A 72089-nucleotide genomic window follows, 5' to 3' on the forward strand; every position below is an offset into this window, starting at 1 on the left:
AGATCGAACTCAAAAAGTCAACAATCTCCCCCTTTTTGATGATGACAAAATCACTAGAGCAAAATGGGGTTTAGCCTAAAAAGGCTCCCCTTAAGAATATGAATAATTTAATATAAATACAATACAGTACAAGCATATCAATAAAGAAGACATTACAAATGATTATGCATTTAGTTTTAGCATTGAAGTACAGTGACACATGCATTTTGTTCAACAAAACTACTCTCCCCCTTTTGGCATCAACAAAAAGGGTTAGGCTAAGTGAATAAAATTTGGAGATTTTAAAAACAGACTTAGCTTCAGAGAACTCCCCTCTTTAAAAAAATTTTCCCCCCTTTTAACGTTTAAGCATTGAAAAATTCTTCCCCTTTATCATCTAGTATATGGGCATATAAATGTTGTTTAACAAAGATATAGCATTTAAGCACATATGCAAGAAAACAAGATATGTCGCATGTAAAATTATTTTCTTACCAAAAAAAATTTTAAAAATATATATATGTGTGTATATATATATATATATATATATATATATGTGTGTGTGTGTGTGTGTGTGTGTGTGTGTGTATAAATATATATATATATATATATCCCCCCTAATGATGTTATCAGGGAGTACTATGGGTGTGCTTGCTAAAAAATAAACTTTAAAAATCAGGCAAGCAAAATTTTTCTAGTATCTCATTTAAGCATACACAAAATATGAATATAAAAATCAACCATAAAGATCTTAAGGATATCAAGCAATCTAAACCAAGGATCATACGGCAGCAACAAGCAACTTGTGGCAAGGCGAAAGATTTCTTATTATGATTTTTTTTTTAATAAAAACATCACTTTTACACACAAACCACAAAGAATTCAAGGACTGATGTAAGCATAAATTGGTGAGCATAATATGATAGACATTTAATTTTGGATGCTCCCCCTATCGATTTGAATCCTAACTTAGATACAATGAATTTCTTATACTAGTCATAGATTAATTACACTAAGTAGGCCAAGTAGTATAGGCAATCATTTTTGAATCTCTTAAAAACATATATACTAGATCAAGATTAATTCACTCTATTTATTCAACCAGTATAATTATCCCTATATTTCACAAATGCATTAGAAAAGAGATATCAATGCATACACTTGAGATCAAAAGCCTAAGAACAATCCATATCAAATTATGAACTTTTTAGAGCTAGATATGATGTTCGGGTTTCAAGAAGAGCCTCAATATTCAAAAAGCATTACATGATGCTTGTGAATCCTTTACACTCTTTTTCTAGGGAATGAAGCTTACCTCCTCTACACATTCGATGATTATGCTAGGATGAAGTTTACTATTCAATTAGTTTACACTCATCCTTTCAAAAAATATTTTAACATTTGTTTTATCATAATCATCTTTGTACATGATTTTATTTTGGAAAAAATTTTCAAAATTTCGGTAGCATACGGTATGAAAATTGGACGTTTTCCCATAAAACCTATACCTAATAGATTCAAGCAAGCAATATATATTTCAATTTAAGCATGCAAGATCCTATAATCCACTACCAGCATGCAATTCACATCCACTGCATCCGCCGTGCAGGAGGCATTCAACACAAGCATGCAATCAGGTAGCTCAAATACAGATCATGTAAAATAAAACTATCCAATAGTTTTTATCAATCAGTGCACTATGGATAGCAATGTGCAATTTAGTTCCCATAAAGGAAAATGAGCATGTAATATGATATAAGATCATGAGAAAATTTCAATTTATAACCATTAAAGATAAATGCTACCCTTGAGTTATGCACTAATCCATCATATGCCTTTTCTTACTTTTCAAGTTCTTTAGCCAAGTATTTTAAGCTTTTCAATGATTTAAGCTTGGCTGTGAATTCTTAAGCCTATCAGACCAAAAAGTCAAAAAGATTATTTCTTTAAGTGTACTAAGCCAATATTGCCTTTATTGATATGAATTTCAATACGTGTGAGAGGCACAAGTTAGAATGGTTTTAAGTTTTAAATGCATGAGCATAGGTCTACTTGAATTTTATGCATTCATCTGGATAGAGACATAGTGCAATCATATTAGCCATTCAACTCATCTCTAAGGATATGAAGTTCGAATGGGTTTGACTTAAAGTTTAAGAGCTTATAAAGGAATGTGAATAAATACTCTTTGAAATTAAATCATTTATAAGTTCAGAAGAGTATTTTGGAAGTAGCAGGACATTTTTCAAAATACTTTCGTGCTAGTTAATGTATCCACACCTTTTGGACAAAGAGCAACTAGGAGTATATGAATTTTTGAATACTGATCTTTCGTGAATGGAATGTATCCTTTAGATATGATTATAACTATAAGAAAAGATACAAGCCAAGGAATGGGAGAAACCTTACCAAATATGATCGTGGTTTGGTAAAGGGTCCTATGGATGGGATGGTGAACCAAAATAGAGGATTTTTATATTTTAAGTTCAAAGGGAATATTTTGATTTAATAAATAAAACTTGAATCCCTTAGTGATTGGCTCTAATCTTGATTATAGCAAGATGTCTTATGAAAAGCACACTTAATATATATTAATCATTTATGATCAATAGTACTTTAAGCCTAAAGTGATGACTTGATTTTGATTTAGGCTTTTTATTTTCAAAAAAAGAGTTTAGGGTATAGTGATATATGATATAAGATGGATCCCTAACACTCAATCTTGTGCAATGGACAACAGTGGCTTAACTTAAGGTATTATATTTAAGAATGGGTTAAGCATTTGAAATTAATTACCTGACAAAGATGTCATGTCCAATTGGAAGTGGATGCCTTAAGCCTACAGTCATCACAATCCCTAAACTTAGAAATTAAGGAAAGATTAACTAGAAGATAATTTCAATTTGAATACATTTTTCCTTAAGTCTTACGAGGTTTGCCTTCATGATTACCTACATCATTTATTTTTCAAAACATCTCGCACTTCTAGATGGACAAGTGGATTGAATGTGCCATTTTATTTTTTGTCATAAGCAAGTTTTGGATTTTCGTGAAAGGCTATACTTACTAATCTTATGTTTCCATCATGAGGCATGATTATGGGATTCATATGATGACCCTGAATCATTTTCAAAAAAAAATTTTCTTTCTAATTCCTAAGGATTTATCATCTCCCACTTCTCCCTCCTAGCAGATTATTTTCAATATCTTTTCACTCTTTTTCTTTTCAAGGATGGCATGATACTTTTGTAATTTGTCTAGTTGTTTAGCCAACCTTTGTTTTGATTTTTCAGAAAAGTTTTATGATAAGACATTCTAACTAAAGACTTATGAATTTTTAATGAATCCTTTTCTAGTTGTCTATTCAATGACATGCTTTCATCATAAAACTCATTACATGATTCAATACAAGATTTATCTCTATAACTATCATATGAATCAATGCATACAATATCATCATCAGAAACAATTGATGATTCATCATAAGATATATCACAAAATTTTTCATAAGAATCATCGCGTACATTATGAACAAAACTATCATTATATTCAATAGATGATTCGGCATGTAATATATTACAGAATTCAGCATAAGAATCATCACATGCTTCATTGCACGAATCAGTAAATGAGGTAGAGTAAGAGTCATATACCTCATCATTTACTAATGCAACCTGCTCATGATTAGCCACTACCTGATCATTTAGGCTTGGAGCATTTGGAGTGGAAATCTCCTTTTCCTGGGTCTCTCCATATCTCTTTTCCAGCTCAACCAGATCTCCTGTGCACTTCTACATGTCATGATTTCAAGCAAAATATTAGAATCTAAAGCGCAATATAGTAAATCCATGGCATGTGAATTTGCATGTATTAACCTAATATTATTTTCATCCAAGGGCATACGAATTCCATTAACAATCACCCGCTAGACCATCAAATCCATTGATTTTATAAAAACACTCATTCTAATTTTTCAGGTAGTGTAATTGACACCACAAAACAATGGAGGACTAGAAGGTGATCATCCCTCTTCGAATGGAAATACACCAATGTCATCCATTGCGATCTTCTGCAAAAATGTTTAAGTCTAGTGCAATGAGATTCTGATACCAATTGTTGAAATTGGTGTATTCCCAATAGGGGGTGAATTGGGTATTAAAAGTTTATTCCTAGATTTATCCAAATCAGTAACAGTAATACACAACCTAGGGTCTGTCTATATAATCGTAAACCTAATCAACACATGTACAGCATATAATGAATCAGGCATACAACATACATGTGCTGAAAATGAAAGTGCATAAAATAAATTACGGAAATATAAAGTACACTCATGATATGTTATCGGAGTTCGGCCAACAATGCTTACGTCCCCGCCTCAAGCTCACAAGCAAGAGTATTCTACTAAGGCTCACTTAATGGGTGGAGCGGCACCTAATACAATACCTTAATAGTATGGTGCACCTACCTTTCCTAACCGAGTCAAACCCAATCCAGGAATTTTTACAAGGCAAGTCTCCCTCTTTCGACCACACGTCGGGTATACAATCAAATATGAAATTTTCGTACAAACAAATATGCTTCTTACACTAAGCAGATGTGTATCATTATGCACAATCAATTAATGCACTCACATATGATAGGATATTAAGCTCAAATGAGATTTCGTTAATCAATGTGTTAACTCTCAATAATGTGTATGTCAATATGTATGTATATGAGTGAGACCTTTGATTTTAAGATAATGTATTTGCAATATGAATATTCAAAGCATCTCTAGAACCCTAAGCAAACATCCCAAAAATATTTTTCAAATATCAAGCACAATGGATATTAGGGTTTAAGTTTGCTAAAAATGATTTTATCAAAATACAAAGCAAGCTTATTAAACTTGCAATAAGGATGCAAGTTCTTAAGCCAATGAAGAGTTTTTCCCAATCTAATATTTATAAGTAAAATACCATGGAAAAAACTTTAAGGTACTCTCCAAAATCAACAATCAACAAATGCAAGTACGGGAGAGTTGTTAGTTTGCAAAGAGAATGAATGTATATCCACAAAAATAATCTCTCTCAAAGATATGTGATTAAAATGAGTATGAGAAAAATATTTTGCAATATGCTTTGTAAAAAATGGGAGTATGAAAGATTTAGCACAATAAATTTTCAGAGAAAAATTTTGCTAATCTATATGTCAATCACTTCCTAATTATAACAAATGAAGGGGTATATATAGAGTTGGGCAAAAATATAACCGTTGGGGACATCAAAGGTATTTTGAAAATTGTTTAATTGAGTTTAATGAAAATTAACCCTAATTTACTGTGGTAAAAATTTGCCAACCCGAGAGGTTTGGGTCGACCATTTTCAAGATTCGATCGACCGTAGTACTGTGTTTGGTCGACCATGGCCCATTTGAACTGAAGATTTGGTCGACTGTATCAAGGTGATTTTGAACCCTTCGAAGTTCGGTCAACCAAGACAGGTTCGGTTGACCATTTTCTAAGGTTCAATCGACCAAGTCAGTTTTGAACTAATAGTTTGGTCAACCAGGTTGTTAGGAGTCACCCACGTGTCAGTTTGGTTGATCGTAAGTGCCAAGTTCATTTTCGGATGGTCGACCGAGCAAATTCAAAATGTTGACTTCAATTCGGTTGACCGAAACTTCTATATAGCTTTGGGTTCGGTCAACCGAGACCACTTAAAATGTGTATTTAAGTCCTATTTTGGTCTCAATGTTTCATCAACCCAAAGTAATTAAGTATAAGGCATTTTAGGCTATATGGGTGATGATTCCTATGGTCATTCTAAGGCCTCTTGAGAGTTAACCCCAAAATTTCTGGGTTGATCGACCAAAGGTGATCCCTAAGATTAATCTATGGTCTTAAGCATATAAACCCATCATGCATAAGATGCAGTTATTACATAAAGCATATAAACCCATCATGCATAAGATGCAGTTATTACATACCACAATATTACAAACCAAATAATGAAACAAAATGCATTTACAATTAAAAAGAATGTCTTCTTCTTTTGCTCTTGACTCTTCATGGAATCAGCCAAGATTATGTGATTTAAGTCCTTTCTAGCTTCCACTACACTTACATGTGTGTGTTTTGAATGATTAACATGTTCAAGTACTTAGGAACACACATTAGTAACATGCGGTTTGTCATTATCAAAACTAAGGATCGGACTCAAAAAGTCAACAAAAATTACACCCCTCAATGCCTTATTATGAAGAAGGCATATCATCTTACCTTCCCCCTTTTGAAAGATTACTCTACAGTGTTTATCCAATATGCGGATTGTTTTAAGTATGCTTAAGAGTAGTCTTACTCATGGTCATGAATATTGTGATACTCTGTGGAAGAAAGGCTTAAAAGGATTAGATGTTACTACCCATATCAACAAGGTACGCATTTCTTTTCGGCAGCCTTCCCATAAGAACTCCACGATTAAGCGTGCTTGACTTGGAGTAATTCTGAGATGGGTGACCTTTTGGAAAGTTTTATCAGGAAGTGTGTGAGTGAGGACAAAACACATTGAAAATGACACATGTTAGTCAGTGGGGCCAATCATTAGTCCGATAAGGCCCGCTCCCCCTGTTGTCTGATCTAGGTGGAGGAGGAGAGACGCAGTGCTCCCTAGCAGACCCAGATTGGGGCGTTGCAAAATGGTATAAGAGGAATTACCCAGTCGAAAGTGTATGAGATTCACATCCCCTGGGTTTGGAAATGTGGGTTCGTAACGAGGACGTTGCGTTCTATAAGTTGGGGGAGAATGTGATACCCCGTAGAAGAAAGGTTTAAAAGGATTAGATTTTACTACTCAAAACAATAAGGTGTACCTTTCTTTTCAGAAACCTTCCCATAAGAACTCCACGGTTAAGCGTGCTTAGTTTGGAGTAATCCTAGGATGAATGACCTTCTGAGAAGTTTTCTCAAGAAGTGTGTGAGTGAGGACAAAACACACTGAAAATGACACGTGCTGGTCTGTGGGGCCAGTCATTAGTCCGATAAGGCTCGTCCCCCTATTGTCTGGTCCAGGTGGAAGAGGACGCAGTGTTCCATGCCAAACCCAGGTTGGGGCGTTACAAATATTGAATCATTAAAAAGAACCCATATTGAGGAGGTGGAGAATAAAATTAGTGCGGTTGGGGGAGAAGAAGTAAAACTACATTCTTATCCTTCATGTTATCTTATTGAGATTGGTATAGACTTTTGAAATAATAATAATAATAATAATAATAATAATAATAATAATAATAATAATAATAATAATAATAAGAACTATACTCTTTGATGGCTCTTTTTATATTTATGTGCAATAATGTGACCAATTAACTTTTCATAATTCTCACCATCAAGTTTGACATCAGTTCAAGTTACAACCGAAGTTATATCAAATATATACCTTAAATTTTGGTGATTTAAAGATTAATTTTTTAGCAAATTACACAAATATAAATTCTTAAAGAAGTGAAAACATTAATGATTGTGATAACTAGGAAAATGATGATGAATAGTTTTTAATAACAATGTTGTGTTATTTTAATTAAAAAAAAAAACTTCAAATTTGAGTTTAGTCACAAGAACTCACATTAAAATTTAGAACTAATTGTATGTACACAAAGAAAATAGTTTGCCCACTAACAACTATCTCTTGGCATTGTCTCTATAGCTTAAAGTTCCCAACAAATAATTTACAAATTATACATGAATTTATTTAGTTTTAGTAATATAAAATAATTTTTTTGCTCCACTCATTGCCTTGAGATTAATGCTTTGCCTTATTGCAAAGAAACATTACACTATACACATCTACCTTTTGAAACATCACTCATTGTGATGTTTACCCAATATAAAAACTAGGTTCCCATCCTTCAAGTAAAGTTGTGTGAAGGCAAGATCAAATATACCAACTTTTGATGACTTCAAAATTATTTTGCCCTTTTAGTAATTGTATGAGTACCAATTCCTAAAGAACTAAACATTATAATGATAGTAATTACTAATAATACCAAAGACGATGAATGATAGTGTAATGTTATTTTAATAAAATTAAAAAAATTGCATTTGAATTTATTCATAAGAATTCACCTTAAAGATGACATAATTATTCTTTAAAAATGCTTAAATTTAATTATTTAATTTCAAAAATAAAATGAGGAGTAAGTTATCTCCAAAAAAAAAAGAAAAACATATTAAGGCCCGTTTGGGATTCAAAAAATATTAGGACAGAAAATAAAAATATCAAAAGATCCATATTTTTATATTTGGTAATCAAGAAAAATGAAAAAAAAAATACATATATATATCAAATCCATGAACAAAAATTTAATTACATAAATCATTAATATTTAATTTTTCTTAATTTTTTTAATTTTAAATTTTTTAATAATATTTTATATCTTCCAAGAGAAGGGGAACAAGTTAGGTGTGCTCATTTGGTGTGCAAGCCCAGATGGCACATTTTTTTTATTCATTTTTTTTTTTTTTTTTCTTATTTGGCAAGCAGTGTATAGTCTCCTAAATTCAATATGGGGCCCACCAATGCGAACCCGACATGGCGATGCACGTGGGACCCACACACATGGTGTGCCAATCTCGTGTTCTCAGATCCAACGCACCATGATTCACTCGGGGGCGGCCCCGAGGCCGCATCTGGACCGTCCAATTCCCGGTCCGGTCTTCAATACCGGCGGTTGAGGCTGTCCCCTCCATAGCCGGCAGTAGACCCAGCGGTGCTCCTTACTCGACCAGCACCCATAGCTGTGCTTGTCCCACCAATGAGGGGGGACGCGACTTGAACAATCGCGGGGTACCTTAGGGTGCGTCCCAGTCAAAACTGGCCCTGGCCCTCCTCTGATTGGTGGGTTGGGGAGCGTGTGCAAGGCCGCGTTTCGGGCTGCCGCTGTCCCACGTATGAAACTCATGCAGGAAGAGCATAAGGCACCTCGATTCTGACTACCCCTAGTCGCTCTATAAAATTCTTGTGCGTCACACCACCACCACAGCTCAAAATTCTCTGTTGGTTTGAGGAGCTATACATGATTAGATCCAAGAGAGTTGAACAATTCACCAGAAACTCGCCGGAATCTGAAAGTTACCGAAAAATGGAGACGCCGGGAAATTACGAGAGCGATCTCAATCTTGGGGCAACGGAGCTCAGATTAGGGTTGCCGGGGAGCGATGAAGGCTTTGAGAAACAACCATCTGCAGGTGCTAGAGGTAACAAAAGAGCTTCGATGGAGATGGCGGGTGAGAATAGGTCCAAGGCCAATTCTAGCTCTCCAGAAGTGGCAAACGGTGATCGCGGCGCAGCCCCTCCGGCCAAGTAAGTAATCATGCACCTTAATAAAATTGAAGTTAAGTAAGATGAAAACTTGTTTATGAAGTTGATTGCTTAAATTGGTTTTAAATGGATGAAACTGATTGCAGGGCACAGATAGTGGGGTGGCCGCCAGTTCAATCTTACCGGAAACACAGTTTCCAGCCCAAGAAAACGGAGGCGGAGGGTGGTGGGATGTATGTTAAAGTAAGCATGGATGGAGCTCCTTACCTGAGGAAGATTGATATAAAGGTTTACAAGAACTATAGGGAGCTCCTGAAGGCCTTCGAGAACATGTTCAAGTTGAGCATAGGTGAGTACTCCGAGAGGGAAGGGTACAATGAATCTGAATATGCACCTACTTATGAAGACAAAGATGGAGATTGGATGCTTGTTGGAGATGTCCCATGGGAGTAAGTCTCTCTCTCTCTCTCTCTCTCTCTCTCTCTCTCTCTCTCTCTCTCTCTCTCCTGAAAGGCTTAAACTCACGAGGGTCTTTTTTTTTTTTTTTTTTTTTTTGAAAAACGCAGAATGTTCATCTCTTCCTGTAAGAGGTTAAGAATCATGAGAGGATCAGAGGCTCGAGGCTTGGGCTGTGTATGAAAGCAGCGAAGGCAACAACATGAACGGAGGTGAAAAGAGAAGACAAGACACTGATGAGAGAGAATCCACGGGCATGGGCTCTCCCTGAAGAAGATTGGTCACTCTTAATTAAGTCACAGCACGTACAAATGGCACAGATTTTGTCAGATCCATAACAGAGATCACTTTTATTTTTTTTTTCCCTGTACCGATGAAGTATTGTTGTCGTATCAATCAAAATATATATACTGTATAAGCCAAACATTTGTTTCAAATCCCATCCCACTGTATAAACGGAGAATAAGATTCACATGTTTTTTCTTGATTTTTGAATGTGCAGTTTAAATACTTTTCTGTGCTTTGATCTTCCACTGGTGACGACTATGTGGTTGTTTATGTTAGAAGCCTAATTAGTGGAGCAAACATCTGGTATGTGAAGCACAAATGGAATATATCGGAGAACAGACTTGAAACATTTTACGATGGGAACACTCATCTCAACCATCAATATTTGTGCTAGTCTCAAGAACACCCGGTGCTCCAAGCACCTCCCAAGTTTAGGATATTGATAAGAGCAGAAAAATTATTGCGTGCCTCTCAAGAACATCCATAATCATCTTTAATTCAAGTTGCAATAGTGTAGAGAGAACTGTATTCGTGGAAACAGATAGCCAATTTCAAAATGAATGACTGCATAATCTTGGGGATAAAATGAAGCCCAAATTAAATTCAGGATCCAAAACGCATGGATTTCAATTTTCAAGTCTTGGATTTAGATTTCCATTGGTTTGAATGAAACTGAATGCGATTTTATATTATATTTTATTTAAAATTACATAAACTAAATCTAAATCTAAATTTCGAACTCCAAGCTCCCAAATATAATGAAAGAGTTGTACTTCGTTTATCTAAAGAAAATTTTCCAAAGGACTGCAGCTCAATTGAAATTATAGTGTTTTCCAAGAAAACCTTGTATTAATCAATAACGACACACCAGTGAAATTTTGAAGAATTTTGATCCCAAGAGTTTGCAATGTTCCCATTTTGATCAAACAGTTCCATTGAGCAGTCAATTAGCGCAACAATATTAATATTAAAGAAAAACAAATATTAATAAATTCTCTGCAACTTGATTCTTAATTTCAGCAGAACTACAAATCCAATTGCCAAAAGAACTATACAGGAAAGAATCCCCTCAATACTGTGAAACATATCATGCCAGCCTAGCAATGAACGTGAATATATTTAACAATAAGAACCTCACTCCTAATTAATCCCATGGTCTATAAGTTTAGAAATTGAAGCAGGCTTTCAGAAAACAAGATGTTACCATATTACCTAGGGTAATGGTAAACCTATGACCATTCATATTGACTTTAAAGGATTACTGCAATGCTTGGTGCTTCAAAACTGATATATGGCATCTAACATTATAAATGAGTCAAATGACGACTGAGAAAGACATGGGCTACAAACACGAGTTAGAAAAGCTGGGTACAGACACGGTTCTGGTGATCAAGAACAACCAGGCACTGACAATGTCAAGGTGGTTATGGGGCATGCCCAATTGAAGTTTTCAACCAGGAAATGAACATGGAAGTATTGCCAAGTCAGTATGGACCATGGAGAATGGAGTTCAGCTAAGGAGGGTAAAAATTATGATACCCAATTAATACCCTAGTGACGCTAAACACCACGGGGCCAGTGATACATGGTAGAATCAAATTTGATCAAGTGAAAGCCCACTCTGCTTTATACATCCGGATTTTGTCATAATGTCACGGGCTGTCATACTAAGCCTTTTCCATTTGTAACCCTCATTTCTAGGTTCTCCTGTCATGGTTTTTTCCTGAAAGGAACTAGTGGGCTCCTTACATTACACTAGAAATGTTTACAGCTGTGATAGGGCATAACTTTAGTGCCAGAATATTTTCTTTAGAGTATTAATATGATTCCTTCTATTTTAAATTGATTCTCTGAGCCATTAGAAGCAATTTATATTAATGCAGCAGTATACAAAAGAAACTGTTGGCCATCTAACCCTTGATATTCAGTTAACACACAGGCCTAGAATATCAACGCACACCAAATAGTCTTCAGCACTCTTTAAAAGCCCTACCTGCAAAAAGGCTATAAACAACACTATCATGAATGCAGAAGATGTAAACTTGATATAAAATCTAGTAAATATAAGTTTTCACTCGGTCAACATGCGAAATGAAGTTGCAACTATTAAGTGCTAACCAGTAAGTAGATTAATTTTAAAATTTTCCTCTAGATTACCAAAACTGAAGACGGCCTGAAAAACTTACACCCATAAATAGACAAATACACTTGAATGGCTTGAAGCTTAAGTTTTGACCCAACTCAAAAGCTGACTAACTTTACAATTTCAAATAACAAACATATTATATGTTCATTGATGGCCAGTCCATAGGCAGTAAAAATTTATTCTATGAAGCATAGGTATTGCTGCATGGGGTTATAGAATCCTCCACCCGGAATGGTCTGTATTAAAAGAAAGTAGAAGAACTATTTGGGTATGTGCAGGCAATAGACCATTTTTCATAGGATTCCTCATAGAGATTTGCACCAAATCAAGCAACCTGTAACCATATAAAGTTATATGACAAGTAAAGGTTCTGTCATTTCTGCAAGAATTCCCCAGAATTGTTTTGGTATCCATCACACAATACAATAGATAGAATGAAATATAATTAAAGGTGCCAATCTTTCTTGCAAATTGTGTGGTCCAATAGCAAGATATAACCAATTCATCAATAGTCCTCAAGGGTAATATTAAAGGACTGCAGATGAGGGATGCTAGCTGATTTAATTTGCCAACTAATTAAGTTTTTGTAGTTCTGCAATAAGTAATGCCATTAAGCATAAATAACATTTTCTTCTGAAGAATCATGGATAACTGAAACCATCAAAATATACATGCCCAGCCCCGCTAGCCCAAAGTTGCCCAACATCTAACTCTAAAATTCGTCCCAGGAACCTGCAAGACCCAAAATACCTCAAACCTCTTGAAAAGACAAAAAATGGAATAAATTTTCTACCCGCCACTTGCCTGCAGGTACAACATAATGAAGCTCTCCATTTACACACTGAGCTGATTTGTACTATAAACTATTCAACAACTTTGTTCCCTAATACTCTTCCTTGCAACTGAGCTGACTTAAATTTAGGACCAGATGCTGCAACTAAAATAAGAAAACCAAAAACATTTCACTCTATTCAAAGAAAGATATATATGCATCTTAACCATTGTAATGCTTGATTCCATAACCATGAATTTTAAAACAGGGAAAACATATCATCCTGCAAAATATCTATTTCAGCTCTCCCAATAATGTTACGATTGCAGTAAACATATACATCCAAAAACAAAAGTTATTACCCCACCTAGGTTTTCATTAGTTATCGCCTGTTTTCCTTGAATCAACAGTAAAGTTGCTCCTTTGACTCTGGGTTGGTCACAAGTTTGAGTCTGTAAATTGTCATTTAGTCATTTAGCATTATTATTACGTGTTAAGAGTTATGTAAGTGTGATTTAGTAAGGTATTATGGTCATTGGTATTGTACTTGACAAATATTATAAATAGAGGGAGAGACCTAACATTGAAGTTAGGTCTTCCACTTTACCCAACTATTCAACATGGTATCAGAGCATGATTTTGAAACCTAAACCCTATTTGTTACAAACACCATCAAAATCGAAGTCTAAAACCCTAAATTTACAGCATGTATACCATTATAGAAGAATTTCCAACAAAACTAGCCCTAGAAAACAGCCAGCAGCTACCCAGAAGGCAGACCAGTAGCTGGAAATTTCCTGGGTGACACTACCAATTTAGAAACACAAAATCTACTATAGATTTTGCAAAAAAAACACCAGTCACCCACAAACACTTCTGATCTGCTCCCACTGAAAACCCATCTCTAGGCGGTGCCCCACCCACCCTCACGCATCAGTTGAAGGCTTCCAGGGCCAACCCCACACACCAGCGCATGAAGCTACTTTTAGGCATGTTTTTTACGTGAATTCATCCAACCATTCTTGAATCCCTCTATAAACATATTAATGGAGTTTTTCATAATGTTTTTGGTCCAAAGATTTCGCCTTCTTTAATTGCTCATGTATGGAACCCGAGGAATGGTTGTTTGATGCTTCGTGAAGCTGTTTGTCAATGGTTATTGAGTTTAGTGGGTCTAAAGCAGTGGGATTTGCCATGTTTTTGATTCAATGTTCTAATTCCTTCCATAGAACAAAATATCAAACTGTTGGGCATGTGTTTTGCTCAAAAATCCAATATTTGTCTTTATCATGCATTCATGGTTATTCGTTAGTTGTTGACTTGTTGTTTGGTGTTAGTAAAGGTCATGGGTGACTCTCTTGTAGTGGTAGTGCTCATAAGCTGTTTTTTTGTGAGGCTGTGGCAGTTCTATATAAGTTTATTGGTGGTTTGCCGATGGTAGTTTCAGGGTTTAACCTCTCCAATTGTTCCAGTGTTGTGTTGGTTTCTTGGGGTTGTGTCTGAGTTTCTTGGTGCTGTGGCAGCCTCGTATTGATTTATTTGTAACTCGTTCATGGTGGCTAACCTTGTTCCTTGTTGTTCCAATTGTTCCAGCAACTAATCTTGTTATCACTTGCCTAAGTTTTTGAGTGTTGGTATGGAGTTTGCAAATCCCAAAACTATGGCTCCCTCATTAGTCAACAAGGTTTCAGTGAACTGCGTATTGTGACTATATCAGAGGAGTATTCAAGGTTTCTACAGTATCAATCATCTCAACAAGCATCTTATCGTATTGCATCTGTTACTCAGAAAGGTAATCCAACAGTCTATATGTCATCTAGTATCTTCCCCACTTGTCCTTGGGTTATCAATTCTACTGCCATTAACCATACAACAGGTTAAACCAAGAAAAATAGATACAAATTTGTTAACCCAAACTGAATTCAACCTGCTCAAACCACACTTAAATGAGTCAAACATGGTTTAATTTTTTTTTATCTGCCCTTAAACGAGTCGATTGGCATATTCAAATTTTATCTTATGGATATCCGTCTATCCATTAACAACTAATGTCCAATTCACAAATAATCCCATATGTCCATGCTTATTAGGCATCAATCCAACTAGCATAAGCCTAATTGGCCAAGGCTCAATCCCACACTCCCCTCACAAACTACAATATGTGCCTTTGGATGTTTGCCCCATGCCCACATTCAAACTCAAGCCTAAATACTCAATTCTCATGATCAAAACAAAAGTCTTAAATTTATTATCTAAAAAAAAAAAAGTATAATTTTATGATTGGTTATTAAATTTTTAACAATTTACCTAATTATTATTAAAAATATAATTTCAATTAATATGTTATGAAATATATTGTTCATCAAATGGAAAAAAAAAAATTATACTAGGGATGGGAATGATGGGTTATTTGTCATCCTCCACGAATTATCTAATCTGAACAGCCATAAATCCATCACTTAGAGTCTGATATGGACTATAATTTCCTCATTTGACAATCCTCCTAATCCGTCGTGGATTATCCGACCTAATCCGCTTTTCCAAGTCTATAACAAGTGGAACCAACTTCTTTTTTGATCTCCAATATCCTAAAAATCTACCTCAAGTTACCCTTATTGATGGTAAATCCTACTCCTTTCATCTCTCTTTCTTCTATTTTATACATTCCTAAATCCCTTTTCAATTTTATGTCAGTTAGTAAGCTTACAAAGTCACTAAATTGTTTTGTCACTTTCTTTCCTGATTATGTGCTTATTTAGGATCTGAAGACGAGGAAAACAATTGGCATAGGACGTGAGGTTTGTGGGCTTTACAACTTTGAGTTGCTTTCTCCTCCCATTGCCTGCACAGCCGCAGCTACCCACTTTAAATCCATTGTTGCCTTGGTCATCCATCCTTGGACAAATTGAAACAACTAGCTCCTACATTGAATTCTATTTTTAATCTTAGTTGTGAATCTTGTCAATCGGAAAACATGTGTTCCCTTTGCTTCCCAGGTCAACAAATGGGCGGTTAGTCCTTCCATGCTAGTCCATTCCGATATCTGAGGTCCTAGTCGTGTCACGTCGAAGTTGGGGTTTCAATACTCTGTTACATTTGTTGATGATTATTCCAGGATGACTTGCTTATATTTAATGAAAGATCGTTCTAAGTTGTTTAATAATTTTTATGCTTTCTATTCTCAAATGAATACTCAATTTTATATGCTAGTCAGGACGCCTTGTAGTGGTAATGCTATGGAGTACTTTAGTACCCAATTCACTAACTATATGACTAATTCCGGTACGATCCATCAATCTTCTTGTGCCCACACTCCACAACAAAATGGAGTTGCAGAGCAAAAAAAACAGAAATATTCTTGAAGTTACTCATACCCTATTGTATCAAATGTATGTCACCAAAGTTTTTGGGACTAATGTTGTGCTCACAACTTGCTCCCTCATCAATAAAATGCCATCCTTTGTCCTTTGTGGTAAAATTTGATATCAGTTATCTTCCCTAAGACTCCTTTGTTCTCCCTTCCCCCTCGTAATATTCGGCTATGTCCTTTGTCCATCAGTTAACTCCAGGAACGGATAAGTTGGACCTTTGTGCCATCAAATGTTTTTTTTTGGGGGGGCTATTCCTATACTCAAAAGAGATAACAATGTTATAGTGCTACTTTATATCGATTCTTTATCTTAGCTAATGTCATTTTTTTTTTAGTCTATATCATACTACTATGATTCCTTGAATTATTTTGACTTTGATGAGTCCCTTCCTCTGCCTTGCCTTTTAGATCCCAACCTACTATTTGTGCATAATCCTCCTACATCTTTATCCAATTTGAGCCCTCATCACTTGGATCATCCCAATTTGCAAGTGTACACACGGAAACTTAAGGGAGGAGAGGCTCCTCCAGCTTCTACTACCATGCCTCTAGTTCCCTCATTAGACGATCTTATTTTCCATGATGTTGATCTTCCTATAGCTGTTAGGAAAGGTAAATGCACTTGTACCCAACATTCAATCTCTAATTTTATTTGTTATGATTTCTTGTCATCCTCGTATTACTAATTCGTTAGTACTTTATATCTTCTGTTGCTCTTCCAAAATCTATTTCTACAGCCCTACGCCCCTATCCCATTTTAGGTGGAGGACTGCAATGGTTGAAGGGATGTGTGTGCTACATGATAATGATACTTAGGATTTATTACCTCTTCCTCCTAATAATTCAGTGGTTAGTTGTCATTGAATGTACAATGTGGAAGTCAATCCTGATGGTTCTGTGGCTCGTTTGAAGGTATGCCTTATTGCCAAGGGATATACTCAAGTGTATAGTTTGGATTATTTAGACATATTTTCTCCGATCACTAAACTTGCCTCGATAGAATTGTTTATATCTTTAGTCACTACTTGTCATTGGCCTCTATATTAATTAGATGTGAAGAATGTTTTCCTACATGGTGATCTTCATAAGGCGATATATAAGAATCAACCACCAGGGTTTGTTGCTTAGGGGGAGTCAAGCTCGGTGTATAGACTTAAGAAATCATAATATGGATTAAAACAATCTCCCAGAACATAATTTGACTGATTTAGTGTTGTAGTACTTGAGTTTGGCCTCTGATGGTGTGCAATAGATCAATATGTAGTTTATCGTCATACTCTATTTAGCAGGATTTTGCTTATTGTGTACGTGAATGACATTGTGATCACTAGTGATGATGAATGAGGCATCCAAGACCTAAAGCTTTTCCTACAAAGTAAGTTTCAGACCAAGGACTTGGGACCATTGAAGTACTTCTTGGGTATATAAAAGTATCAAGGTCTCGTACAAGAATTGCCTTGCCACAAAGGAAGAATGTTCTTTATTTTTTAGATTAGACGAGGCTATTGGGATCCAAACCTATTGATACATTCATGGACCCTAATAGTAAATTAGTGCTAGATATGGGTGATTTGTTGCCCAACCCAAGACGATACCAAAGACTTGTTGGAAAGCTGAATTATCTCATAGTCACTCAACAAATAAATCTTTCGCAAATGTTGCGAGTCAGTTTCTAAATTCCCCAGAACAAGTCACTAAGATGCAGTGATTCGCATTTTGAGATATCTCAAAGGTGCACCAAAGAGTGGTATCTTATATCAAAATCGGGGTCACAGTTATATTCAAGGATATACAGACATAGATTGGATCGAGTTGCCTTTCGACCGAAGATCCACGACCACGTAATGTATCATTTTCGATGGTAATTTGGTGTCTTGGAAAAGTAAAAACAAAATGTGGTGGCCAAGTGTCATGGTCCGACTATTTTCACACCGTTGTGAAAGGACCGTGCGGCGCTAGCTAAAGCACTCTTGTTTAACTAGTCAGCCTATCGTTTACCAACATTCATCCACGAAACACTTTCATTAGCATTCAATCAAATGGCAGCAGAAACAGTAAGCATTCATGAAAGCAGTGGCAAGCAAGCAATAAACATTGAATCTACGCAATTCATTAACAACACCTCCATTGACGTTGTGTGCTTAGCGAGGGAGGCAAGTAAGCTAAACACATTGACAAAAGCTAGTGAGTTTTACAATGATTGATGAACACTCACCCTCCCCTAAAGAGGTTTTTATGTAATTATCATCCTGACACTAGGAAACATCAAAGTGAACGAGGAGTCATACTGCCATATTTGGCATACAAATAAACTACTAGTAGAAAATAACCCTACACTAGCATTTACATAATGGAAACCCATCCCAAGTACACGAGACAAGCGGTCACAAGCAAGCATAATGCCCTAAACAAGCTTAGCTCATGACACCAGGTCATGTGTTGAGTCAGAGTATGCCAAGATGGGGCTATGGGGCACACTACATGCGAACTTGTTTGGTTAAAAAATATGTTGAAAGAATTAGGTTTTCCATATTCTCAGCCTATGGAGTTGATATGTGATAATCAAACTGCTATAAATTTGCCTCCAACCCAGCCTTCTATGAGCGAACAAAGCACATTGAAGTTGATCACTTTATTCAAGGAAACTTACACAAAATCTCATTATAACTGCACATGTCAAGTATGAGTTTCAACTTGTTCATTTGTTCAATACAGCCTTGGGAGGTGCTCGTGTGAAATTCATTTGTAACAAGTTAGGAGCATATGATATATATGCTCCAGCTTAAAGGGGAGTGTTAGTTGTTATTTAGTCATTTAGCATTATTGTTATGCATTAGAGTTATGTTAGCAAGTGAGAGTTAGTAAGGGTATTATGGTCATTTGAACTAGACTTGACATATGTTATAAATAGAGGGAGAAACCTATCACTGAAGTTAGATCTTCCATTTTACCCAGTTATTCAAGAGTAAGGAAACGGCCTCTCTGCATTAAAGTAGGGGTAAGGCTACATATACTATGACGACCTTCCCCCTACCCTTGAAAAGAATGGAGCCTTGTGGCCCAATGTTTCTACTAAATAGTACAAACCAAAAAGTCTTATAGTGAACTTGATGCTCGAGGATACCACAGTGCATCAAATATAAGTCATGACATCAAACAATTTTCTATGCTTTATTTATTCTACCATGGAGATCCACAAATATTATAAATTTAGCATTGAAAAACCTCCAAGAATTTCACACCGATTTCCACAATGACATCACCCAAGATTAAAATTTCTCTTGATTTATATGGTAACTTCACCCAACATCGTCCAAGCTACTTGCACGACAAAGGTTCACTAATCACTATATTAAACTCATGAAAAATATTCACCCCTAGCATGTTTACAAAGGAAATATGTGCATAGATACCATATCCCACCCCATCTTTTTCTCAAAAAGCCCCAAATATAGAATTATGTATTATTTATGATTTTTTTTTATATAGAAAAGTTCATTAACATAAAAGAGAGAGAAATAAAAAAGGAGGATAAAATATCCTCCTAAAAACAGTAAGAAAACAGTTACAACAAAGCCCCTTCTTATCCTTGTAAAGATCTGACAATGGAACTCCCCAAAAGAACCCCAATGAGTGGGAAAGCAATTGTATAAGGGCAGCCATGAACAGCATTAGCAAAGGCTAGATATGACCATAATTGCCCCCGAATAAACAAGGAACATTAAACAATCCCAAGTACAGAATTTGAGAGAAGAAAAAAAAAAAGATTATAGATTCTTTCAATTTGAATTAGCAGGATACCACACCTGCACCCGCCACTGCCTGAATGGCTAATCCTGTTCAAAATAGGACAGTTGAGAAGTTTAGACTGAAAACCTACCACCAAAATTAAAATTTGAATTTTGCATTTTAGAATTTGAATTTTGTTGGAAATTACAACTCAGCTTTTTTGGTTTCTACTTGAACCTTAATGGATTTATGGGTGTTCAGCTGATGTTCGAGCTTTTCAACACAATATATTGGTTTTCTCTTGGACTTGGCAGATTTTATCACAACCTAAATTAAAGCATTGCAACCTCTAGTTTAGATACATGTGGTAAAAACATATAACAAGCAATAAAATCCTAGACTAATAGTAAAATCAATCCTGATCTGCACAGGAATAATATAATACTCGCAAAATTTCCAAGTACTACACTGATCATATTTGATCAAATCCTTTGTTTGAAGCTTAAAAAATACAAGATCAACTAATAATGAGCCCACAATGTATATACCAAATACAGACTCTACAAAAATAAATCCTGCCAAAATTCTTCCAAAACTATGCCCAACAACACATCAGAACCATACGAAGAAAACATTCCAGTGACATCAGTATCCAACAATCAGCAAAACAAGCAGTTAGAATGGCATAAACTCATCACCAGCAATTGAGGTTACATGCATCCTTGCATCCTGATCATGAAGAGGCTCCATTCTTGAATCCAGTATTGCCAATTGGGACTTCACCCATGGGGGATTGTATTTGCCTTCAATCCATAAAGCTTCCCCAGTATCTTTATGTTTGAAATCTGGATATTTGGGGTTTCTCTGTAAATCACATAGACAAAATGGAAGTAGGGGGTCAAACACAATCCGGATATTTTGGTTTTATGTGAAGCCATGAACAACAATGAATTAGGGTTAAAACATAGTGTTTTCAACCAAAGAAATTATCAGATCAATTATTATGAAATCAAAGTTTGAAGTACTCCCATACAGCTTTTCAATAAAATCTTAATGAATCATCTTGAACAAATGGTTCAGCTTTTTTATTGTTTGTATTCTTTGCAATAAAGCACAAAAAGATGTCTCTTCCGCCACCCAAGGCATCCCAGCTGCAATTAACTAAAATACGAATCAGAACCTCAAAGCACATTGTCCAATCATAAAAAGCTCAATACCAAAGGAAAAATGGCCAATCCAGAGAAAATGCACCGTTTCCTTTCAAAGATCATAAGGAGAGTATTGACACGTAAACAAACACAACACATACCCACATGACAAACATGCCAGACCAAGGAAGATTTCAATGCCATTGATACAACAGTGCAAAAACATACTTGTAACCTTTCTAATTGTGAGAAAACTAAAGGCTACCTTCTTATTGGTAAGCGAAGTAAAATGGGACTACCTTGCTTTTCCGATTGTCCCACCAATCAACAGGGTTAGCAAAGAAGGCTTGCCACAGCTCTTCAGTGGAACCAGTACTACTTGCCGCAACATTGCTGAGCTTTCTGCCTGCAAGGACATAAAATAATGAACATGAGTATGATCCAAACAAAAGAAACATCCTGCGATAGTGTCAGCCAGAGACATCAGATATGTACTGCCTGCTGTCATGGAACTAGGATCACGATCATACGTAGCAGCTGATGACAAGCTCCTTTCAACAAAATTAAGTTGTTGAACAACAACCTGCCAGAGATCACAAACAATCATAAATCATAATATACTTGGATAAGCTAATGAGAATATAGGATAATAACAAATATGTCCAAATTCATATAACCTTGTAATATATCTGCTGCTTTCCATCATCATTTTCAACAGTATCAGAAACCAGCCGACCAAAAACATATATCTGATTGCCTTTCTCTACATGTTGAAAAGCAACTTGTGCCAACTCATCCCAAAATGTCAAATTGATCCTGAAAAAAATTATTTCACAAACTGGTGAAATGATCAAAAACCTCAAATAGAAGCATCATTAGCATCCAAGAGACGCCTGAAATATCTTAACCTAATCAACAGATAAGCAAACCAAAACATTCAATGACAAAGTCATTTCCTAATGTAACTGAAAGGTCAAGCTTTTCCCTTCTTTCTTCTGAAACCAGAAAGAATAAGTTGTTCTTGGAAGATGGCATAACAGTTGGAGTTAGTTATCAGAAAAGGCTAACACCCTAGCAAACCACGTATTGGTATGAACATTCCAAATTGTGGAACTTTTTTTGTTCCAAAACACTAAATCTAACAATCCAAAGTTTTAATTCAATATTTTTCACATAACATAACTTTTAATCAGTTAAACGTAGGGAATCATCACATTTTAATTCTATTTGTCATTATTAATCTATTTCTCAACAGAAATTCTCTTCTACATATTGAAAAACCTCAACATGATCACCAAATTATACAAATGTGTGTGTATGTGTGTGTATTTATGTATACCCTTAATGTTCCACACTTTAGAACATGAGTGCCGTGATCCCGTTCCCATTCCACAAACCAGGACATTCCACATTCTACGTAACGACAGAAGTTGGAGAGAATCAAAGCAACCTAAGAAAATATGTGTTGATCATGGAGAAAGGTCGGTTTGGTTCATTTGTTCTAAAATAGTTATTCAAATGACTTTCGGGAAATCAATACTTAAATAAAATCATACCTTTGAAATGAAATTGTAATTTTTAAGCTACCAATGGACACAGAGTGCACAGCCCGCACAGCGCACACATGCACACTATAAGGTGGTGGCTAAAGGAAATGATGGGAGTAGAGATGTCACTGCGGCAGTAACATGGTATGGCAATGATTAGTAAAGGCAGTTTAAAAGGGCTCACTGGGGCATTGTAGCTCAGTTGTTCAAAAAGCAATCAGTTCAGGAAGTCTAGGTTGAATCGCTAATTTTTTTTTTTATCAGCAAAGAAAAGGAAATTCATTAGAGAAAGCAGGGCCTCATGGGGATGCCAAACAGTATAGAGAGAACAGCAAAAGAACAAAAGAAAAACACCAATCATGGGAGTATATCAAGGAAATCAAGAATAGCAGACAAGTCTCTCCCAGACAATCCACTGTGCCAACTAGAGATCATATTCATCCAGCCATCCAAGACAGTCTGCAAAGAAGAAAGCTCTTCTTCAAAAGCCCTCCTGTTCCTTTCTTTCGAAATAGCCCAAAAAATAGCAAGGGGGGTCAAGGAAATAGCCTTCCTTTTGGACTTGTTGGAGCAGATCCCTTTCCTAGCCCAAATCTCATCCTCATATGAAGCTGCCATCACCTATTTCCCTAGTACAAGAGCAGTAGAGAAGCATGTGGTTCACCAATTCCGCTTCCTTAAGGCACAAATAACACCTATTCCCTGTAGTCAAACCCTTCTTTTGGAGATTGTCTAAGATGAGGATTTTCCCCAAAGCAGCCTCCCAGGTAAAAAAAGCAACTTTCACAGGGGCTACTGTTTTCCAAACAGGCTTCCGAGGAAAATTAGTCACAAATTGCACTGGCCAGCAAAGATTACAATAACACTTGACCAAAAGAATACCCTCTTTGCTTGGGGTCCAAACGAGCTGATTGGAAGAGGCACGGCTCTAAACATGATAAAGGCTGCTGTAGAAATTAATAAGAGTGTCAATCTCCCAGTCATAAACATTCCTGATCAGGAGTATGTTCCAAAAGGTCCCATTATTAGCCTTTTCCTGATGGTAAAAAATGGGGGCATTTTTCTTGCAGGCAAGCCTGTAAATGGAAGGGAAAGAAGAGTAGAGCTGGAATACACCACACCAAATGTCATGCCAAAAAAATGTCCTCCCCATTTCCCACACTAAAGTGGATGTGAGAGAAGAAATTTTTGCCATAGCCTTCATTAACCTCTCTGGAAATCCAGCTGTCATAATGAAGGCCATATTTAGTGCAACAACATCTCTCCAGAAATAATTTCTCAAACATGACCCTCCACAACCATTTTCCTAAAAGAGCCTTGTTGAAAGGGAGGAGAGTCAGGAGACAATTAAGGCCAAGCCCTCCCTTTTGCATAGGTTGTTTAACAACCCCCCAAAGGATTCTTTGGATCCCTTCCAGTCTTTTGGCAACAGCACTAAGTATGGGGAACAAAGACATAAAGTAGATCGGGAGATTGGCTAAGGTGCTTTTGATGAACGTAAGCCTACCACCCTCTAAGAGATAATTCCTTTCCCACAGAGCCAATTTTTTTTCAAATTTGCAAACAATGAGATCCCAAACACCCTTTTCTTTGAACTTGGCGCCCAATGGGAGGCCCAAGTAAGAAACGGGAAAGGTCTCAAGATTAGAACTTAAGATCTCACTGTTCCTTCTGATGCTAAGCCCTTGAAGCAGGCCATCTTCATTGGCTTTGACTCACATATGGCTCAAAACTTCCATAACCAAGATAAACAAAAGGGAGGTAGGGGGTCAGGGAGGACAGGGGGTCCCCTTGACACAAACTGTACAAAGATTTGAAGAACTTTGTGAGGCAGTCATTAATGAGCAATGAAAAATAGGTTGGTTGTAGATATGCATTGATTCATCCAACTACACCAAATGTCCCCAAAACCCATCCTTCAGAGAATGTAAAGTAGATAATTCTAGTTCACATGATCAAAAGCCTTTTCCATATCCAATTAGCAAACTACGTCGCTACTTCCTTCCTTCAATAGGTGTCAACAACCTCATTTGCAATAAGGGCTGCATTCATGATCAGTATGCCTGCAACAAAGGCATGTTGATGTTTTTTAACTACTCTAGAAATTACTGACTTGAGCCTGATTGCAAGAACTTTAGAAAGGAGTTTATACAAGCTACCAACAAGGCTAATGGGGTGAAAATCTTTGATGTTTAAAGCCCCTGCTCTTTTTGGAATCAATGAGACAAAGGTTGAGTTGATGCTAGCCACAAATCTGTCAGAGCTATGGAAATCATTGAAAACACCAATGATATCTTGCTTGAATGTATTACTTTGAAAGAAAGCCATGTTGAAACCATCAGGGCTTGGGGCTTTGTCCCCATTTCAGTTGTTAAGAGCTAAAACAATTCCTCCTCCTTGAAGGGCCTCTCAAGTTACTGAATCATGGAGAAGCTTGGAATTTTAAAAGAAATACTTTCATAGTTGGCCTCCAAGGCTCCCGATCATTGTACAAATTTCTATAAAATTACAAATATCCCTTTTAATGGCCCCTTCCTACACCAGGAATTCAACCCCCCTCCCAAGTTCAATTGTTGTCATCTAGTTGTATCTTCAATGCTGAGGGTGGGCCTGGGATCAACAATAAGGTTGCTCCTTTGTGATTGGTTGATCATGGGTTCAAGTCCAAGGAAATAGCCTTTTTGCATAAAAAATTAGGGGTAAGGTTGCATACACTGTGACGACCCTCCTCCTACCCTCGCAAAGTAGGGAGCCTTGTGGCTCGGAGATGCCTTTTTTTTGTGCATTAGCATTTTAATGGAAAAACTCAGTGTTCCTATCCCTAGCATTTAATTAAAAGGCCTTAGATTTTTGCCTCCAAAATATTTCCTCTATAGTGATGTCTTCGGCAAAGGCTCTTTTAAGGGCAACTCTTTTGGATCTATTCTCAAAATTCAAGCTCCCTTTAAACTGTTGGTCATCCAACTCCTTTAAGTCATTCAAGATCTCATTCTTCTTTAGCGTGACATTGACAAAGACATTTTTGTTCCACCACTTCAATTTCTCTTTCAAAAAATTTAATTTTAAGGCAATCACATAGTTGGCCTTCCATACAATCTGCATGGAAGACCACCAATTCTTAATCAGATTGCCAAAACCTTCATGATTAAGCCATATGTTCTCAAACCGGAAAGGGGTGGGACTCCACCTAATTCCTCCCATGTCAAGCAAGAGAGGGGTCAAAAGTGGGTCCAGGGAGTAACGATTAAGTAGACTTTGGAAAATGCTCCTCCCAATCAGAAGAATATACGAATCTATCAATCCTTGAGTGATAGGTGGGGGAACTCTCCAGAGTTAGATCACATGAACAAGCCTCCAATAAGGGGAATATCAATGTGGGAGAAAGTGTTCACAAAGTCATGAAACTCCTGCATGCTGGAAGAATCAAGGGATCTCCCACCTTTTGTGGGGATACAAAACTAAATCAAAGTCTCCCACGATAACCCACAGAGCCTCCCATTTTTCTCTAATATCCACAAGCTCATTCCAAAAGAGGTGCCTAGAAGCACCTTCGCCTGAACCATAGACCCCAATGGAGATCCAGCGGAAGTTGTCATCCAAAGTATTGAACAAGCAAGAGACCAAGAAAGTATTTATGGAATGGTCTAATAGTTCCACAACCTATTCATTCTACATGATAAAGGCTCCTCCCTGTAAACCAGAAGCTTTTAACGCAATCAATCTGCAGCTTTTTAAACCCCATAAACTATTCACCAACCAGACAATAAGACCTTAAGGTTTTATCTTAAGACAAATTAGGGAAATTGAAAGAAAGGAACGCAATAAGAGAAAATAGGGTTGATCACTTTGAGTGGATCTGCCTCCAAATTAGACAAAGGCTATGAATCATGTTATTGCTTGAATGAAAAAAGCCCCGTACGGTCACATATATACAGGGTAGGGAACCTTACTCATATCAGGAATGTAAAATATCCCAATCCAAGTCCTTAATGGACTCAATCCTAATTGATTTAGGAATTCTAACACATAAATAAAAAAATCTAACATTAAATAATCCTAACATTAAATAGAATCCCAATTGATTGGGAATCATAACACATTAATTAGAAATCCCAATTGATTTGGGAATCCTAACATTAAATAGAAAATCCTAATTGATTTGGGAATCCTGACATATCAATTAGAAATCCCAATTGATTTGGGAATCCCAACATTCCTGCCTCCTTCAAATCGGCCCTATCCTCAAGACTGAGCAACAATAAACTCTAGGAATCTCTCCTCCAAGGATTGATAAGTTCCCAAGTTGCATCTTCATTTGGTAAATAAGACCAATGAACTAAAACTTCTGTGATGTCTCAACTTCTACTTTTGATCACTTGGTGATCCATAATTGCTTGTGGCTGCACTTGAACCTCACCAATAGGTGCAACATCAGGCAAGTGGTGCTACACAATAACTTGCTCCCCTAACTTCCTTTTGAGGCAGGAGACATGAAAAACTGAATGTACCTTAGAACTTATTGATAAGTCAAGACAATAAGCAATAGGGCCTATAGCTCCAGAATCCTATAAGACCCTAGAACCAAGGAGACAACTTCATTAAAGAACAAAAATCATAGATATTTTTCTAAAAGGTTGTAACCTGAGAAATAATCCCCCACTGAGAATCCCCTTTCACTATGGTTCTTATCAACTTACTGTTTCATACGAGCCTAAGTTGGGACAAGATTTTCCTTAAAAGGCTTAAGCACTTTGTCTCAATTATGTAACTCCTTGTCAACTTGATCAAATATAGATGATCGAACAATACCTAGCAAGAACAAAAGAAGCTTGACCATAAACAGCATCGAATGGACTCAACTTGATGGAGGAGTGATAAGTGGTATTGTACCAACATTTGGCCCATAGGAGCCACCATACCTAATCCTTCAGTTCGTTGGTCACAAAGCAACAAAGATAAGTCTCCAAGAACTTGCTAATAACTTTATTTTACCCATCTAATTGTGGATGATATGCAGTGCTCATATTCAATTGTATGCCTTGCAAATGGAAAAGCTCCTTCCAAAAGTTCCTAGTAAAGACTTTTGTCACAATCACTGACAATAAACTGAGGAATTCCATGCAACTTGACAAATATGCTCAACAAAAGTACGAACGACACTTATAGTAGTATGAGGGAGAGTTAAGGCACAAAAATGAGCATATTTTGTGAGACATTCTACAACAAGAAGTAGACTTACCATGATAAGATAGTGTCCCTCAAAGAAATCCATGGTGATATTAATCCAAGCTTCTTCTAGAATAAGACGAGGTTGTAGAAGGCCTAAACTCGCGACGGTTTCCCCTTTGTCTTTGACAAATATCAAATTCTACCACATTCATTCCCTTTTGGTAAAATTCTTGAGAAATGTGCTTGTAGGTTCTAACAAAACCAGAGTGGTCTGCAGCCAATGATGCATTCTTGCAGTATGGTTTTCTTATAGGCTGAATTAGGCACTAATGAAATTCTCCCCTTATATAGTAAGTTTATAAAAGCCCCAAAAGTAGATTTTGCCACCATTCATTCTTGATTTGTTCAAGAGTAGTAAATGTAGATAAAAAAATAGCTATAAGTTCAACTTGTTCAGGAAGTCGTAAGAGTGCATTTGCCACCACATTCCTAGTCCTTTTTTTTTTTGTAAATAATCTCAATCATAGCCCAACATCTTAGTGACCTACGTCTGTTGTTCCATAGAAGAGTTCATTGCTCTAAAAAATATTTTAGCCTTTTGCGATCGATTCGGATTTGGAAATGTCATACAATCTCCACTTTGTAACTGTATGCACAATGGTTAGCATTTCTTTGTCATGAACAAACATGCCAATGTGGGATGGAGAAAGAGTCTTATTGATGAAAGTAATAGGGCATCTGTCTTGTATTAAAACTGCACCAATGCCAACTATTGATGCATCAGACTTAATGATGAACACCTTGCTGAAATCTGTCAAGGAAAGAACTGGTGTGGCGCGCATTGTGTGCTTAAGCTTGACAAAGGCTTGTTCAACTTCCTCACTCCATTTGAATGCATTCTTTTTTAGTAGAGTGGTCAATGAAGCACTAATCTTTCCATAATCCTTGACAAACTTATATAGTAGCCAGTCAACACCAAAAATCCTCATAGCATTTTGATTGTTTGTGGAATAGGCCAGATTGCCATCACTTGTATTTTAGAAGGGTCAACTGAAACACCTTCTTGGTAAATAATATGCCAAAGGTATTCCACATGCAGTTAAGCAAAGTTGCATTTAGATTTCTTAACAAACGGATGATGCTCCCAAATAGCAGTGAGTATAGTTCACAAATGACATAAATGATCTTAAAAAAATAAGCTATATATTAGGATATAATCAAAAAATATCAAAACAAACTTACGTAGGTAAGGTCAGAAAATGTCATTCATGAGACTTTGGAAGGTTGAAGGTGCAATGGATAACCCAAAAGGCATAACCAAGAACTCATAATGGTCATCGTGAGTTCCAAACGCCATCTTCTAAATGTTATCCTCATGTACCCGAATCTGGTGATAGCCTAATCCCAAGTTGAGTGGTGAACTGCTAGGTACCTCCCAACTCATCTAGCAATTCATCCACATCAAGGATAGGATATTTATCCTTCACAGGGCTTTTGTTCAGTGCTTGATAGTCAACACACATCTGCCAAGAGCCATCCTTCTTCTTCACCAATAAGTAAAGAGAAAAATATAGACTGACACTTGGTTGAATTATGCCAACATCTAACATTTCTTTCACCATATTTTCTATTTCAGCTTTTTAAAAATAAGGATATCAATGAGGACGAACGTTAGTACAGACACTACTTGACAAGAAAGGAATGTGGTGATTATATGTTCACTAAGGTGGCAATCCCTGTGGCACCGCAAATAGATAACAAAATTTTGAAATAAGAGATTATAGCCATTCATCCTAGCCAGATTGATGTTGTGACTCCTTTGGTACTCAAAGTTGTAAGCAACTGTGTCACCCTTTTTAAGGAGCTTCTTCATACGATGGCTTGAAACTATAGTGACATTACCACAAGGTTTACCTTTAAGAGTCACTCTTTGGCCAATAACCAGTTTAGAGAAATTCCAAGCTATATCATCTAAAATCCTTAACCATTCAATACCCAAAACCACTTCATAGTCTTCTAGTAGCAGCAAAAGAATTCAAAATACAAACCATAGTTTTGCATAGCAAGTTTAACCTTCAAACATTTGCTTTGACATTTCAAGGTCCTTTCATCTGCTACCTTCACATCAAATTTTCACATTGCTCCACAAGACAGGCTCGTCATTAGCAATTTTACCATCCACAAAATTATTAGTGCTACCCATATCAAGTAAGATGGAAACAAGTTGGCATTTTGGGAAGCCACTAATTTTCATGGTTTGAGGATTAGCATATTTAGCTAAAGCATGAAACAAAGAAGTGATAGATTCATCATTATCATCAGATTCCATACCTTCCTAATATGAATAAGTGGGGTCATCCTCAACCTCTTCTGGCTCCTCCACTAGTTCGATCATCAAATTCAAGAGTCGTCCTTTTTTGCAACAATGCCCTCCATGCCACTTTTCATCACAATGGCAACACAAACCGTTTGTCGTTCGCTCTTTAAGTTCCTTTTTAGTCAATCATTTGGCAAGAGGATTGCAAGGAGTAGGTAGTGTAGTAGTGCTGCCGACATTCTACTTGCTAATGGTCTTGTTGGAGCAACATCATTCCTCTTCCAACTTCTCTTCTTCTAACCATGCAAAGAAAATACACCAGTCATAGTTTGGGCCAACGCACTTTGACCTCATGTTGAATGTCAGGTAGGAGACCTTCAATAGAAGTACCGATGAGTTGGCTTTAATTCCAATCTTTAGTCGTATTTGATAGCCACTCAAATCGTGTATGGTACTCCAAGACAATGCTAGTTTGGCATATTTTGGCAAGCTCTACATCAATATTCTCATATCCAGTGGACCCAAATTGGACAAGTAATCCAAAAACAAATTCTACCCAAGAAGACATTCTATAAAGAGCTTCAAACCAGCCATACCATTGAATAGAATCATCATCCAAAACTAACAGAAGCAATCTCAACTTTTGATGTTTTTGAAGTACAAGAGAGCAAAAGTATTTTTCGGCTCTAGAAACCTAACCAATAGGGTCATCACTATCCCACCAACGAAATTACTCATTCATACAAGAAGGACCATAATCACGCTCTCCTTGGTAACCTCCTTTGTGCATGTATGGCAGCTCCTTACGATTAGCTGACACAGAGGCATTATCTTCTCTCTCTTTATATGAAGATGTAACGAGTAGTTTAGAGAGTGCTGCCTGTATCTTTTCAAAATGAGAATTAAGCATATTGCTAAGTTCAGCCTTAAGCCTAGCTTCATATGAGACTGCTGAATTTTTTGAGACCATTGCATACGAGTGAAGATCAAGAATTCCAAGATCTAGCTTTTTTTAGTGGGCTAACGGCATCCACAAGAATGCCGACTCTCAGACCAAAATATAAGACCCTAAGGTTTTATCATAGAGAAAATGGAAAAGTTGAAAGAAAGGATGGAGAGAAAATAAGGCTGATCATTTCAAGTGGATTTGCCTCCAAATTAGCCAAAGGCTATGAATTATGTTATTGCTTGAATGAAAAAAAGCCTTGAACAGTTAAATCTTACTCCTATTAGGAACGTAAAATATCACAATCCAAGTCCTTAATGGACTCAATCGTAATTGATTTGGGGATCCTAAAACATCAAATAAAAATCCCAACATTAAATAATCCTAACATTAAATAAAATCCCAATTGATTTGGAAATCATCACACATTAATTAGAAATCCCAATTGATTTGGGAATCTTAACATTAAACAGAAAATCCCAATTGATTTGGAAATCCTAACACATTAACTAGAAATCCAATTGATTTGAGAATCCTAACACAGCTGTTCAAGGATTCCATCTTGGTTTCCTGAGACAGATAATGTCCCCTCCCCAATCGTTGAGAAACAAACTTATAACTGCTCTTTTAGTTTTGTCATTTAATCCCCTTGCATTCTAAGACACAATTTTCCTCAACATAAGCTAGAGACAGACCCACTGCTCCTAGCAACTCCCATGTACGAGACTCTTTCCGCTTTATCATACTAGAAATCCAACCTCCTCAGCTCCTTGCTCATGCCCTTCTTTTGGCAACTACTTCGTTGCTTTTTCTCATTGGCTACACGCTCTCTCTCTCTCCCTTTTTAATTTCTATATCCTCAAAGAGACACGTGGCTCTATCTTTGAAACCTTCAAAAGAAATGCCAATTGCCTTACTCATTAGGTGTATTTTACTAAGAACCCAATCTGAAACATGCAGTTTGAAGCTGGGGCTGCCAATATCCATTTTGTCAAAATCAAACAAATGGACAGGTGGCGGGAGATTTGCTGCTACATAGGTTACTGCATCCTTGTTGAGATACGAGACTAAATAACTGCAGAGACTTATACTAAAGATGGCGCAGATTGTTAACATAAATGGAAAACGAATTTTTGTAATTAAAAACAATACTTAAAGACATGAAAGTACTTCTGAATAATATAAAAGCTTGTAAAATGTTCATGGCGTTTTTCCTTTTTCTCTTTTTTTTTTTTTTTTTTTTTTGCATGCCTTCACATACATCATGCTCAGGAAAGTACTACTGTTCATTCATTCACAGAAGCATAAAGGTTCCCCGTCTATGAGAAATGGTAATGCAGGGTGGGTGCTTTCACATGAGCAGCAGCATCCAAATATGCTCACTTGCAAACAGATCAGAAGAACACATACATCCTTAACAGAGGAGACCATAACCGGGTATGATAGAATATGCAAGTTCAAGCTGAAAGCCCTCGACTTCAGGAATTTTGTGAAATTTATATTAATTGCTATTTTTGGGGTAAATTATTGTAATATTATTTTCCTTAGATATTTATCTCAGTAGGTGTCTTAGGATCAAATCTTTGGGAAAATGTTTTGAAAATATTTAGGCCTTTTAATTTTAGAAACTAGTATCTAAGGTGTTTTTTTCCAGTAGTCCCAAGTCAGAATCCTATAATATCTAGGTGGCATTTTGAGAATTGGCTCTAGGAATTGGAAATGAAATGCTTGATTCAGATTCCTAACCCTTGGTTTTGACTCCAAGTAAACCAGATTTCCATTTTAGTCCACTCTTTGAATCCAGGTTCCTAGCCCAAAATCAAATTCAGATTACAGTCAAAATCATAGAAAAATTGAAAAAACCAATCTTGCTCCTCACAACACATGCATAGACACATGCATATCGATACATAACACAAACATCCGTCCATGCACGCAACATACAAACGTATATGCATGACAAGCTTACATACGCATACATACATAAGAGCAGAACTCTTAGGTGTACGTGCCACATCACCTAGATGCGTGGCTCTTGGCTAATACTGCACCAAATATTATAGAAGTGTGGGTCCAACATGTGGTTGAGAGTGGCTCCTACAAAATTTCAAAGCCTTTTAATTTGCAGAACCCAGGTACAGGTATTTCTCCATTCATATGCACAGCATATAAATATATGATAAATGCATATGTCACATGTTCATACATATAGATACAGAGACACAAAAACATTCACATAAGTATGTTCATACATTTCACTCGTAATGTTGTTTCTTCCACACAAAGATTTCCAAGTTTTCCCAGGGAACATGGTCAGCATAGACCCAACCCAACCTGATGATCACTCTTGTATTCGTTGGTCATATATATTTGTTATGTTTGTAGGATTTGGACAGCTTTCCTTTCCATATGCATGAGATTGGTTGTTTCTGAGGCTAGTTTTTTGGTGGTGTGAAATTGTAATTGTGATGGTTGTCTTAGTCATTAGCATTGTTAGTGTGAGTGTTATGTTAATAAGCAAGCATTAGTAAGGGCATTATGGTCATTGTAGTACTTTGACATGTATTGTAAATAAAGGGAGAGACCTATGATTGTGTGTAGGTCTTCCATTTCACCCAATTATTCAACATGGTATCAGAGCAAGATTCTAAGACCTAAACGGCTAAACCCTAATTGTCATAGCCACCATCAAAATGGAAGCCCAAAACCCTAAATCTGCTGCATGTCTACCATTGAAGAAGAATTTCCAGCAATATTATATCCCTAAAAAATTGCCAGCAGCTGCCAGAAGCTAGAGAAGTCGCAGGAAAATTGCTAGGCGACACTGTCAGTTCAGGTACATAAAATCTACAATAGATCCTGCAAAAGCAACATTATAGTCACCCACAGACACTGCTGATATGCCCCCAACTGAAATCTCATCTCTAGCAGCTTCTCCACGTGCCCTCATGTGCCAGTTGAAGGCTGCCAGGGCTGACCTCACACCATGGTTTTAAATAACGGCCGTTACGTAGTGTAACGGCCGATACGTAACCCCGAAACCAATACGGGCCGATAATGCGGTTCGGAAAAAATTCACAGCCGTAACGGCACGTAACAGCCGATACCCCAACGTTACATATTGTAACGGTCTGTTACATGGCCGACAGATCGCAGATTCGCTGAAGGCTTTCTGCTGCAGGCAGCAGGCAGCAGCGCTGCTTTCCCCCTCTCCCCAGTCCCCACACCCATCTGCCATTCAAAGGGTAAAATGGAAAGTTACAAACTGACCTTGAAAATTTGTTGGCCGAAGCAATAAGAAGGCTTCGAAGCCTGAGAGTGAGCACACCGAGCAGATCTACTCATCTTCGCACTTCGCAGCCTTCCAGGACTCAGGAATTGCAGACTTGCAGTTGCAGCAACTTGGCGAGTCACCGGCGACAAGTCTACAGCAGCTCCGCCGCCCCTGCGAGTCGCCGATAGCCCGTCGGCACCTTCCTCCGCCAGTCGTCGCAGTCGCCACCAGCCAACCTCTCGATTTCAGCTTCACAGCTTGGAGTCATCGCTGCTTTGTGCTTTGCAGCCTTCGCTCCTTCGAGGCTCCTCCGAGTTCCCTCGAATCCCTCCCCTCTCTCGGTCTGACTCGACTCCCAGGCCCCAGCATATGAGACACTCTAACACTCAACACTTAACACCCACAGCACTTATCATTATGTTTTTTTTTTTTAAATTATATTTTGTTGTAAAATAGGTTTGTTAAATTGAATTAAAAAAAAAAGTAATTTAATAGAGTAAAAAATTAGAAATCATTAATAATTATGTAAAATAAAATTTTCTTAATTTATAAATATTTTAATTGTATTATATTTTTTGAAAGATAATTATGAAAATTAATTCCATGACATAGCAAGCAATTATTAATAGTATATCATTAATATTTTCTAAGGTTAGTAAATAATTAATATTTACCAATAATAATTGAAGCCTTTTTTATAATAATATTTGAATATCCACTACTGCATTCACCAATCACCATCGTAAACAAAGCATTAAATTAATGTATGTACACAAGACATCCATGTGATGGCATTTTATATTATCTAGGCTTAATTGAGCTCTATTTTTCACCATTCTTAAAGAATTCCAAGGAATACTCTGCACAATTATTATAATATTTAGTCTTAGGATTTGCCAAACTTATAGAACTAAATTAATTCATGGCACCAATTGGCTAACATACTATTTATGTCAGCAGGACAAAGTGGTCATTTTGATAAAGAAGATATCATATTCACTCCCATCTATTGAAAAAATATTAAATAATATTCATATTATAAAAGAAAAAAAAATTAAATAACATCTGTCACCCATTTTATGTTACATGTGTATCTACTTGCCATTTCTTGAGTAGGGTGACCCTATTTATTAATATTTTTTAAGTTTTAAAACATCATTTTGACCTTAAATTTAAAATTAGGTAAAATAAATGTTTACATCTATTTTTTGTTTTTAGTTATCAAATAAAGTAAAAATTGATAACTTGATAAAAAAAAATTAACCTAATAGTTAATACATTAATAAATATAATTTTTACTAATTACTACTGGAATTTGTAGAAAATTTTAATTTTAATCCATATACTGAGAAAATGCTTAAAAAATTAAATAGTCAATTTGTAATGTATGGATCTCTATTTGTGATGCTGTGATGTATATGAAAGTAGAGCAAAAAACTTTTTTACCTTTAAAATTACAACGTTAATTTCTTATAGTTATAAATGAAAATAAAATCAAGCTATAAAAAATAATGAAAATATCTTTTTAAAGATAAAGGAATATATTTTTTTTGTAATAAAATATCTAATATTTTATAATTTTGTTTATTTAAATATAAAAATAATAAACATTACTTATTATTTTTAATCAAATATTATACTTTATTTTTATGTAATAAGTATTTAAAATTAGGACTATTTAGTACTTATTATTTAATATTTACTAAATTACTAATTATATTATTCCTGTCATTGTAGAAAGGTTGTAACTTTGTATTTTCTTTATGTTTTGTGTAGAGATCATCAAATTAAGTCTATCAATATGTCACGTGATAGAGGAAATGAAAACTTACCTAGTGAGGATATTGGATGGCATTTTGGTACTGCGGTGGACGGTAATAGACATGTTATTATGTGTAAGTTATATGGGAAGATAATCAAAGGGGGCATTACACGCTTAAAACAACACTTGGCACATAAAAAGGGTCAAGTAGCTGGATGCTCAAATGTGACCACACAAGTAAGAGAACAAATGATGAAACATCTACAACAGTATGCTGAGAAGAAAAGAGATAAACAAAAAAGGCAAGAAGAAGCAGAAGCCCAAATTAGAGGAGATTTTGAGAATTTGAGCGATGAAAAAGACTTGGAAGAAGAAAGTATGAGATTTGCTCGACAAGAAAGCATACGATCACAACAACAATGGAAAGAGAGACAAAGATTTCGAGCAAGAACAACTGGAAGGGGTAATATTTATGAAAAGGGAGGTGGCTCTGGCAGTGGTGCTACCAGTGGTTTCAATAGAGCAGGAGCTCGATCTTATAGTGGTCGAGAAGCTGGAGGTAGTGGACAACAATGGATCAATCCTGATGCCCCTGAAGCTAGACTAAAGGCAATGGATCCTATTTTAGAAAGAAGCAAGAGTGCGAAACAACCAAAAATCAACACAAAGTTACTGAAAGGTTTAAGAAGTAAATTAGGAAAAGCGGTTGGAAAATTCCTAATTTATAATCGGATTCCAGCGAATGTAGCTGACTCTCCATTTATGCAGCCTATGCTTGATATTGCTGCAGAGGTTGGAAAGGGGGTGAAGGGTCCATCACCCTATGAGATATCTGAAATTTATTTGGAGCAAGAATATCAAGAAATGAAAAATTATATAACTTCTTTTGCTGGAATTTGGAAGGATAGAGGTGTAACACTTATGTGTGATGGTTGGTCAGGACCAACTAGAAAACACATTATAAACTTTTTAGTTTATTGCGATAGAGGCACCTTGTTTCAAAAATCAGTTGATGCCTCTGATGTGCCAAGCAGAACAGTTAAATATTATTTCAGGTAATTTTCTAATTTTAATTGTATATGCAAATAGTATTATGGACTTGCATGTTTTTAATTAAATAGTAGTAATTATTGAATCTATAACTTCATTTCAGATTAATGGACGAGGTGGTTGAAGAAATTGGAGAGGAGAATGTTGTCCAAGTAGTGACTGATAATGAAGCTGCAATGAAGGCAGGAAGAAAATTATTAATGCAGAAGAGGCCCAATCTCTATTGGACAGCATGTGCGGCTCATTGCATAGACCTTATTCTTGAAGATATTGGTAAGAAAAGTAACGTGAAGAAGGTCTTAGAAGATGCAAGAACAATAACCTCATTTATTTACAACCACACATGGATAGTGAATTTCATGAAGAAATTCACAAATAATAGAGAGTTACTTCGCCCTGCCATCACTCGATTTGCCACAAATTTCATTGCTTTGGAGACTATTGTCAGGCATAAACAAGCACTAAGGGAAATGTTTACATCTGATGCTTGGAAAAACTCAAGGTTTGGAATGGCAAAATCAGGCCCAGCATATGATTCAAAGAAAATTATCTTAGGCAAAGAGTTTTGGCAAAAGGCCTCTGGTATAATTAAAGTGCAAGAACCCTTGGTGAAAGTTCTTAAATTGGTTGATGGTGATGAAAAACCAACCATGGGCTTCATATACGAGGCAATTGATAGGGCGAAGTTGGCCATTCAAAAAGATTGCAAGTTTTACAAAGACTATTGGAAAATTATTGACAACCAGTGGAATTTTCAGTTGCACCAAGATTTGCACGCTGCTGGTAAGTGTAAATCAAATACAATTTCTTATTATTTTAACTTTTAAATTATGCATAGTTGCATTAGAAAACTATTGATTAATATGTTTCTAAATTTAATTGTAGGGTATTTTTTGAACCCACAATTTCTTTATGGTGCCCCACCCTCTCCTGAAGTTGCTAGAGAAGTCATGGATGGAGTTAAAAAAGTGATAACTAAGTTGGTACCCGATATAGATACTCAAATTCGGGCTATTAATCAAGTAAGTATTGGTTCCATTAAATTGAATAATGAATTGTTCTAGTATTCTGTAATACTTTCAAGAATAATTATTAATACATCTAATTAATTAATTATATTTCACAATCATCCTTTTTTAGTTGTTGTTATATCAAGATAGGCAGGAGACTTTTGGAACCCTATTGGCTCAAAGGGCAGTGAAACAAACAAATCCTGGTAAATATGGCTATATAGCTAAATAATGGAGAATGACTCTATTTTCTCTCTTTGTGTTCAAATTTGACTTTTGAAATATACGCTATACTAACATAAAACTCTTTTTAATTATTCATGCAGCTGAATGGTGGATTCATTATAGCTTGTGTGCTCCTGAGTTCCAAAGAATAGCAATTACAGTTCTTAGCCAGACCACATCAGCTTCGAACTGTGAGCGTAATTGGAGCACCTTTAGCCTCATCTATACAAAAACAAGAAATAGATTAAAGTACATGAGACTACAAAAACTTGTTTTTGTACATTACAACATAAGGTTAAAGTTAAGACATACAATGAGAAGAAGCCAACGAGAAATTGAAGAGGGTTTCAATCCTATCAATTTGGACTACATTTTCGAAGAAGATGATCCTTTAAGTCAATGGTTAGAAGAGAGAGAGACACCACTACTCGACGGTCAGGACAATTCAAATTGGTTAAATGAAGAAGTTGGTGGTACTACAGAAGGAGGTGATCAACCACCAATAAACGCGCATGATGATTCAAGTTCAAGCCCTGAACGTACACAAAGTGATGACAATCTTGGTTTGAGCCCACCAAGTGATGATGATGGTAATAGTGGTGCTGGAGCTGGGGTTGGGGGGGTGGCAGTGGTGGTGGTGGAGGCAGCGGTGTAGAATATAATTATGGATATGATACAGGGACATCATTTGCAAGGGATATATATCCTTCTGATCCTTATAGACTATATGACATACCAAAAAATTATGACTTGGGTATTCCTCCAAGGAACCAATCTTCACAACCCAGGAGAAGGAGTGCTCGTGGTGACCCTAGTGATTCTACTGAAGATTCATATGGTGTGGTTCGTAGTTTTGGCGACTTTGGTTTAGATGGTTCATCATCACAATCATATGGATCTCATCCAGCATATCCACATTATGCATCTCGTGACTCACATTTTTATCCCAGTGGATCAGGAATCTCAGGATCTAGTTAGTCTTCTTCTACACACTACCTAGAGCCAGCTCCAGCCCCAACTTATAGACATTATTCAGGAGAATTTTCATCATCAGTACATTTTCAAGAGCAACAACAAAATGACGCAAACTTGGGTTCATTCAACTATGTATTTCCACAAGAATGAGGAGATAATTTCCCATCCCAATCTCAAGATACAGATGCAAATTATGAAGACCCTCCACGTCATTCTTTTTGGTGGTGACATGTGTTATGTTATAAATTTGTAATATTGTATTCATATATTTTCAACTATTTATTGATTTTGATATTAATCACTTTTTAAATTCATGTATGTGTAATGTGTATATTGAGTATTAAGTCTATTGAGTATTGATTCATTTTTAGTAACTTTATTACTTTAATTAATTGATTCTTACATTTCTACATCTTTTTACTCATTAAAGTAATGTAAACTATAAAAAAAATATGCTTTTTTTTGTAAACAGCGCACTAAAATTAATATAAAAATCATAATGCCTATTAAAAAGCATTTGTAGGTTGAATGAAAGCCTTCAAAATTCATTAAAAATCATGTATTAATGGATTTCATGCTTATTTTTTAATTTTGGCATGGTTGTGCATGTATGAAAAAAATTCACGACCGTTACGCCCGCTTACCGTTACGTAACACCCGCGTCTCCCGCGACCCGCAACACCCGCGACCGTTTCATGACGTTACCCACAATCGCGATTTCGAACCATGCCTCACACACTGGCAGGTGAAACAAATTTCTGGCATGTTTCTGACCTGAATTCTTCCAACAGGGCTCGAATCCCTCTATAAACACATCATTGAAGTATTTTGTGATTTTTTTTGTTCAAAGATCTTTACCTTTTTCAGTTGCTCATTTACGACATAAGAGAAATTGTTGTTTGGTGCTTGTCGAAGCTGTTTGTCAATGTTTATTGAGTTCATTGAGTCTGAAAGGGGTATTTGCTGTGTTTTTAAATTAGTACATTGGCGGCTTGTGGTTTGCATCAGTTGTCGAAGGTTATTTATGTTGGGAACGAGTTGGTGAATTTGAAAAGCATGGTGTCCACTGTGTGTTTTTGATTTGCTGCTCTATCGAGGTTGTATGTGTTGGAATGGAGTTCCCAAATCCCACAAGTGTGTCAAGTGTCACCAACTTCTTTTCTACTCTCCAATATTCTACAAATCTACCTCGAGTTATCCTTGCTGATGGGCTCACTATTGCTGCCAAAGGAATAGGAACAGTGAATCCTACTCCCTCCATCTTTCTTTCTTCTATTCTCTACATTCCTAAACTCTCTTTAATCTCATGTCTATTAGTAAAATTACGAAGTCACTAAATTGCTCTGTAACCTTCTTTCCTAATTCTGTTCTTATTAGGATTTGAAGATGAGGAAGACAAATGGCACAAGACGTGAGGCTGATGGACTTTACTACCTTGAGTCGCTCTCTTCTCCTATTGCTCGTAGTGTTGCTGTCACACCACATCAAATCCATTGTCACCTTTGTCATCCATCATTGGACAAGTTAAAATAGCTAGATTCTACTCTGAGTTCCATGTCTACCCTCGATTTTAAGTCTTGTCAATTAGGAAAACATCATCGTGCTCCCTTTGCCTCCCGAGCCAATAAAAAGTTGTTACCCCTTTTATGTTAGTCCATTCCGATGTTTAGGGTCCTAGATGTGTCACGTCAAAGTTGAAGTTTCGATACTTCTTTGCTTTTGTCAATGACTATTCCAAAATGACTTGGTTGTATTTGATGAAAGATCATTCACAACTAATCTAGTTCAACTCCTGACTTTTAAGACACCATTTTTTTGACAGGGTGAGAGAGACTAGGGGATGAAATATTATATCCTATTCACTCCATACGTGGTTGCACGTAGGGCTGCAAGTGAACCAAGCCACTTAGGAGCTCAACTCAATAAGAGCTCGCTCAGGCTCGTTCATCATATAAATGAGTGATTCCCAAGTCCAATTTTGCGGCTCGTTGATACACACGAGCCAAATCTAAACACGAATGGGCTTGATCATTTTGACTTGCAAACAACTCAATTATAGGCACAATGTGGGCTCACTTAATAGACTTGGATTAGACTCATTTATGGGCTAATTTAATAAGGCCGAATTGGGGTTGATAGAATGCAGTGCGCTTAAAAGCTGGGACTAATTGGACGTGAGGGACAAAAACTCCAAGGCAATATTAGTAAGAGCCCCTTTTCACTTTTTTACCTAACAAAACCCTAAAAACCTCTCACACTTTAAAGTTGGAGGCTTCAAAAGAACCAAACCCTTCATGACCATCTTAGTAGTTCAATTTTGTAAGGGCTCATGAGCTCGTTCATTTGCATAATAAACAAGCTTGAGCAAACATATTAAAGTTTTTTTTGCGATTGGTTTAAACTCAAGCTCAATTAAAATTTTAATAAACAAGCTTGAGCATAGCAAAGTTCGGTTAGACTCAACTCATTTGTAGGCATAGTTGCACAATATTTGTAAACGATCCAAAGCCTATTGCTTGTTTTAGAGAAATTATCCCATTAGTAAGTGGCATATTGTATGTCCTAGGATGAGGGAAGAAAGGATAAATCAATAAGTAACTAAATAAATATTACAAGTCCACTTTAGGTCCTTCCATTTTTAGGTATCTGATTATATAAGGCCTCCTTAGGCATGGCCCTGGTGGAAAAGCTAACTCCCGTTGTTAAGGGAAGCAATACCCTTTTAATGCTTCTAGACAAAATTTCTTTTTACATCATCTATCTTCCATATAAAGCTTCACCTAAGAACCTCTTCTAATTAGTCATCAGAAAACCACTTTCAAGCCAATGGGGAAAAAAAAACATGCAGTGGTGCTTCACAGCTTTTGAAATTGTAAGACTCTTTATAACAACACATGAGCCTTACCAAAAACAGTTGAATAGTGCCACGCAATTCAACATTTGTTTGCTAAATTCAAAGAATTATATGACGAGGTTGTCTCAAGAGCAGACTAAAATAAGACTCAATTTAGCATTTATAAAACCAAAGGAAGACTCCAACCCACACGGTTACTGCATTTTCTCTTCCCTTTCCACTCTGCCTTTGGCCTCTTTCCTTTGTTCAGTTCTCTAATATTCCGGAAGCATGACTAACACTTCTTCCAATTATTCTTTCACACCAAAAGCCTCTTCATTTTTTCTAACAATTCCTTCTCCTCACCCTCTGCTAGGGATTGTTTCTTCTGTTTCCCAACTGAAAAATTTTTCCACCGACTTTCTCATTTTCATTGTGTTCCCATTTTTCCACTGACTTTCTCACTTTCATCGTGTTCCCCCACCCAGCTAAGCAACACTGCTTGCTCAAGTACCTACTCTTTACACACACACACACACACACAAAACACTAGTTTTGTTGGCACAAAAATGGAAAATGAAGTTAACAACTTGATTAATATAAATATACAACCCATAGACTAATGGAGCCAATAAAGTACTCAAGTAAAACTACAGTTCCTACTAATGACATCAACCAAATAATAAGATTAACTACAAACTGGGTCAATTTTCAATATCTATCACTACCACACAAACAAATGCATTCCTTATTCAAAACCAATCAACAAAACAGGCCTGATATAAAATTGAAGACCAACACGGGATGAAAAGCAAAGGTAACCCAAAATCCAATATGTAATTGTAAAAGTATCCCTATATATTTGATTCAGTATTATACCAAATAGTGTCAGTGGCAGATTTCTTGAACCCCAGGCGCGTCCAGGCAAGGACTTTACCGGAGCTGAGATGCTTTAATTGGACAGGCGTTCCGACAATGCCGATGAGGTGCACCGCATTACAGAGCTCTTTCTTCCACGGAATCTCCGAGGGCTTGGGGTAGACCGACTGCTCGTGGTGGTGGCCGTTGTACTCAACGGAGCGATTGAAACCGAGCCGCTTGATTTTAGGTTGAGAAGGAGATGTGAGGAAACGAAGGGAAGAAATGGGGTTTGGGAACGGCGATGAAGATGAGGTGTGGGTGCTTTCGGAAGCAAGGAATAGGTTCCTCAATACCAGCGTATGCTTTAACGCCATTTTTCTCTGATGATTTATGCAGTCGACAGAGCACGCTAAGAAGCAGCTCTGAAGAGGAGGAAGAAGAGAGCAGAAGCATTTGATGCGGGTAATGTTCCCCGCCGCCGCAGTCGTTATGCGGAAAAAAAAAAAAAAAATGCTGCTTGAAGACTGGCACGACGAGTTTTTTCCTATTTTAATGTTTTTTTAATATAAATTATTTAAAAATATCTAAACATTTTTTCTCAAATTGACGTTTCTCAAATATGGCTGAAGTCATTCGAGTTTTCCCCTTTTTTTGATTTTTTTATAATAAAATATTAAATAACGATAGAAACTTTTTTATCCGCTTTAATGTGGCCTTAAACTCGCTAGATAATCCGACAAGTTTTAAACAACAAGGCTGCCGCTTATTGGCACGTGCCAGCCAAATCTTGTTGGATGATCCTATGAGTTTTGCATGAAACGTTTTTTTCTCTCTCTGACAGCAGAAGCGAATTCTGTTTTGGCAATTACTGCATGCCTACTTGATTGCTTATAACTAAACTTACAGAACAAATATCAAATCAAAGAAGTAAATCACCTAAAATTTTGGATAGTTCCAAAGTTGTCATGTTATATATATTTACATTTAATAGAAAAATCAAATTATTAAATTAGCCTTCTATCTATGTAGTAGCAAGCATGTATGTATGGTAATTGGGATGAGAACATGACTTTTTAAAAGTAAAAATGGTTCATTATGATGGAAGGGTGAAGTGACATAAAAGCTTACATGATTTTTATAGGTATTCCATGCCCAGATTTGTTCTGCTCTACATGAAATTCAAAAAAAAAAAAAAAATACAATCCCAACCCTCCAAGCTCAATTTATAATTATATATTTTTAATTTTATAAATTAAAATTTTCCTACAAAAATTTTAAATATGATTAACTAGTGTTACAGGCCTACAACTTTTCTTTTTCTTTTCACATTGACGTGCTTCTTTCTTCCTTTTTTCCATTTTTTTTTTTTTTTTTTTTGTTTAATTTTACAAAATTAGGTTTGTTTAATTTTAAATTAATTAAAATATAATTAAAATTTTTAATTAACTCTTTAAATATTTTACATTAAATTATGTCATCAATTTTAATTAATATTTTCTAGTTAATAATTAGTAAATAAATCATGTAATATATTATAGTTAACAATGAATTAATATTGATGTTCGTTAATATTTTTAATTAACCTTTTTTCATATTGGAGAAACACGCTCATCAATGTGAAAAGAAAAAAAAGTTGCAGGCCTTGTAATATCAGTTCATCATATTTAAATTTTCTATAGGAAAATTTAAATTTATAAAATTAAAAAATTTATAATTATAAATTGAGCATGCATGTAAACATTGATGCGTGGCTTGGACCTTGGAGGGTTAGGATTGCATCTCTTTTCTTTTTCTTTTTTCATTTTTAGAATTTCAAGTGGAGCTAAACAAATCCGAGCATGGAGTACTTATAAAAATCATGTAAGCTTTCATGTCACTTCACCCTTCCATCATAATGAACCATTTTTACTTTTAAAAAGTCATGTTCACATCCCCATCACCGTACATATTTGCTTGCTACTACAGAGGTGGAGGACTAATTTAATAATTTGATTTTTTTGTGAATACAGATGACATGGCAGCTTTGGAACTATCAAAAATTTTGAGTGGTTTACTTCTTTGATTTGATATTTGCTCTGCAAGTCTAGTCATGAGCAATCAAAGTAGGCGTGCAGTAATTGCCAAAATAGAGCTTACTTCCGCTACCAGAGAGGGAAAAAATGTCTCATACAAAACTCACTGGACCATCTAGCGAGATTTGACTGTCATGTGTCAATCAGCGGTAGCCCTCGTCGCTTAAAACTCGCTGAGCCATTCAGTGAGTTTTGCGATGCTCAGCGAGTTTTAAGCGATGCTTCAAAGTGGGAAAAAAAAAGTTCTGTCGAACTGTTATTTAATATTTTATTATAAAAAAATTCAAAAAAAAAAAAGAAAAACTCGAGGTCATTCCGCTTGTAGTAAACAAAAAATGTAGTAAACCGAAGAAGTATAGTAATTAAATAATAAAATAAAAGGGAGAAGAAGGAAATTTTCAAAAAAGGGACTCACAGGGTCTTGTCGACGAACTCAGGCCACTCGTCGACGAGCATCCTTTTTGGGCTCGTTGACGTGGACACATGTCTCATCGGCGAGAACTTACCGAGAGGGGTTTAGTAGAGCCTGAAGTTCGTTGACGAGGGTTATGAGTTCGTCGATGAACTCCCTTCATAGACTCGTCGACAAGGTAATGTGTCTCGTCGACGAATCCGCATTTTATAAATATGCTTAACTCGAATTTCAATGAAAATTTTCATGCAGCAATTCCTCTCTCTCTTTCTAGAATTTGTCTCCTCCTTCTTCTCTCTACCATTCCGGCTTCGTTTTTCACTGGTTCGACGATCGGAAGCCGCCACGCTACTCCTAGGAAGATTCTCTTCAAGTTTGCTAGAGTAAATTGTTGGTTAGGCCAACTTGGGCACCATCCCAAAATCAGGGTAAGTTGATTAATTGGGTATTTTCAGTATTTCGAGGCTTATTTGAGTTTAGATTCTGTGTTGTATGGAAATATACTGATGTTTTGTGAAGTAAAATTAGGGTGTTTTTAGGACCCTGCAGATATGGGTTGAGGACCCCAACAGGTATATTTCTAGGAACTCAGGTAAATTATAGTTTAGAAATGCTGGATAGGTGATTTTGGGGAAAATATGAATGTAATAATTATTATGGTAAATTCAGTTGTGTGACTAGCAGTTATATGGGTGTTATTTCAGGTGTTGAAAATTATGAACGCTGCATGCATAAGATTGTTAAATAATATCTAGAAATAGATAGTCAGGTAAGGGGAATACATGTTATGCCAGCATTCTTAGACATTTTATTGGTATAAAATAGTATTTGATCAAAGCGTGAAAATTATACAGTTTTACAGAACATATTTATAGAGTTTTATTGAATTGTGTGGCATAAGAAATACTGGAATTGTAAAGACCCTAGGAATAATGGTATTTTAAATAATAAAGAAAAGAAAGGAAAATGAAAACAGAAACAGAAGGAGGCAGCAGACTTCGTCGATGACATTGCATTTTGAGAGTAATAATCGAGGAATTTAATCAATGACTCGTCGACGAATACAGGGGATTCGTTGACGAGGATAACATAGGGTCTCGTCGACGAGGGTTTGTTTCGTCGACGAGAAGATACCGAAAGGATTTTTTGGGCGACTCTGAATTTCATCGACGAAGGGGAGAGTTTGTCGACGAATTGCCTATTGACCTCGTCGACAAGGTGACATGGCTTGTCGACGAAATCCATAGTATAAATAGTGTGAAACTTGGTTTTAACGCAAAAGAAAATCAAAAATCACTCCCACTCTCTTACGATTTCTCTCTCCTCTCTCTTCGATTTCAGCTCCGTCGTTCACCGGATCGATGATCTAAGGCCACCACGACGCTCCTAGGGAAGTTCTCTCCAAATATGCCGAAGCGGATCGTTGGTGGAAGAGAGTTGAAAATCATCCCTGAGTTGAGGTAAAACTTTTTATACCAAATTTGATCACAGTTATAGGAAATGATACTCACGTGAAAATACTAATATTTAGTTATGAGAGTTATTGTTTTTAAGGAGTTGAACGGAGAACCCTGCGAGTGCAAGACCAGAATTTTTAAGGGGTTTCTCTCCAATGTCAGGTAAGGGAATTAACTAAAGCAGTTAATTTTCCATGTAAATTAGTATTATTTATCAGTAAATTAATTTTCAAGAAAGCATGTGATATATTTGAATATTATTGAGAAAATGCAAATTTGGGAAAATACTGTTGTTATACGGGAAATGAAATTTTAGAATGAAATGTATAATTTTACTCAGCATTGTGTGGCATGAATATTATTTTACGTGACAAGTATTATGTTATAACAATTTTACGAGTAAAGCATATTTTCAAGAATTATGAAATAATACAGTACATTATGATTTTGAAAATACATAATAATTGATTTATTTATTCAGAATGGTTTTTATGAAATGTTCGGTGCGATGCCATTTTTATGAAGTGTTCGGCGCAAGGCCGTATTTACAAAATGATCGGCGCGAGGCCGTATTTATGAAATGTTAGCGCTAGGAATTTATGAAATTATAAAAATTGCTATCAATTCCTTTATGTTAAACGTTATATTATCATGTATTATATGTTATTAAAACTCAGATGTTAGTTTAGTTCAGTTCAGGAGCACGGTACCGCAGTTATGTAGATCAGATATTTATGTTCAGATTAGTGCAAACCACCCCACGAGGGGGTCGGAGATGGATAGTCGATGTGGCTTTCAGTGTAGAGTTGTAGACGTCTACTTGACAGTCCAGACCAGGGTGTGGCAGGCCCATCGTACTTATAGACATTTTTGACTCGATAGTGGTTGGCCAGCCATTGTTGGGACCCACTTTTGGGCTGCACAACCTGTCATGGGGGGTAATACATGACACCAGCTAGCTATTCATCCTAGATATGTTTTCAGTATTATCAGCTATACCAGACATTTTATGAACTATATGATTTATTAGAAAATGCGAAAGTATATGATTATGTAGTATGTTATGATGAATGTTTACAGATATATAAAATGTATTGTGTATGTATAATTGCATTAAATGTTCATGTTGCCACACAATTGTATTTAGTTTATTTTCCCTTAGTGAGAAGTGTCTCACCCCCAAATATTAAATGATTTTCAGGAAACCCAAAAAGACCGGCGGAGCGTAGCCGCCATTGAGTTTATTAAGTTATTCCGCTAGGAGGGTAAGTTTGAACTAGGATCAAAAGTTTTTGGTTGTGGGATCCTAGAGACATTTTTTGTATTTTTGGGAGGTTGTATATATGAACACAATATTTTAAGATATGCTTAACTCTGGTATTATGTATTTTGTGGTTATGAGTTGTGATTTACATTTACTGCTGCCTAAGTTTAAATGCGTATGACAGGTGTCCCCATTACCCACGGGTTCGGGTTGACTATTTTATTTAGTATGTTTATTAAATGATAAGATAAGCAGGTCGTTACAAGAATATTATAGAATATGTTATATAGTTTTATAGAAGCATGATTATATAGCCTATAGAGTTATGAAACATAACTTATACAAATTTATTTACAGGGCTACGACTATACAGAATTATATAGAAATACAGTTTATATGTAGTATTTTACAGAATCAAACTTATATAGTATTTTACAAAATAACGATTACATAGTATATTTCATAACAAGATTGTATAGTATTTTACAGAGTTGATTATATAGTATTTTTATTACCATGATTATGTAGAAATATACAAAACCATGATTATACAAAATTTTATAAAACCATGATATACAGAATATAGAACCATGATATACAAAAATACAATTTTTACAGGGCATAAAGCCATGACATACAGAATACAGAATTATAGTTCGGAATATACAGATATATAGTAATTATAGCGTCATGGCTATACAGTTGATACAGAATTATGGTTATACAGAAATACAGAATCATGGTTATGCAGATATACAGAATCATAGTAAAACAACTAGACTTATATAGAAATATTATTATACAGTATCAGACCTCGATGGAATACAACAGTTTATAGAGCACAGTACCGTTGCGATACAGTATAGACAGTGCAACCATACGTCTCAAATAGAGTATGGTATAGCCAATTATGCCCTCAAGTAGAGTTGTGAGCTCCCTAGCGTCCAGACCAGATGGAGCGGGCCTTTCGTGCTATAGGCATCTAGATATGCATACAGTTAGGCTAGCATTGGAGGGCCAACCAGTGTTTGGCCCTGCCTAAGAGCCGCACAACCCAGTCATGAGGGGGTAAGTCATGAAATATAACCATCCAGGGGGAAGTTTACAGATATATGATTATGTATAGTACACACAGAAAGCAAAGATTATGTATTATAGATAGAAGTACTTTTGAATAGATAATTCAAAAATTTTCATATTCTATATGATATAAGCATGTGTTATTATACAGATATTTTTCTTAATATTTATTGTATACAGTATTAAGTAAATGATATATTGCAAATTAACTCATATGTCACACACTGGTAATAATATGTTTCTCCATACTGAGAGGTGTCTCACCTCAACATTATTAAACATTTCAGGTAATCTAGAGAGGCGAGCAGGGTCGGCTTAGAGGTATTAAGTAAATGATATATTGCAAATTAACTCATATGTCACACACTGGTAATAATATGTTTCTCCATACTGAGAGGTGTCTCACCTCAACATTATTAAACATTTCAGGTAATCTAGAGAGGCGAGCAGGGTCGGCTTAGAGGTAGAGGTGGTGTTTAGTCGATATAGTTTTTGGGGTGAGTTTTGGGCTGGTCTGTGGAGCCCACAGTATGTTGGAATTTTTGGGAAATGTTATGTATATGTCTTATGTGTACAACTAGGTTTATAGTACTCTGGTATTGTATTTTGGAATATGTTGGATATGTATGTACTTCTGTTGCTTAGGTGTTATATGAAATGCACAGGATACCACGGTCCCACTTCGGACCATGATGATGCCATCTATGCTCATGCAAGGTATTAGAAATCATATATTAATATAGAAGAAAAAAATGGATGGAAATTTCAGGTCGTTACAATTTGGTATCAGAGCTTAAGTTCCTAGGTTTTGTAGACTATAAAGTGCAACGGAAATAATACCAGAGTATAGGAATGGATTAGGAATTTAGTGAGTCAATGTTGGGGGAATGAAGATGAGTGTTTAGGGTTTTGTTTAGTGATCGGGAAGCAGAATTACCATTATGGTTTCTGTGTCTTTCCTGGGGTGACGATTTCAGGAAAGTTATAGTAAACTATGGTCGGGTTATGTTTCTCAATTACTGGACTGAATCTTAAATTGAGAATAAGAATGATAGATTAATTGGTGATATGAGATTTCAAGTAGATGAATATGTTAGTTATGTTATACAGACAAGGTCCTCAGATTATGTTTATTTTCCTTTTTAGGATTGACCCTAGAGGGAGTAGCGCTCATGCTAGTGGGGATGATGGGGCAGGCACCTCTGGTGTAGGTGGTGGGATTCAAACGCAGTCTTACGTAGTGTGGCTCAGCAGGTTATGGCTGAGATTGTACGTAGCTCTAGAGAGCAGGGAGGACCATCGACAGAGCGAGGCTGTACTATTGAAAAGTTCACGAAGATGAATCCTCTGGCTTTTTTAGGAGGAGCCGATCTGCAGTGGCTGAAAATTGGATGCGGGAGACTGAGAAAATACTGACGATCCTCCATTGCACAGATGAGCAGAGGGTTCTTTATGCTACCTATAAATTAACAGGTGAGGCCGAAAGGTGGTGGACGACTATAAGATTATTAAAGGAAAAGAGACAGGTACCAGTAGCTATGATCTGGTGCTGATTTAAAGAAATCTTCTTTTATCGTTATTTTCCCACTACCGTCAGGGATGCGAAGGTAGCAGAATTTCTGGGATTGACTCTGGGAAATCTTACAGTCCAGCAGTACGTAGCAGTTTATTGAACTGTCACGCTTTGCCCCTTATATTGTTCCAAATGAGGTGAAAAAGACTCTGATGTTTGAGAGGGGTTTAAGACGGGATATTTATAAACAAGTGGTGGTTTTAAAGTTACAGGATTTCTCTGAACTTGTTGACAGAGCCACTATGGCGGAGGAGAGTGAGTAGAAAGATGTAGGAGTACCGAGCTAGAGGGATGTGGGGACCTTGTGTGACAACTCGAATAAAGATGGAATTTAAATAATAAAGAGGAAAGGAAATTATCAGAGGACTCGTCGACAAAGATAAGATTCGTCAACGAGGGCATAAGAGAATTCGTCGACGAAGACTGAATTTCATTAATGAGGAAATACCGAGGGAGATTTTGAGCTGACTAAATTTTGTCGATGATGACTGAATTTCGTCGACGAAATTATTAAAGGATTCGTCGACGAATGACGTGGCTCGTCGACGAATCCCCTACTCTATAAATATCAAAATCCGAATTTTTAACTTCATAGTTAAGCAAACTCATCCTCTTTCTCCTCCATTCGGCCCTCTCTCTCTCTCTCTCTCTAATTGATTTTGGGCCAAATTTATGCCGGATCGATAATCCGAAGTCACCACGACGCTCCTGGGGAAGTTCTCTCCAAATCTGCCGGAGCGGATCGTTGGTGAAAACAAGTTGGAAATCATCCCTAAGTTGAGGTAAGAATTTTTAAGCCAAATTTGACCTTACGGTAGTTATATAAAATGATGTACACGTAGAAATACTGAAGTTTAGTACTGTGAGTTTTCATTTTTAGGGTATTGATCAGGAAATCCTATGGGTGTTAGGTTAGGATATTTTAGGGGCTTTCTCAGTAGTCAGGTAAGGGAATAAACTAAAGCAGTTACTTTTCACGCAAATTACTATTATTTATGAGTAACTTGATTTCCTGAAAGTATTTACGATATTTGAATATTATGGAATAAATGTACGTATGAGAAAAATACTGCTAATGTGATGAAACGTATATATATATATGTATGAGATGTCAGAAATTATGATTTTTAGAATATAATGTATGGTTTTAAACAGCAAATGTATGGCATGAATATTTTTTCCATGGAAAAATATCATGATACGACGATGATACAAATGAAATATGTTTTGTGAAATTATGAAAGAGTACAGTATATTATGATGATTTTGAAATGCATGGTAATTGATTTAATTTCATAACAATATGTATGATATGTTCGACGCGAGGCCGTAATTATGATATGTTCGGCACGAGGCCGTAATTATGATATGTTCGGCACGAGGCCGTAACTATGATATGTTCGGCACGAGACCGTAATTATGATATATTCGGTAAGAGGCCGTAATTATGATATGTTTGGCATGAGACCGTAATTATGATATGTTCGGCATAAGGCCATAATTATGATATGTTCAGCACGAGGCTGTAATTATGATATGTTCGGCATGAGGCTGTAATTATGATATGTTCAACACGAGACTATAATTATGATATGTTCGGCACGAGGCCATAATTATGATATGTTCGGCACAAGGCTGTAATTATGAAAGATGCTATATAATCATGTACTATATGTTATCAGAACCCGAATGTTAGTTTAGTTCAGTTGTGGAGTTCGGTACCGTAGCTTATAGATAAAATATTTATGATCAGATTAGTGCTAACCACCCCACAAGGGGGTGGGAGATGGATAGTCGATGTGACTTTCAGTAGAGTGTGGACGTCCACCTGGCAGTTCGGACCAGGGTGTGGCAGGCCCATCGTACTTACAGATATATTTGACTTGGTAGTGGTCGGCCAGTCATTGTCAGGTCCCGCCTTCGGGCTGCACAACTCGTCATGGGGGGGTAATACATGACATTAGCTAGCTATTCATCCTGGATATATTTTCAATATTATTAGTTATAATAGATGTTTTATGTACGTTATGATTTAAGAATTAAATATGAAAGTCTATGAGGATTCAGTATAATATGATGCATGTTTACAGATATATGAATTGTACTGTATATGTATAATTGCCTTAAATGTTCATGTTGCCACACAGCTGTATTTAGTTTATTTCCCCTTACTGAGAAGTGTCTCACCCCCGAACTAAATATATTTTTCAAGAGACCCTGAGTGACCGGTGGGTCGTAGCCGCCATAGAGTCAATAATATTACCCCACTAGGAGGGTGAGATTTTGTACTAGGGTCAGAATTATTTTGTGTTTGACCTTAGAGTTATTTTGATGTTTATGAGGATGTATATAAATACAGTTATATGATGCTGTAGTAAACTCTGGTATTATGCTTTATGGATGGATGAATTAGATTTTATGCTTGTTGCTGCTTAGGTTTCTGCTGTGATTGACAGGTGTCCCCGTTACCCACAGGTTCAGGTTGACTTTCCCATTTATTATGTTATATTTTATATTAAGAAATTGAGGTCGTTACACCTTGAGTCAGGGAAAGAGACATGCATCTTTGGGATTTCAGACAAGTTCTAGACGAGGCCGTTGGAGGGGAGATAGATCTGGAAGAGTTCAAAGACAGGAGGAAGTAGATTACGAGTATCAGGGTGAGCAGGCATACCCTATTTGCTCTCTTTGTGGTTAGAGACATACAAGAGCATGTCGGTTAGGGAGTAATGTTTGCTACAGTTGTGGAAGACCTGGTGTTAGCTTTACCGTGATCCTAAGAGGGGGGTGAATTGGTATTTTAAAATTGATGCCCTAGGTCAATATCCTAACAGCAGTATTTTTACAACCCTAAAGTCAATCTAGTGCATTTAAATTAAATCAATTGAAATATGCAGCAGAAATTAAATAGCACAATCTAATCAACTAAGCATGCACCAGAAAGCAGTAAAAATAAGTGATACCAAGAAGTGTTATCGAGGTTTGGCAAATTGCCTACATCCCTGCCTTAGCTAACAAGTACAAGGATTACCACTATAATGCGCACTTAAACGGGTGAAGCGGCACCTAAATTACTAGGTCAATTATCAGAGGGCTGACCCGAACCTTTACACAATCCTTACCGGGTTGGATTACTGCCCCCTCAAGTCACGCCTGAAATACAATAGTATGTTCACAATAATGAAACTGGTACAGTGATTATGCTTTCATGTAAAGTGGATATGTACCCAATATAAACAATCACATACACCACCAAATGATATAATGAAGTAAGCTCAATGTGGTCTAAAATGTCTACTCTCAAATATTTATGCAAGCTTTGCAATCAGTGCGTGAGAGTGTAAATAATATGATCTTTGTGTCAAAATAATGATTTTAATCACAATTCTCAAACAAAGATACTAGCCACACTTCAGATATATCAACAAATTATTTTTCTCAAAGTATAATCCTCAAGAGTTATTTAGATTTTGTTTGTAAAAATGGTTTGATCTTTGTATTCAAAAGATAATACTGATCAAAGACAAAGATCTTTAGAACATAAGTAAATATCTCTCTAAGAGTTTTTCTCAAAATGAAACACACGAGATATTTGAAAATGATTTGAAAATATTTTTAGCAACCAAAATCGAATAAGAACCCCTTAAGGTATTGCAATAATAATGCAACACTCAGAAGCTCAAGTGAAGTTTTCTTAGGGAAGACATATTGATAAAGTCTCCTAAGAAAAACTTAAGGTCTTGCTCTCGAACAAAATAATCTCAATCAATCACAAATTGGAGAGAGCAAACCTTTAAGGTAAGAACACTCAATTCACACTTACAAACGGACTTTTGGCAATATGGCAGGGTAAATATGAGTGTAGGATACTTGGAAGTGAGTATATGAGATTTTGGATTTAAAAGAATTTTCACTAATCAAGTTTGCTAATCAATCACTAATCTTTTCAAATGAGGGGGTATATATCGACTACCCCATGATTATAACCGTCCAGGACACATAGGGTATTATTAGTATTGTTTTAAACCATTTAAACCCAATTAACCTTATTTAAAAAAGTTAATCGTAGTAAAAATAGTATGGCAACCCGAGAGAACCGGTCGACCGGACTTGAGGTTCGGTTGACCCAGTGATGAAGTTCGGTTAACCGGGTAAAATTTGAACTAAAAGTTCAGTCGACCAGACTAGGGTTCCTAAAGGCGATTTTTCATTTCTACACGGTTCAGTCGACCGTGTGGATTTGAACTAAGTGGTTTGGTCAACCAGGCATTGGCCAAACACACGTGGGAACTCAGTCGACCAGATGGTTGGCTTAAGCAATAAGTGTGGTCGACCATATGGTCGACCGTATGGTCAAACTGTTGACCAGGAGAGTGTTCGGTCGATGGGGTAACTTGAACTAGGCAGGGTTCGGTCAACCGTGCTATGGTCAAACTGTTGACCTGGTGACCGGTTCAGTCGACCTACAGATTTTCATTGTGAAGGTACAGTCAACCGAAAATGCATTTTTAATGCATTTCGATTCGATTTCCTTATGTAATCACCCTAACCATATAAACACATTATGTTTATGCATGTATGAGTGTCCTAGGGTCATTCTAGGTCTTTTTCATTTGAACTTACCTACCATACCATGCATGTGATGCATTTGATTATTACAACTCAAATCTTATTTACTATTACAAACCCATAATAAATAATGAATTTAAATACAATACAAATAAAGTCTTCGGGGCCTTCAATCTCTACTTCTTGTGCATCATTTTGATTTGCCACTTGTATACCTGCACATTTCCTCAGACAGCCGTCAAATACAATAAGTATTTGTCATTATCAAAATCGAGTGTGACCTATAAGGTCAACATTCTCCCCCTTTTTTATGATGACAAATACATCATGCAAAAAATGGGTATAGCCTTAGAAGGCTCCCCCTAACAATGTGCATTATGTAAAACTTTAAATAATTTTCCATTTAAGTTCAATTCAACCCAATTTTCAAGTCAACCCAATTTTTTGCCTCTTATCTTATCCATCTTTCCCTTTTGGCAACAACAAAAAGGGCTACGAAACTAATAGTCTTAGGCAATAGGTAAGAATCATTTGTATACAAGAGAGGTTTGGGAATTTTAAAAATTTCGGCAGCATGCCATTTGAAAATAAGACATTTCCCAAAAATTCCTGTATAAAAATGATCTATTTTGAGTTTTTAAGATCTAACAGTTTATCCACAACTACTCAACTCAAACAGTTCTAGTATAATCAATACATAAAACATAAATGCAATCATCATCATACAGTAGATATAAGAATTGTGCATTATAAAGTATGATCAATTTCATAAAGTCTAGGCCAATGAAAGGTATCAATAGTTATATCAGTTGTTAGACTTTAAAATTATTTGAAAGCTCCCCCTAAATTTATGCAAACTATGAAATATCTAGGAAGCATCTCTACTACGCATGAGACCTAATTCACGTCTAATTTGTATGAACCTATCTTCTGGAAGTGGTTTAGTGAAAATGTCCGCCCACTGCTCATTAGTGCATACAAACTCAAGAGCCACATTGTAAAGACCTGTTTATCTTATCATATAATAAAACATAATAAATAAAATAGTCAACTTGAAACCCGTGGGTAACGAGGACACCTATCATACATAGCGGAATCTAGGCAGCAGTAAATGTAAATCATCATTTTCATTACCATAAAATATTTAATAATTATATTCCAAAACACTGTATTTATATACATATCCCAAAAATACAAAAATATCACTAGGATTCCACACCAAAATCTCCTGATCCTAGTTCAAACTTACCCTCCTAGTAGGGTAGTACAACCGGCTCAACGGCGGTCACGCTCCGCTAGTCTTTATGGGTTTCTTGAAAATCATTTAACGTTCGGGGGTGAGACACTTCTCAATAAGGGAAAATAAACTAAATTCAACTGTATGGCAACATGAATATTTAATGATAATAAAGATATACAGTACATTTTTCATACCAGAAAACATTAATCATTTAATAACTGCATAAACATATACCTTCATATTTTTAATAAATCATACCAATCATAACTATCTAGTATAGCTAATAATACTGAAAACATACCCAGGATGAATAGCTAGCTGATGTCATGTATTACCCCCCATGATGGGTTGTGTAGCCCGAAGGCGGGACCCGACATTGGCTGACCGACCACTGCCGAGTCAAAAATATCTATAAGTACGATGGGCTCGCCACACCCTGGTCCGGACTGTTAGGTGGACGTCTACAACTCTACACTGAAAGCCACATTAACTATCCATCTCCCACCCCCTTATAGGGTGGTTAGCACAAGTCTGGACATAGATATCTGATCTATATAGCTACGGTACCGTGCTCCTGAAACTGAACTAAGCTAACATCCGGATTCTGATAACATATAGTATATGATAATATAGCATTTAACATAAATGGATTGATAGCATTTATATACTTTCATACATACGGCCTTGCGTCGAACATTTCATAAATACGGTTTCGCGCCAAACATTTCATAAACACAGTCTTGTGCCGAAAATATATAACATACATGGCCTTGCGCTGGCTATCAATCACAGCCTTGCACTGAAAATCTTATACATATCATTCTGAGTAAATAATTCATTTATCATGTATTTCAAAATCATTATATACTACATTATTTCATAATTCCTGAAAACATGTCTATTCGTAAAATTGTCATAATATAATACATATTACGTAAAAATAATATTCATGTCACACAGTGCTGAATAAAATCATACATTTCCTTTTAAAAGTATAATTCTTGTATAACAGTAGTATTTTCCCAAATATGCATTTTACTCAATAATATTCAGATATAATACATGTTTTTTTGAAAATTAATTTGCTGATAAATAATAGTAATTTGCATGAAAAATAACTGCCTTAATTTATTCTCTTACCTGACACTGAGAAAAACCCACTAAAAATCCACTCGTCCTACACCCGTAGGGTTCCCCGAGCAATACCCTGAAACCAACAACTCACAAAACGAAACTTCAGTATTTCTCCATGAATAACATTTCCTATAACTACGGGAATACCAAATTATGAATATTTAACCTTACCTTGAATCAAAGATGAATTCCAACTCACTCCCACCAACGATCCTCTTCGGCAGATTTAGAAAGAACTTCCCCAGGAGCGTCGTGGTGGCCTCAGATCGTCAATCCGACGAACGACGGAGCCGAAATTGAAGAGAGAGGAGAGAGAAACCATAGGGAGAGAGAGAGTGTGAGAATTTCTTATTTTTTCTACGTGAAACCGAGTTTTTGCACTATTTATACTATGGCCTTCATCGACAAGCCACGTCACCTCGTCGACGAGGTCAAGAAAGTTACTTGTTGACGAACTCCCCCCCTCGTCAACGAAATTCAGAGTTGCCCAAATATTCACTCGGTATTTTCTCGTCGATGAAGCGTACCCTCATCGACGAGCCCACAGTGCAACGTCGTCGACGAACGCTTCTGCTACCTCCTTTTGTTGCCATTTCCATTTTTCCACTCTTTTTAATTATTATTTGAATAGCATTGTTCTTCGGGTCATTACACACATCCCCTTTCTGCATATGATCATGAAGGAAGTGATGTTTAATTTCAATGTGTTTTTTTCGTGAATGTGAGGTAGGATTTTTAGAGATGTTGATTTCACTAGTATTATCATATTTAATCAGTACCGTATCGTAGTGCAACCCAAAATCCATAAGTTATTGTTTCATATAAAGAGTTTGAGCACAACAACTTCCAGTTACAATATATTCTACTTTGACGGTGGATAAGGCAACTGAGTTTTGTTTCTTGGAGAACCAAGAAACGAGAGATTGTCCTAAATAGTGACAAGTGTCATTAGTATTCTTTCTATCAACCTTACTACTGATAAAGTCAGCATCAGTATAACTCATAATCTCAAAAGTAGTATGCTTAGGGTACCATAAGCCTAACTCTATAGTTCTAACTAGATACCTAGGGATTCGTTTAACTGCTATTAGATGAGATTACTTAGGAGCGGCCTAAAACCTAGCACACATGCAGACACTAAACATAATATCAGGTCTACTAGCAGTAAGATATAGAAGACTCCCAATCATGCCACGATACAATTTCACATCAATAGGGATCCCTTGCTCATCTTTATCTAGTTTAATGGAAGAACTCATAGGGGTATCAAGAATTTTACAATCTTCCATTTTAAATTTTTTTTAGTAAGTCCCTGACATATTTAGATTGGCATATGAAAGTTCCATATTTAGCTTGTTTAATTTGCAACCCTAAAAAGAAACTAAGCTCACCCATCATGCTCATTTCAAATTCACTTTGCATGCATTTGGCAAACTTATTACACAATTCATCATTAGTTGCTCCAAAAATGATATCGTCAACATAAATTTGAACTATGAGCATATCATCATTTTTGGATTTGATGAAGAGTGTGGTGTCAATCTTGCCACAGGTGAACCCATTCTCTTGCAGAAAACCACTAAGCCTTTCATACCAAGCTCTAGGAGCTTGTTTTAATCCATACAAGGCCTTAGACAACCGGTAAACATAATCTGGATATTTATGATTTTCAAAATTGGGTGGTTATTCTACATATACTTCTTCATTAATATAGTCATTTAGAAAAGCGCTTTTAACATCCATTTGAAACAATTTAAAATTTTTAGAAGCGACATAAGCAAGTAGCATACGAATGGCTTCTAACCTAGCTACAGGAGCATATGTTTCGTCAAAGTCTATCCCCTCTTCCTGATTATAACCTTGGGCAACTAGTCTAGCTTTATTCCTAATTACTACCCCATTCTCATCTTTCTTATTTCTATATACCCATTTAGTTCCAATAAATGTATGATCATTAGGCCTAGGAACTAGGGTCCACACTCTACTTTTTTCAAATTGATTAAGTTCTTCTTGCATGGACACCCAAGACTCATCCTCTATGGCTTCTTTAATACTTATAGGTTCTTCTTGGGACAGGAAAGCAGAATGACTCACTAGGTTCTTCAAGGAAGATCTTGTGGTTACACCACGGGATGGTTCACCTATGATTTGATCTACATGATGGTTCCTAATGAATCGCCAATCTCTAGGCAACTCCTGAACTTCATTTTCATTGTTATTATCTTCAGATGATTTATCATTTACTTCTGAATTTTCACTTGCATTGTTTTCAATAGATAATTTGTCTAAGCATTTTCTAATGTCAATATCATCTTCATCATCTGTCTTAGAAAATGGATTAGATTCATCAAACACGACATGAATAGATTCAATGACAGTCAATGTTCTTTTATTGAAAACCATATATGCTTTGCTATTAAAAGCATAGCCTAGGAAAATGCCTTCATCAGATTTAGAATCAAATTTCCCTAGATGTTCATTTTCCCTAAGCACAGAGCATTTACAACCAAAAACATGAAAATAGAAAATATTAGTTTTATGGTTGTTCCACAATTCATAAGGGGTTTTATTAAGTGACGGTCTAATCAACATCCTATTCATGACATAAAAAGCAGTATTTATGGCCTCGACCCAAAAGTATTTAGGTAAGTTATGTTCATTCAGCATAGTTCTACCCATTTCTTGTAATGACCTATTCTTTCTTTCTACCACACCATTTTGTTGAGGGGTCCTAAGTGCAGAAAAGTTATGTGATATGCCCTCTTGGTCATAATAATTTTCTATGCCTTCATTTTTAAATTCAATGCCTCTATCACTTCTTATAAAAGTTATCTTATAGTCTTTTTCATTTTAAATTTTCCTACAAAACTTGGTAAACTGTTCACATGATTCATTTTTATGTGAAAGAAATAACACCCATGTGAACCTAAAAAAGTCATCAATAATGACAAAAGCATATGATTTACCACCAAGACTTTGCACAGGATTAAGACCAAACAAATCTAAGTGAAGCATTTCAAGTGGTCTAGTGGTATATATAAATTTCTTTTTCTTAAAACTTGATTTTGTTTGCTTACCCATTTGACATGCATAACAATTTTTATCTTTTACAAATGATGTTTTAGGCAAGCCTTTTACTAAATCTTTTCTTACTAGTTTTGACAATAAGTCCGTGCTGGCGTGTCCTACGCGCCTATGCCACAAACAACTAACTTCATTTATTGCAAAAAAACAAGTTACTTGTTGTGAAGCTAAGTTATCAAAGGTGGTAGTGTATACATTTTCATGGCGATTTGCAGTAAAAAACACTTTATGATCTGATTTATTTTCAACTATACATTTATTATTTTCAAATGACACCTTATATTCTTTATTACACAATTAACTTATGCCTAATAAGTAATGCTTCAACCCATCAACTAATAAAATATTATCAATAACCAGGGAAGGATCCTTACCAACCTTACCTACGCCGATGATGCGTCCCTATGCATTGTCGCCAAACATCATATACCCTCCATCCTTGGGAATGATTGACGCAAATTTTGCCTTATCGCCGATCATGTGTTGTGAGCACCCGCTATCCAGGTACCACCTGTCCTTGGAGGAGGACGATCTCAAACACACCTGCAAAATAGCCTAAGTAACTGATGCTGGTCCCCAAATTTTGTTGGGTCCACGGGGGTTAGTAACTAGATCACCCTTAACTACCCACACTTTTCTAATTTTCGCATGCGTATTCCTAAGTGGACAATCAAATTGAATATGTCCAATTTGTTTGCATTTAAAGTATTTCGTTCTACACTTAGGATCTTTAGGTGAGACTTGAGATTTTGATTCACGTGTGAAATGTCCCAAGTAAAGATTATGTTGGATATGTATGTACTTCTACTGCTTAGGTATTATATGAAATGCACAGGATACCACAATCTCACTTCGGGCCGTGATGATGTCAGCTATGCTCATGTAAGGTATTAGAAATCATATATTAATATAGAAGAAAAAAAATGGATGGAAATTTTAGGACGTTACAAAAAACATGGGACGGATCAGCGTTTTTAATTAAAAAACTCTACCGTGTATAGCATTTTTCAATAAAAAATGCTATTTCATCTAACATCTTTTACATTCCCCATTCAAATACACACATATTAAATAAAATCTGATGTAATTTGTGTAATCCCAAGAGGGGGTGAATTTAAGATTTTAAAATTTCTTCCTAAGTTAAATTAGATAAAAATAGTATTTCGTAACCTAGGGTCTTTTTAATCAGTCTCAATTCCCTCAAATAATCAAGTATGCAAATATTTAAAACAGTTATGATGACATTCTCAACAAATTAAATATTTGCATACAATCACCACCTTGTATTCCATTTAAATTTGAAGTGTGTATGTAAAATGATTAAGCAATAAATACAAACATACACGTGTGACATATCTCATTTAAATAAAGTACGTGTACATGCAAAATAGTTATAACTATAAATGAACAAGCATACACATATGGAAATTAACATGCCGAAAATAAATGAGATAGAAAGAGAGACACACACGATTTGTTATAAAATTTGGCCAAGCCATCCTACGTCCCCACGTTGGGCATACCCCCAAGGATTCCACTCTCTGCTTACTTAAACAGGAGGAGCAGAAGCCGTTACTACCTCTCCTTACAAGGTAAGGTAAAGCCCAGCTACACTTATCGGGTCGAACCATAACCCAGCAACACTTTACGGGTGGTGTCAAGACCCAATTCAATTACCAGGCTGAGCTCAACTGATCTTCCTTACGGGACGGAGACTCCCCAATTCAATTTACGGGCTGAACCCAATCGATCTCCTTACAGGGTAGAGACTCTCTAGTTTAATTTACGAGCTGAACCCAACGGGTACATAAAACAATTTTTAACATTTAAATGCTTCTAATACAAACAGAGATGTACACAATAAATGCTTTAAAATACACTCTCATATGATATGAAATATGCTTAGAGAGTAAGAGTGTTTTTCTCAAAGTAATATTTTCAATCTTTGAAATATAATGTATATAATAAATGCTTCAAAGATTCAAACCCTAATAAAAATTTGTCCCAAAAATATTTTTCAAATAATAATAGGAGAACCTAGGGTATTAGCTCTTCAAAAATATTTTTCCAAATATATGATCTTTGAATAAAATTGGAGTATGCAATGAGTACCTCAAAAATCTTCAAATTCTCAAATGAAATCTCCAAAAATAATTTTCAAAATAAAGTATAGGAGATTTTAGAGTTTTAGCTCAAAAGGAATTTGTGCAATAAAGTAAGACGAGCCAATGAATCTTCCAATAGAAGTGCAAAAGATTCATAAGCTAGAAGTGCTTTCCCCAATAAACATTTATCAAGAGAACATGTGGAGAGAACCAAGATTTACTCTCAAGAATGATTTTAAAACAATGAAAAATTAATGAGTAAAATGCTTTTGATGATATGAATGGCCTAAATAAATGCTCTCTTTCAAAAATGATTTTTCAAGTGAATGAATAAATGAAAGAGAGTTGGAGAAAAAAAAAAATTTTACCCCAAAGAAAATTTTGCAATAAAAATGTTGTGGGGGAGCTTTGATTAAGAAAATCCCAAAATATTTGATAGAAAATTTTTGGTTAATCAAAGCTACTAATCAAGCTAATGGAAGGGGTATTCATAGACTTCTTGAATATATGACCATTTGAGGACACGGTTGGTATTTTGAAATTTGTTTAATTAAAATTTAACCTTGTTTAAGCGCTGAAAATTATCGAGACCCGAGAGGTTCGGTCGATTGGTGCTAGTGCCGGTCGGCTGACCACACACAAAGATTTCAAATTTTAAAACGGGTTCAGTTGGCCAAGGAAAGGGTTGGTCGGCTGGCCTGGGAAACTTTTCGAACCTTTGTAGGTTCAGTCGACTGAAGTCTTGGGCTGGTCTACCGATCTTGGTGTGTAATGTCCCCTCTTTCAGACGTTGTCACTTTCCTTATGGGCCTTGCACCCATGGCAAGAACGGGTACTTATCAGAGCACTCGCTACGAGTGGGGGACATTAGCTGCCCCAAACTAGCAAGCCCCCGGGCAGAGAGTCCTACTTCGCCACAATCGTTCATAAGCGAGAGTTCCCGGGGATTGGGAGACATTAGTTGTCCCTTTGCTCTGATACCAACTCTAATGCCCTGAACCCCTCGTGGGCTCGGGGTGCTACTTTAGTGACGTTTGTGTACCCAAAATCATCTCATAATAAAAATATGCAGCGGAATAAATGAAACATTTTTCACAGTCTATTACTAGAGTCTAAATATCAACATACATCAAGGTCTTTCCATTCTCATATTACATCTCAAAATAATAAGTCAACTAACTCAGTCCATACGACCATAATACAAGCTCTAAGTCGTACATAAAAAAAAAACATATCACATCTGAGTTCCTGCAAACACTCATAAAAAGAAACTATACTAGTCTCCACCCCCTAGTTATGCTAAACTCGATCTCTGTGATTCCCTGAGAAGATATGTTGTATACGGGGTGAGACACCTCTCAGTAAGGAAGATTAAGTTAATGACAATGTGTGGTCAGCATGTGTTTCAGTGTATATAAAATCATACATCTCTCTTTTATTGAAAATAGTATGTATACTCACTTCTCATTTCTCATAGTATAAAACAGTACTAAAAACAATCACATTATTTACATAAATAGACTGATATGCATAAAAGACTCTCCCTGGAACTATACGCCATGTATAAACCCCTGTGGTTAGGGTTGTGCTGCCCAAAGGCTTGACTAAAACCTAGGGGAATCAACCCAAGCCAAGTCACTCCTTGCTAACTACGTTTACAGGCTTCCGCAACTCGTTTGTGGGTTCGATTGCCTTACCACTTCCTGGTACGTACTTCTAGGGAAGGTAACACCTCTACTTGAGTCAATCAGCTAGGACCACCCAACACCACTTTTGCAGTACAGTGTGGGCACACACAGTCAAATGGTAAAAATCTCTCTAGTTACGGTACCGTGCTCATAACAATTGGGTCCTCAGGGTTCCTAGAGCATATCACGCAATTTAAGTAATTAAAATTGTACTTTAAACTCATTTCCCATTAAATATGTCATTTTTTTTATAAATCCCGGCCTCGCGTTTAATACAAACTCAGGCCTCGACCCTCTGTTACAACTCGGCTCTCAGCCTCTGAATAAAACTCTGTCATTTTATAAACCACGACCTCGCGCCGTTTAATACAACCTCGGGCGTCAGCCCTCTCATAAAGTCACTGCATTTCTCAACCAGTTCCAGTATGTTTCGCAAACAATTCAGTATTACTCAAACAATCTCATTTCCAGTATTACCATAACTCTCAAAACAGTATTCACCTACCACACAATTTTCCATCACTAAAACATAGCCCTTAGGCAACCATGAAAACATAGCATTTACAATTTAAAATATAAAATCAGTCTTCCCACCGTTTATTTGTACTTAAAATAGAATATCGTATATCCTAAGTTTGAAAAAGGGTCTTTTGAACGGTTGGTTTTAGAAACCTCAACAAAAAACATAAATATACTTACTCCATAAACATTCCCATCGGTTCAAAATCATTAAAACGCTGCATTAACATAATCCCCTTACCTATATTCAAAAAAGAAACTGAAATGGACCGAAAATCGAAAACCCTAGCTTTTCATACTGGTGAAACTACAAGATCCTATACGCCAAACAATGAGAGAGGGATCCGGGAGCACGTGGGAGCCCGTAGGAACCTTTTGATGAAGAAATCCCGAAACCCTAACAAAGCTCAAAAGAGGGGTTTTTTGAGATTTCCAAGAAAAAATGAGCTCACTTCTATTTATAAGTGGGCAGCTTAGGAGAAAATTGACGCCGGTTTCCCCTGTTCCCACAAAACCGTTGCCAATTTTGTGGTTGATTGGCTCAGTTGACCCAAAACCGTGGCCGATTTTCCTCCAGCTTGGAAAACTGTCGCCTATTTTGACTCTAACTTCTCCAATTCATTCTTTTTCTTTTATTTTCTTTTATTAATCTCTTTCATATTCTTTTTTTTTTTTTTTTTTGGGTTCAGGTTCCTACAATCTCCCCTCCTTATCAAAATTTCGTCCTCGAAATTTGCTAACTATTACTGAACATACTCTAAACTCACAACTTAGCTCTACAAAAGAGTCGGTAGCCACCCACATAGCGGCTCCGACCCAAGTTTATTTTATACCCTCACTTATGGTGGAGGAATACCATGATTACAACATAAGGTCTCGGAGATTACAATCTCATACTAAACTCTCTCTTAGATACCAGAAAATAACTTATAATTATACAACCTACCTTACTTGTTTAGAGCTAATCTTCTCTAAAAAGCTGTGGGTATTTTTGGCGTATCTCAGACACTTACTGTAACGTCCTCAAAATTTACATCATTTTTTTTGTATGTTTATATATATATAATCATACCTATGCAGCGAAAACATAAGTTATACATCCATATAAACTATATATAAGAATTCAATACATATAGACTATAGTCATAAAACATTCCCCTCTAGTATCATCTACCCTAAAAATACGAAACTCTGTCAAAAACTTACCCTACAACCAAGGTAATCAAGAAATCTCTATCAACGTGCCTGATCTGCTCGCCTAACTAGCTCACCTGAAAAATGTTAGAATAATAGGGTGAGTCGACGCTCAGTAAGTGGAAATATGCTATTACTAGTGTGTGGAAACTAAGTTATATATATACTTTAAATAACATCTGAACTGTAATAAAATGATAAATCTGTAAAGCATATCTTACATTTTCCACAGTTTAAAACATCACTGTATCATTTGTGTTTTTCTACGTTTCACACTGCTAATATCATAATATATTCATCAAATACTGTAAAACTGTATACATATACATAACTGTGCTTTATCCTTTGAACTCTGTATGTCACGATTTGACCCCTCATGATAGGGTTGTGCGGCCTGTAGGCGAGACTTAATCTGGTCGGCCCTCCAGATAAGTCACTATACTCTACACTACCTCAGTCTGACCAAACTGCATACTCTCTTAGGTGCGGGACTAGCTGCTACCTCTTCAAACTGGCCCCCTCAACCCAATGAACTGGGGAGCTGCATACTTTCCGAGCACTGTTGACGGTACCCCCACACTATCTGAGATATTTGGTTGCACTTTATCTGTATTAGCAACGATACCGTGCTCTGTATTCTATATCCGTGTCTGTATCTGTCTATAATCTTTTCACAGGAATCTGATACTATATATATACATATATATTCTTTTACTATTTTCATCATGTTTCCAAAATAACCATAACACAATTAATCTGAATTGTAAATACTGTAATATCTATAGCATTTTGATGCTATAACTGTATAATCTGTCTGTACTTTCTATCTGTGTAATCTGTCTGTATACTTTGAGTGTTATGACATTTAGGAAAACATAACATTCTGTAAATATGATGTATACTGATCAGAATAAATATCTGTGTACATATATAAAAACTTTATATGTTACATACATACATATATATATATATATATATATATATAAACATATCTCTGTCTGTGTAATATCTGTGAATATCTGACCATATCTGTATATACTGTACAACTTGAAATACTAGAAATCTGTATAAAATTCTATATCAAGTAATATCTACTCAGGCCACACATACATAAGAAATACTACATAATAACTGGTATACATGCACATGTGTAAACTTTCTATTAATATAATCAAATCTCCTAGCATAACATATTTCCCTTACCTAGTTTCTGAAAAGCCCCAACAATACTCTAGCCCTACGCCTGCAGGGTTCTCCACTCAACATCCTGAAAACAACATCCCCCAGAACAAAACATTAGTATTTTCCTGGATACAACATTTCCTATAACTGCAGGGAATACATATTCTAAATAAAACACCTTACCTTGAATTTGGGATGGATTCCAAACTAACTCCACCAACGATCAACTCCAGCAGACTTGCAGAGAACTTCATCAAGAGCGTCGTAGTGGCCTCGGATCTTTAATCCGGCGAGAAACGGACGCGAAATTGAAGAGAGAAGGAGTGGGAGACGTTTTAAAGAGAGAGAGTGTGTGTTTGCTACGCCAGTTTCTACAAATTCATTCAAATTTTTATTATTTATAGAGCCGAATTCGTCGACGAGACACGTCACCTCGTCGATGAGTCCTGAAGAATGTTTGTCAACGAACCTTCTCTTCTTGTCGACGAATTTCAGACATCCAAAACCCGCTCAAGGTATCTTCTCGTCGACGAGACACTCAAGAACCCTCATTGATGAAACCCCTGTGTTCGTCGACGAGGCGCTGAAAATTCCTCGGGTTATTATATTCTCCCCTCATAAAATTTTGTCCTTAAAATTTTGTCCTCAAAATTTACTATCTGTATCATCATCTATCATCCCATATAGGCAAATGGTCTACTTATTTTATTACTTACCCTCACTTATGGCGGAGGAATACCGTGGTTACAATCTAAGTTCTGGAGGATTACACATATAAAACTAAAAGACCACCTACTAACTAATTCAATACATGTACCTGCAAAAGAAACTTTATTTAATTACTTATACTTTACCTGCTATCAATAACCTTTTAGAACAAGTGCGAGTATTTCTGTCTGGTATGCTCTTCGAGTTCCCAAGAAGCTTATTCTACAGCATGGTTCCTCCACAAAACTTTCATTAGTTGGATCTCTTTCGTGCGCAGTTCCTGTGTCTTTCTGTCTAAAATTTGTACTGGCGCTTCTTCATAAGCTAGTGAATCTCTAAGCTCTATTTCTGCATAACTGATTATGTGGGATGGGCCAGGAACGTATTTCCTTAACATAGCAACATGAAATATGTCATGTATTCTAGATAGGATTGGCAGCAAAGCTAGCCTATAGGAAACCGGTTCTACTTTCTCTAGTATCTCAAAAGGACCAATTACTTAGGGCTCAACTTGCCATTCTTTCCAAATCTTATGATTCCTTTCAAAGGAGCAACTTTCAAGAATACCCAGTCTCCTACTTCAAACTCTAATTCCCGGCGGCGAGTGTCGGCGTAGCTTTTCTGGCGACTCTGTGCGGTACTGATTCTTTCTTTAATTAGTCAGACCTTATCACATCCCTGTTGTATAGTCTCTGGACCCAACACTTGCCTTTCACCTACTTCATCCCAAAAGAAAGGAGAACGACATCTCCTACTATACAATACCAGAATTTAGTACATACAGACTATAGCCATAAAACATTTCCCTCCAGTATCATCTACCCTAAAAATACGAAACTCTGTCACAAACTCACCCTACAAATAGGGTAATCAAGAAATCTCTATCCGCACGCCTGATCTGCTCGCCTAACTGGTTCACCTGAAAAATGTTAGAATAATAGGGTGAGTCGACGCTCAGTAAGTGGAAATATGCTATTACTAGTGTGTGGAAACTAAGTTATATATATACTTTAAATAACATCTGAGCTATAATAAAATGATAAATCTGTAAAGCATATCTTACATTTTCCGCAGTTTAAAACATCATTGTATCATCTGTGTTTTTCTACATTTCACACTGCTAATATCATAATATATTCATCAAATACTGTAAAACTGTATACATATACATAACTGTGCTTTATCCCTTGAACTCTGGAATCGAAGAGAGAAGGAGTGGGAGACGTTTTAGATAGAGAGTGTGTGTTTGCTATGCTTGTTTCTACAAATTAATTTGGGTTTGTACTATTTATAGAGCCGAATTCTCGTCGACGAATTTCGGACATCCAAAACCCCCTCTTGGAATCTTCTTGTCGACGAGACGTGCCTTCGTCAACGAGACACTTAAGAACCCTCGTCGACGAAACCTTGTGTTCATCGACGAAGCGCTAAAAAATTGCTCGGGTTATTACACTAACTCCCAAGAAGCCTCCTCTACTATGTGATTCTGCCTGCACCTTCACTAATGGTATCTCCTTAGTACGCAGCTTCTATACCTTCTGGTCCACAATCTGAATCGGTACCTTCTCATATGCTAATGCATCTCCGATCTTCAGAGGTTCATAAATTAGCACATGCGAAGTGTCGGCACATACTTTCTCGGTGCTGACATATGAAACACGTCATGAACTCTGGATAGTGCTGGGGGTAACGCCACTCGATAAGCAACTGGACCTATCCTCTCTAGGATCTCAAATGGCCCAATGTACCGAGGGCTCAATTTTTCCTTTTTCCCAAACTTTATCACCTATTTCAATGGGGCAATATTTAGGAATACCATATCTCTCGAACTCTAGCTCCCGTCGGCAAGTATCCTCGTAACTCTTCTGTCGACTCTGTGTTGCTCTGATCCTCTCCCTAATAAGCTCGACCTTTGCAAAGCTCTGCTAAATCAGTTTTGGTTCCAAAATCTACCGCTCGCCTACCTCGTCCCAGTACAATGGAGATCGGCACCGGTGACCATACAAAGCCTCATATGGTGTCATCTCTATACTGTTCTGGTAGTTGTTATTGTATGCAAACTCCACGAGTGGTAGATACCGAATCCAATTGTCCCCAAAATCTAGCACACACGCCCGCAGCATATCCTCTAGAGTATGAATGGTCCTCTCAGATTGTCCATCCGTCTACGGGTGAAACGAGGTACTGAATGTGAGCTGCGATCCCAAGGCATCCTACAAACTCTTCCAGAAATGAGAGGTAAATCGTGGGTCTTGATTTGAAATGATAGAAATCGGGATGTCATGGAGTCGTACAATCTCCTACACATATAGCTCTACCAGCTTATTCATGGAATAGCTGACTCTGATGGGAACGAAGTGCGCAATCTTCGTTAGCAGATCCACTATAATCCAGATGGCATTTTGACCATACACCACTACAGATAACCCTGATACAAAATCCATCGAGATATGCTCCCACTTCCACTTGAGAATGTCAAGTGGCTGTAGTGGTCCTGCTGGCCTCTGGTGTTTTGCCTTAACCTACTAACATGTTAGGCACAGCTCCACAAATCTAGCAATTTCCCTCTTCATGTTACTCCCCCAAAACGACTCCCACAAATCTCTATACATCTTTGTACTCCTTGGATGAACAATATAGAGAGAGCGATGTGTAAAGACCTAAAGAATTATAGTAATTAAATAATAAAATAAAGGAGGGGAAAAGATTTTTTTAAAAGGGTTTTCAATAGGGTCTCGTCGACAAGTGAAGAAGTGCTTATCGACAAGCAGGGCTCTTGGGCTCATCGACGACGACGTATGTATCGTCGACGAGAAGTTACTGAGAGGGCTATTTTCAAGGCCTAAATTTTTTCGATGAGGGGTAGGCATTCGTCAATGAGACTATTGCTTGGACTCGTAGCAATAGTCTCGTTGACGGGAAGTTATGGCTCGTTGACGATTGGCATGTGGATAACACTCTATATATAGTCCCAAACTCAATTTCTGCGCAAATTTCCTACATGCCACAGTCTCTCTCTCTCTAGAACTCAAAATCTCTGCCTTCCCTCTAAAAATTCGGCTTCGATTCTCCCCGATTCGATGATCAGAAGCTACCACGGTGATTTTGGGGAGATTCTCTACAGCATAACTAGAGCGAAAATTCAATTTGGGAAGTTTGGGAATCATCCCAAAATTTGGGTAAGTTAGTTAATCTCAGTTTTATTGGGTTTTTAGTGTTTCTGGACTGAGGAGAATATGTTAGGAAAGTTAATACTAAAGTTTTGTTGGGGAAAATGTTAATTTCAAGGTGTTGTGTTGGGAACACTGCAAGTGTAGGTTTTGGGTGTTTTGTGGGCTTCTCAGTAAGCCAGGTAATGGGATAAATTAAGTCATAATTTTTATGAAATTATTTATTATTTTACAACATTAAATTTCAAGAAAATATGAATATTATAGAATTATATTGGGAAATACTGTTATGAACAGGGATATGATTTAAACATGTTAGTGTAGAGTGGAGTTGTTCCCCTCGAATTCCAAGACCAGGTGGGGCAGACCCATCGTACTTATAGACTTATGACTGATCTAACATGGTCGTCCAGCCATTGCTAGGTCCCGTCTTCGAGCTGCACAACCTAGTCATGTGGGGTTAAGACATGACATTAGTTAGC

At 36.5% G+C, this 72089-nt stretch overlaps 2 protein-coding genes across 3 annotated transcripts; one reads left to right on the top strand and one right to left on the bottom strand.

Moving 5' to 3' along the window:
• The first annotated feature begins 8705 nt into the window (after positions 1-8705).
• LOC131154805 (auxin-induced protein 22D-like) lies at positions 8706-10221 on the top strand. The gene is made up of 3 exons (XM_058107562.1): positions 8706-9320; positions 9425-9727; positions 9845-10221. The coding sequence occupies exons 1-3, from the start codon at positions 9034-9036 to the stop codon at positions 9915-9917; spliced, it is 663 nt and encodes a 220-aa protein (XP_057963545.1). The 5' UTR covers positions 8706-9033; the 3' UTR covers positions 9918-10221.
• A 10225-nt stretch (positions 10222-20446) lies between these two features.
• Positions 20447-43695, bottom strand: LOC131154806 (protein OSB1, mitochondrial-like). Of its 2 annotated transcripts, none has more exons than XM_058107564.1 (5): positions 43175-43695; positions 21865-22003; positions 21683-21770; positions 21487-21593; positions 20447-20903 (listed from the first exon to the last, which is right to left on the bottom strand). In XM_058107564.1, the coding sequence occupies exons 1-5, from the start codon at positions 43528-43530 to the stop codon at positions 20715-20717; spliced, it is 879 nt and encodes a 292-aa protein (XP_057963547.1). In that variant the 5' UTR covers positions 43531-43695; the 3' UTR covers positions 20447-20714. The 2 variants fall into 2 exon arrangements, with proteins under 2 accessions (XP_057963547.1, XP_057963548.1); XM_058107565.1 differs by having other exon boundaries at positions 21686-21770; positions 43175-43684.
• Between the last annotated feature and the right edge of the window lie 28394 nt (positions 43696-72089).

The sequence above is a fragment of the Malania oleifera genome, chromosome 5 (assembly GCF_029873635.1).
Source record: "Malania oleifera isolate guangnan ecotype guangnan chromosome 5, ASM2987363v1, whole genome shotgun sequence".
In the NCBI taxonomy this organism is placed as follows: domain Eukaryota; kingdom Viridiplantae; phylum Streptophyta; class Magnoliopsida; order Santalales; family Ximeniaceae; genus Malania; species Malania oleifera.

What these genes read in the sequence shown, in the direction of transcription:
- LOC131154805 (XM_058107562.1), top strand. Translation starts at nt 9,034, where the DNA reads ATGATTAGATCCAAGAGAGTTGAACAATTCACCAGAAACTCGCCGGAA. An exon ending in GGCGCAGCCCCTCCGGCCAA is followed by an intron (nt 9,321 to 9,424) that starts GTAAGTAATCAT and finishes AACTGATTGCAG; the next exon opens with GGCACAGATAGTGGGGTGGC. An exon ending in GTTGGAGATGTCCCATGGGA is followed by an intron (nt 9,728 to 9,844) that starts GTAAGTCTCTCT and finishes TGAAAAACGCAG; the next exon opens with AATGTTCATCTCTTCCTGTA.
- LOC131154806 (XM_058107564.1), bottom strand. Translation starts at nt 43,530, where the DNA reads ATGGCGTTAAAGCATACGCTGGTATTGAGGAACCTATTCCTTGCTTCC. An exon ending in TCTGCCACTGACACTATTTG is followed by an intron (nt 22,004 to 43,174) that starts GTATAATACTGA and finishes AATTTTTTTCAG; the next exon opens with GATCAATTTGACATTTTGGG. An exon ending in AGCAGCAGATATATTACAAG is followed by an intron (nt 21,771 to 21,864) that starts GTTATATGAATT and finishes GATCTCTGGCAG; the next exon opens with GTTGTTGTTCAACAACTTAA.